The 60,948-nt window shown below is 44.4% G+C and overlaps 2 protein-coding genes and 1 pseudogene across 3 annotated transcripts; 1 reads left to right on the top strand and 2 right to left on the bottom strand.

Annotated features, from left to right (window-relative positions):
• Window positions 1–4,453: 4,453 nt before the first annotated feature.
• On the top strand, window positions 4,454–12,237 carry LOC123927920 (cytochrome c oxidase assembly protein COX20, mitochondrial). The gene is made up of 4 exons (XM_045982872.1): window positions 4,454–4,606; window positions 11,005–11,119; window positions 11,205–11,268; window positions 11,969–12,237. Exons 1-4 carry the CDS (start codon window positions 4,565–4,567, stop codon window positions 12,099–12,101), a joined length of 354 nt encoding a protein of 117 aa, XP_045838828.1. The 5' UTR covers window positions 4,454–4,564; the 3' UTR covers window positions 12,102–12,237.
• An 8,761-nt stretch (window positions 12,238–20,998) lies between these two features.
• HNRNPU (heterogeneous nuclear ribonucleoprotein U) lies at window positions 20,999–31,677 on the bottom strand. 2 transcript variants are annotated; one of them, XM_045982870.1, is made up of 14 exons: window positions 30,744–31,677; window positions 29,727–29,838; window positions 29,569–29,642; window positions 27,416–27,555; window positions 26,741–26,840; window positions 26,206–26,318; window positions 25,410–25,673; window positions 24,992–25,111; window positions 24,231–24,359; window positions 23,973–24,141; window positions 23,473–23,727; window positions 22,980–23,164; window positions 22,544–22,615; window positions 20,999–22,119 (listed from the first exon to the last, which is right to left on the bottom strand). In XM_045982870.1, exons 1-14 carry the CDS (start codon window positions 31,432–31,434, stop codon window positions 22,066–22,068), a joined length of 2,478 nt encoding a protein of 825 aa, XP_045838826.1. In that variant the 5' UTR covers window positions 31,435–31,677; the 3' UTR covers window positions 20,999–22,065. The 2 variants fall into 2 exon arrangements, with proteins under 2 accessions (XP_045838826.1, XP_045838827.1); XM_045982871.1 differs by having other exon boundaries at window positions 30,801–31,676.
• A 27,382-nt stretch (window positions 31,678–59,059) lies between these two features.
• LOC123927476 lies at window positions 59,060–59,493 on the bottom strand (annotated as a pseudogene).
• Window positions 59,494–60,948: the final 1,455 nt, after the last annotated feature.

The following is a 60,948-nucleotide window of genomic DNA, read 5'->3' as shown; positions in this document are numbered from 1 at the left end:
GAAGTGTGGCAGAAAACAGCTGCCCTTCCGAATCCATTCGGCTTAAACACGTTCATGTGCCCATATGCACACATACACACACACACGCATACACACACAAATAGGAAAGACGAGGAGGAAAATTCAGACTTCTGGTTATAGAGGTCTGACAAAACAACTTTTTACCACTCCTTTCTCTGAAACCTATTGAAATGATGAAAGAAATAGGAAGATGAACGGAATACCTTGCTGGAGAGACAGGAGAATGCACAAGCAGCAGACCAGGACTGTAGGAATTTCCTGATGATCCAGAGGAACTGCGATCAGATTGATTATTAAACCCAGCACACCCAAATTAAAAATAACCCCCCACAAGCCTGAGAGAGAACCTCAAAAGGTGAGTTTTGCCCGTACAGCCCTGCCAAACCCCTAAAATGATATTGCCCTTTCCCTCCCCCCATCGTGCTGCCGACCACCGACCGTAGCTCTCTAGGATGGGATTACTGATAGACGATGCTCTCTCTCAGTTGAGAAAATGAAAGCACAGACTCTGGGCAGTGAGCCAGCGGGTTTATAGCCACCAAGATGGAAGGAACAGGGAGAGAAGAGTTTTTCCAGGCTCACTCCACCCACTATGCTGAAGCACCACCTCATTCAGGGTACTATGTCCACAGCCAAAGAAACAGGAAGTCTCACAGCAGCGCGGTTGATGAAGGAAGCCCCATGGCGAGAGGAAGGCTGAACAGGTCCAGCATCTTGGCCCCTTGTATCATGATGATTCCTTGCTGCCACTGTTATCCTAAAGAGTCACTTCACTCTATGTCTTGCTTGCTTCTGGGACCCCCATAGCTGTCCCAGATGCTGTCCTTTCCTAGAGCTGGCTCTTCAACTTTTTATCAGTTCAGTGAATTTCGTGACATCTTCCCAGTACATTTCTTGTTTAAGCTGATTAGAGTCAGAGTCTGTTGCTGGCAATGCAGAAACCCTTACCATACAAAAAGATGGTTGAATGATAATAAGCTTAATTTTATACTATTAATAGTTTCTATATACATATATTTAAAATCAACTATGCTATTATAATTAATAACCTTAACTTAATGCTAATACAGAGAACACACAGTTGTTTTTTTTAAAGATTTTATTTATATATTTGACAGAGATCACAAGTAGGCAGAGAGGCAGGCAGAGAGAGGGGGAAGCAGGCTCTCTGCTGAGCAGAGAGCCCGATGCAGGTGCACTTTTCAAATTTCAAGTTTATGGAACATGTACAAAATGATCTGCTAGGTAACATACACAAATCAATAAATTGCAAAAAGTAGAAATACAAGTGCCACAGTGTAAAACAAAATAAAAAAACTAAAAATTAATTCCAAAACCATATCCACACTTAATTACTCTGGAATAAAAGCTCAAACTATTAAAAATTTAAGAAAAAAAAAGGTAATAGGAACATTGCCTGTCAAAATCTATGACATAACATGGGATAAAATGATTCTCAGAGGAAATTTTATAACATCTTTCTTGGTTATGGAGATGGAGAATAAATGAACTAAGGAGTCAATTCTAAAAGCTAGAAAAAAGATAAAATAAAAACCTTGGTCAATAATGCCAAAAGTTGATCTTTTAAGAAATAAGACGTAAATGATTAAAATTATTAATGAGAAAGGGAGCATATGAGGATCATTTTCAAAATTATGAGAGCATTTTTAAATTATGGGAGTCAGGGCACACCTGTGTGGCTTAGTCACCGGACATTTGCCTTTGGCTGGGGTCAGGATCCCAGTGTCCTGGGATCAAGCCCTGCGTTGGGCTCCCTGCTCAGCAGAAAGCCTGCTTCTCTCTCCCACTCCCCCTGCTTGTATTCACTCTCTCTCTGTCAAATAAATAAAACATTTAAATAATAATAATACTAAAATAAGTAAATAAATTATGGGAGTCAAGGCTTACAAGCAAGGCACAAGATGAAAAGTCATTAAAAATTGATTAGACTCCATTTTTTACTTTTTAAAGATTTTTTCATTTATTTATTTGACAGAGATTACAAGTAGGCCGAGAGGCAGGCAGAGAGAGAGGAGGAAGCAGGCTCCAATTTGGGGCTTGATCCCAGGACCCTGGGATCATGACCTGAGCCAAAGTCAGAGGATTTAACCCACTGAGCCACCCAGGCGCTCCTAGACTCCATTGTTAACATTAAGTCTCCATAAACTAAATTAACAAATAAGTGAACTAGAAATAACATGAGTTAAAAGTCAAAACCATAAAGAGCTGCGATCAACTAATAAGGAAATCATATACACAACCAAAAATTTTAACGCACAAAACTGTTACACAAATTCTTGGAAAAAGAATTACCAATCAACATTTGAAAGCATGCTCACCCATAGTAGTAATCAGGTAAGTTTAAGGCAGTAAGACCCCACTTTTCACCCATCAGATCTGCAGAAATTTTAAAACCTAACATGCGGTGTTAAAAAGTTTGAGGAAACAGGCACTCTCATACGTTGTCACTGGGAATGTAAATTGGTAGTATTTTTGGAGGACCATTTAGCAGTACCCATTCAACTTTCTAATGAGCATCCCTCTTCGGATCAGGCCACTTCCAGAAATCCATCCTACAGAAATATTCGAACAGGCGCACAAAGATATAAGCATAAAAAGGCTCCTTTAGTTTTTCTTTTTTCTATTTTTGGGGGGGGGGAAGATTAGTGTTTTCTGTATGTCAATCAGAAGGAAGATGCGGTTAGATGAAGATCTGATGAACGGCCTTTAAAATGAATGAGAAAATCTATACCTACTTGCGTGAAAAAAATTGCCAACAGTGGCTTTTACAATGATAGAAAGTATTGAAAGCAAAGATACATACACAGGGAGCCGCACGGAGAGGGGCACGTGTGGCATGGAGAGACTTCCACTTTTTATCCTAAATCCCAGCGTTGTTTTAATAAAGAAAAAACAAAAGGAGAAAAAGGAAGAGTTCGGAAACAGACACATCAAAACTGGTGAGTTTACCTTAGGGGAGGGGGGAAGGGTGAGAGCGGAAGACGGGTTTTACCTCCCAAACACTCTCTGTAAACTGAAAAACAAACATGCAAGCAATTTTTGTGAAAACAAAACTTTTAATATAAAAAAACATATAAAAATACTTTTCGAAGAAGGAGTTTACAGTTCTCCCAAACAGAGCTTTACAATCTTCGAAGTCCCCGTAAGAAATACAACAGGATGCTCTGGGTGTTCACCTGGTCCTTTTCCAGTTCTCCTTCCTTTAAGAGGTAATTAGGAACTGCTTCACAAGAACTCCTCTCTCCTCTCCTGGGTGGAACCTTCCAGACCAAGAGCTCAAAGCACCGTGGCCCGGCAGTCCCGGGGAGAACCCCCGGAGCAGGATCGCAGGGGTGGGGGCCTTCCCTCCGCGAGCCGGCAGGCCCGCAGCAGTGCAGGAACTGTCCGAGCTCCCCGGAGCTCCTCCCGCCCTCGGCGGACCGTCAGCCACCCGCACCGCAGAAAGGCGTTAGGCGAAGGCGAGGTCGCGAGCCGGAACGGGGCGACCGGCACTGCCACATGGCCGGCGCGCTTGCCGCGTGGACGCGTGCCCGGACGCGCCCCGGGAAGGGCACAAAGGCGGGCCGCGCGGCACAAGGTGCAGAGGGCGGGAGGCGTGCGCCCACCGCCGGGCCCTCACCAGGGCGCGGACAGAAGGCACCGGCAGGGCCGCCGCCCGGCCTGTTCTGCCCCGGAGCCCCGGTCCGCAAGGGCCTTCTAGCCCCGCGCTGGGGCCCGGACGCCTTGACGCACGTCCGCCCCCGAGCGCGCCCTCCATTTTGTCCCCGGTCTCCTTCGGGCGAGGGGGGCGGCGCTATTTTAAAGCCGTTAAGTCATGGAGCGAAAAGGGGAGACGGCGGTGCGGGCGCGGGACCATGAAGTGCAAGGGGCAGGCGCTCGGGGCTACACAGCTGCCGGCGCTGGAGATCCGCCGGCGGCACCCACGGCTCGGCCTGGGGCCGGAAGGACAAAGGACACGCAGGGGACGCGGGGCGCGAGCGAGCGCGGGGCAACTTCCGGGCCGGTGGGCCAGGGCTGGGGGCGGGCTGGGCCGCCGACCCGGCCGCAGGGCCCGCGCGCAGGACAAAGCGGCGGCGGCGCGCCCGCTCCCCCCGCCGCGGCCCCGGCCCGGCCTCGCCCCGCGCGCGCGCCCGGCGTGCAGGCACGCGGGCGCGAGCCCGCGGCCGACGGGTAGAAATGGCGGTTGGGGCGGAAGGAGGGGGTTGGGACGGGAAGCAGCGCAGGCTCGAGAATCCAGGGCGCTGTTCCGCCCCCGCCCCGCCGAGGATCCTGGTGCAGGGGTGGTTAACGAGCTGTCCTCCTCTCTCGACCCCGGCCTCCCGGGCTGCGGAGGGTCCTCTGGGGAGAAGCCGTCACCCGTAGTTTGAACAAAGGAGATGGCCCCTCTGGCCAAGCGGCGGCCCGGCCACTGCAGAGACGCAGAAACGTTCCCTAAAATGGCGGCCGGCGCGCGGGGGCGGGGCTGGCCGGGCTTCCGCTCGCGGCGCGGGCGGGGCGGGGCCGCCGGCACCCGCCCGAGCCCATGGCCGCCGCGGCAGACCCCGGCGAGCCCGCCAAGGGGAAGGTAACGGGGCGGTGGGGCGCGCGGGGCGGGCGGCGGGCTGCAGACCCCGACCCGGGGCCCCGTCCCTGGTTTCTCCGGCGTCGCGGGCTCCAGACGGTTCCCGTCCCCACCCCGTCACGCTTTAGCTCCCTCGCCGGGCCTGGGGGAGGAGGGCTTTGAAGCCCCGGGCGGGAGAGCTGTGCGCTGGAGGGGGCTGGTGCCGGGGAAGCGTGGTTTCCGAGCTCCCGGAGGACCGGCTGATGAGGTGTACTTAACACGGAGGGACCCCGAAGTGCTGTCGAGCAGTGAAAACCTGGGTTAGATGCAGAGCGGGAGGAGCGGATGTCAAGCGGAGGGGTTTCCTTTTCAGTGCGCTGACTTGTAAACCGCACCATTCCACCTCTCTGCGTAAGATCCAGTCGCCACCGCCCGTGGCTCCCGGGATAAAACCCGAGTTCCTTGGGCTGGACGGTAAAGACTTTGACCAAGCCCTTGTCAGCCTGTGTCCGTCTCGTCTACTTTCCAGAGGCTTTGGAGACGGTGGGCCACGAAGGGAGGGCACTTTCTTCGGGGGGGGGGGGATGACTCCCCAGCGCAGACTGAAATGCGCCTGTTCCACCCCCCACCCCGCTCCCCGGCGCCTTACTCGGCTGCGTCATTCCAGCAAGTCCCCGATTTCTGTCGTCTGCCCCTTGGGCTCCCTAAGGGAACCCAATTTACCACCTCAGTGCTGGACAGATAATAGATGTTCAGGAAATAGGAAAAAAGCCATTTTCCAGTGGTAAGCTTATAAAATGTTAACAGTGGGTCAGTGATGCACAAGTATTGACTCAAGACCCGCTGTGTGCCAGAATGCTCCTAATCTACAATTACAGGATATGCTCTCTCCAGCTTGGAAAATTTTGCTACTTATTCAAAGTTACTGCTTTTCTGGGGACTTCTCCATTTAAATTTCGCCAAGATCAAATGGTTAATATGAACAAATATTGGATACATTATCTCCAGATTCAATATCAAAACATAGTGTGTCAGTTTTGACGCTGTTGGTGTCTTTTCTGTTTTTCATGCCTCATATACTACTTGGAATATGCTTAATGTAACCAAGTGTGCCCTAATTTAAAAGTGGTTTATTTCAAGAGGCACCCTAACTATATAAACGGGGCTTTTATCCCTCTTGTGTCTGGTTATAGCCTTTGATAGGAGATAACTGCCATCATTTAAGGGTCAGAAGTATGGTTTAGCCATTAAAAGCCAAAAAAAAAAAAAAAAAGGAAAGTATAATAATAATGACCTAATTGGTTCATCATTAGTAAAACAAAATACTGTGGTTGGTGAAATGAAGGATAGGGACAAGCCCTAAAACTGAGCACTGAGCAGATTTGTGTGGTGAGGTTAAAGAAAAAAAACGAAAGACTTGTAAATTGCTCATGAAATACTAGTATCAAAGCTCACTAAGGAGATTATAAAATTTATATAACATAAGCTAGGGCTGAATTAGTAGCCCAGGGTAATGTCAGAAAAGGAAGCCTGCAGTTATCAAGCTGACAGAACCCTCAAAAACTCTGCTCCCATCGTTTGCTCTCCAGGAAACTTTAAAATACGAAATTTGGTACATGCCTACCAGGAAGGTGCTGTAGGTAAATTTTAAATTTATTAATAAACCCATTGAAAAAAGTGGTGTATGTATCTACTGAGTATTAGGCACTAAACTAGGAGCTAAAGATACAGCCTCGATCAAAACAGGCAAAATGTTCCTTGTGGAACTCACATTCTACTGCAGGAATCAAACAGGCAATCAATTTCATTTACTGAGCCAACCATGCAGAGATCCTGGAGAAAGGCAGCACACGCTGGGTCTCGTTTTGTCAGAGGAGCGCCAGTGTACGAAGACTAGAAGACAAGACAAGGATACGAGAAAGGAGGGTGGGCGCTAGTTTTGGGCGGGCGTCAGGTCTGGCAGGGCCTTCCCAGCAGTTGTAAGGCATGGAGGGTTTTCAGAGGACAATGATCCAGTCATCTGAGTGGAATCAAGAGCTTTTAAGATACTGTGAGAGACCGTGGTAGGAGCACTGAACGTGGGTTTGATGAAGGAATCAAGAATGACTCCTAGGGTTTTGGTCTGCAAATTGGGTGAGTAGTGATGCCTGAAAAATAATTCTAATTGGAAATCCCAAGTTCAAGGTGCTTCTTTGACATACAAAAGGTGTTGCTAAACCAATGAATCAGAAGGCAAAACACTTGGGAGAGGTTAGATGTGATTTACCAAATTGGCAGGCATCGTCGTGTAAATGGCATTTAACTGAAAGCCTGCATTTCTGAGCGGGCCAGGGCAGCTCTTCAGACTGAGAGGTCAGAGGAGGGAACAGAAGCCAAACTGCTAGGAATGGCCAGTGAGGTGGAAACCCAGGAAGCCTTGTCCTCTTTGAAGCCAAGTAAAGAAAATGTTTCAAAAACAAATGATTATCTGTGCCATGCGTTGATGGGAAGGGTGCCGGCATGTGTGGTGTCTGGACCGAGCTGCTGCGGTGTGGCGTAGGAATAAATGCTCTTTGAAGGGACGTAAACAGAGAAGAGATTTCTAATACATAGGTTAACGAGTTTTGCAGAGAAATGGGACAGTAGCTTAGGAGGCTTGTGGAGGGAAGGAGTGTCAAGAGAGTTTTTTGTTTGTACTGGAGAGGAAAAATAATGGTGCAGATGAGGACGGGGTGACTAGAAGCAACTTCTGAAGTGGAATCAACTGCAGTTAGGACCAGGTTTAAATAGGCGCCTGGGGGGCTCAGTCGTTAAACCTCTGCCTTCCACTCAGGTCATGATCCCAGGGTCCTGGGATGGAACCCTGCCTCCGGCTCTCTGCTCAGAGGGGTGTCTGCTTCTCCCCCCCCCCACCCACACCCCGACTCGTGCTCTATTTCAAGTAAAATCTTTTTAAAAAAGAAGAATGGGAGCCAGTTCACCCTATGCAGCAAGAGAAAAGACTCTGAACACTGATGCAGAGATGTTTGGCAGTGGGAAATGGGCTGGCTCTAATTCAGTATATTTCCTTAAATTATTAAATTGATATTCCAGCATAGAAATCTTTTAAGCACCTTTTCGTTCCATCAAGGTGAGCTGGAAGATCTGCCTTTTTAAATCTAAGCTTTAAAACTTAATGGGATGCCTGGCTGACTCAGTTGGCAGAGGGTTGGACTCTTGATTTTGGGTCGTGAGTTCGAGCCCCATGCTTGGTGTCATTTACCTAAAAAAAAAAAAAAAAAAAGATTTTTAGCCTACGAGTTTAAACTTTCATTAGTTTAAGGCTTAAGTTTGTTAACAGCAAAAGTTAACCCTTAAGACTGCAGACTACGTAGGGAATAAAAATGTGAAACGCTTGTACATCATGAATAGTACTTAGAAGGGATTTATGGTTTGAACCTCTATTACAAATTTGAGTCTTACAATTCGGTGTACTTTCTAAAAGCATTGTATGTGCTTAAGACTGGTTCTTCGTTTTCCTGTATTTGCTTTTAAGTCATCTGTAGTCTAAACTCTAAACTTTACCAGGAGGCCAAGAATTCTCTACTAGTGAAGAGAAGATCATGCTCTTAAATCAGTCTGCGTTCCTACCCAGTTTTGATACAAATTGCAGAGAAACGGTTATGTACGTAGTCCCATCCACCCTCTCCCCCCACAAGACGTGTAACTTTCGGAAAACGTCTCCCTGAGCCTTCGTTTTTTCATTTATGATCAAATGGTCAAGTGACAAACTACAGGTTTTGGAGATCGGGCTACATGAGATGTTGAGAACAAGGAATGTAAGGGTCCCAGCAGGAACAGCACCTCCCCCCCCCACACACCACCTCCAAATCAGGACATTCATCAGACCAGCCCCCCCAGCGTTGGTTTCCCAGCTTCGGCCATGCTGAGCAACCCCAGTTTTGCTGGGCGCGGGGCTGATAAATGCTGAGAAGGTCTGGCGGCAGCACCCTTGGCCTGGAGCCACATGTTGGGCTTTAAAAGTTTCCATTTTTAAAAACAGATGTAATTTCTGTTAAGGCATCTTTTTAAATAAGCAGATTTTTTAAAAAGATGCATTTATTACAGAGCGCGCACAGGGGGAAGGGGGCAGAGGGAGAATCTCAAGCAGTTGGCATTCAGCACAGAGCCAGACACGGGACTCCAGCTGGGGACCCTGAGATCATGACCTGAGCTCAAACGAGTCAGGCGCTTTTAACATTGTGCCACCCAGACACCCCAAAATATGCTGATTATTTTTGAAGACCTTTTAAAAACACTTTAAAGATTTTGAGAGAGCAGGGGTGGGGGGCCAAGCAGACTCCACGCCGAGCGCAGACCCTGACGCAGGGCTCCGTCGCACAACCCTGAGATGACCCCAGCCAAAAAATAGCGAGCCTTAGCCGACTGAGCCACCCAGGCACCCAAAACTATTTTTCTAAGCAGTATCTAAAAGTGGTTTCCTCAGTCTGATAGGTTCACAGGGGAGAAAGAAAAAACAAAAATCCTTCCTTAAGTTTTCCTAACTCAGATCCCCACGGCCCCTCCCAGACCAGAGTCAGCATCTGAGCAGGCAGGGATAATGAAAACCTCGAGACTGAGAAAGATGCTGTCCTGACTTGAGCAGCACCCTCGGTGTTTGGCAAGCATACTTTATACTTTGTGAAGAACTGGGGTTAAGAGCATTTTGTCCAAGTGCCCCACAAATGTTTTGTCTGCAGATTCGGGGGTACCCTGGGGTCACGCTAGAGCTCTGCCATGGGGAATCCACACGAAACAGCTAGCAGCAGCCTGCCCAATAGTTCCTTTTCTTCTCAGAACCACACCGCCCCCCCCCCCGCCCCCAAACCCTGTGGTGGAAGGTGGTGTTGGTCTACTAGCTTCTAAGACCTAAAATGGGCACTAATCACCACCTTGGCCTTCCTCTAGAAAAGCAAGCGCTTTCGAAGGTGTGGGCATTAGCCCTGGCCTGGAATATGGAGCCCGGCTGCTTGCAGAGTGGCTCACGACACCCTCCTGCCTGCCAGGATTATTTTGTCCTGAGTTTTTTTTCCTAAATGAAGCGAAATAACCTAAGCAGCAGAATTAAATCCCCCAGCCTCTCAGATTTATATTCAAGAGCTTTTTACAATTAAAGTCTGCAACACTGAGCACCTGCTGTATCCACCAAACGATGTTAGGGCTGTGTGTCAGAGTGGGGTTCGGGGAGGGACAGAGAGAAAAGTTTTAAAAAAAAATGGAATAATCAAGAAAATATGTAGTTTTTGCTGTATTATGAACCGAATCACACTTGGTCTTTTCTGGCAGCGGTTTGAGCCAAAGAAGCAAACAGGAGAATATACATCAAGAACGTCCTCCATAATTCAGCCTGCAACCTGACTTGCCTTTTCCGGTTCCTTTCCCTTTCCATTCCTTTCTAAGCGTCCCCTTACCCTACACAATCCTCCCATTTTAGCATAAAATCCTGCTTCGTACTAAATTAAGTTTTAGGTAAGTCTCACTAAGTCTTCTAAGTCCTTATCAATGGGAATGCCACAATGAAACAAATGTGACTTTAAAAAAAAATGTGTCCTTCCCTCCCAGAGCCCTGAAATAAGAGTTCCATTTGACATTCACATGAAAACGTGTGACGGTTAAGCTGGCAGGATCTTTTTTTTTTTAAATCAGGAAAATCAAGTCCATAAGTCCCATGAAAACTGCAGAGAATATAAGAATCATTCGTTTTAGCACTTGAAGGAATTTATCACGTAGCCCAATGCCTTTCATTACAGAGGGCGGGCCACGGAGATTAAAAAAATACATGTATCCTACAGACGACCCAGTTAGCGGCAGAGCCGAGACCAAACTCAACTGGATTTCCCGCTCTTCCCATCACACCTCCCCTCCCCTAAGTGTAGTTGCCGTGTCCTACCGACAAAGACACACAGTCAAGTGCAGTTTCTTACCACAGGTAAAACGAGAGGAGAGCTACTGCAGACATTTTTAATACCAATAAATCTGAAGTTCTTGAATTTAAAACTTTTATCAGCAAACCTGGTTAGAATAATTCTTTTCCCATTTTGTGTCCCCCAGATTGGAAGAACTGTGGTGCTCATTTCAGGGATGGCCAGATTCCCAGATCATTTCATAGGTGTTTAAAGACCTCATAAAATAGCATATGCTGTTACCCCCAGACCAGCCAATTAGCAAATTTCATATTAACACCATAATTTAATTGGTTTAGGTTTATGTTGCCCGGCTGTTATGGGGTTTTCTGGTCAGATTCGCAAGATTTCCCACTTAAAATTCAGATCATAGGCCAAAAGCCTGATGACCAATGACAGTAAACCAAGATTCATGGTTATCACCTAACACATACTCTGACCTTTGCCAAACCAATAAAATATTTACTTGTTCAATCCAGGTTCTCTTCTGTTTTATCCTAGCCCTTTAAGCTCCTAGGAATTCTAGATGTTGAGAACATTCCCTGTGCTCGGGACTCGGTATTGTATGGTTCATTAGGATCTGTTGTGGCTGGCCTTGGACATTTTTTGTTAACTAGTGAGTATCTTTTTCTTAATGTATGATGAACATTTTCTAAATGGACTAATGTCGAATTTAATTACGGTGGTTATGGTTTTTACAGGTAGGATTAGAAGATCATGTGATGTTGGCGTAGGAGGATTTATCTTGGTGACTTTAGGATGCTGGTATGTGTACCAAGTAATTCAAGAAGATCCAGGATCATGATTGATCTATTTCAAGCACATGCTCTTTCCAAGCAATCTGTCACTGGAGGACTCCCACCCACTCAGTGAGGAATGTTCTGTTTTTTAATTTAATGGAAACTTGCCTTACAAAAGGGTACTGCTGGGATGCCTCTTTCAAGTATGTATATGCAGACCTATTGTACACTACAAACCATCTGTCAAATGAGCAGATGAATGTGTGACATTCCACCGGTACCAAGTTACAATTTCTAATCTGGGAAGGCCTCAACCTTCCAGGTTACCCCGATGCTCTCATTTCCTGCTCATGACATTGCATCTGAAAAGCCTCCTTTAAGAATGTGCTCACAACTGACCAAACACGTACATGGCTCTCCTGTGTTCTGAGCAAAATAAGCCAGAGCCAAGAGTATGTAGTATATATATGGTTCCACTGGAGGAGATTCTACCAGAAAACTAGGCTAGATGAGGTCACAAAAGCCTCACTTTAGGTAAAACCTACCTCATTTGTTAGTGACACTGAGCCACTCCAGAAGAGCCCTCCAAATTAGAAAGGTTGCAGTAATACAGTCTTGGGGCAACCACCTGTCAACATCTTAGATTTTGTTACTACAAATCTCAAAATGGTTTCTAGAGGAACTTTTCTGTTAAAAATGACTCCGTTGTGTTCTTTTCTTGTAAGGTTCCATTGTAGGTATAATTACGCAAAGCTAAGAATCCAGGAAAGAATTGCCAGAGATGGAATTAAAAATCAGATTCTCTACGAAAGCACCCACCTTGATCCTGAAAGAAAACAAAGCAAGAGCGGCAGCTGAGCAGCATCTCAAGCATCGAAAACCTGGTGGCGGCTGCAGGGCCGGTGCGAGTCACATGGAGGGCGGCCCAGCACCCTCGTCGCGTGCACGTCCCGCCGACTTGCAGTCACATAAAATAAAAGATGTGTGTGTGGTAGTTTTTTTTTTTTTTTTTAAACACTTGTAGAAGGCGCACACACTTGCTCTGGCCCTCGCTCTACTGCCAGGAAAGCATCTTTTGGACTTGCCGAACTTGGTGCAGAGAACAGTGTAAACAAGATTCCCCTGCTGAATTTTCAAACTCCTCTTAAAAACAAATCACTATTACTGCACCTTGTTAAAAATGAGGCAGTACTTCCCAGTTTCTGAAGTCAGTGCCTTTGTAAGAACACTAATGGGTTTTTTTGACTTTGCAAATTGATATTTTTAAAAGTGTACACTCACTGCTTGACCCGATTCTTCCATTTCTCAGAACAGGTAGGTCATCTCCCCAAAAGTAAAGATAAGGATAGTTTTTAAACGCTCTAAATGTTTCTGGATGTATGCAGTGTTTTGCAATTTAAATAGACACATGGCACACACAGAAGTATTTTCAGAACTAGTCTGATGCAAAACCACCAGAGGATCACACACACATCATTAATATGTCATTGAGAATTCAACCCGCTGCTATTAAAAAAAGGCAAAACAAGGCACCCAACCATGTCCACAGCATTTATTCATTCAGGAAAAAACTCTCCCTCTCCAAAGCAATGCAATTTTTTTGTCTTAATGTCAACATTAAGAGAATCTTTTAAATATAACACAAAACAAGCTAGAGGTGTTCCTGGTTAAGAAATGATAATGAAAACGACCAGCAGACAAGGACTCTGGCATTATTAATGATCCTGTTACTTGATTATCACAGTAAGCCAGAGAAGGTGAAGCTATCCTGAGATTTTATCTTGTTCTCTCACCGCTTTTCAAGGGGTAGGTGGGGAGTGCGCGCTCGGTCTGGTTCACAGGAAGGGGCATCTCCCCCCTCCTGCGCCCACTTTTCCTGGGGTCCTTCTGAGGGGCAGCGCACGCAGGCTATGCGGTTTACCAAATGCCACTGTCGAGCACAAGCCCGCAGATACTTGTATTGATCCTAATCCTCTAGCAGCCACCAAAGGTAGGACTTGGACACTAATTAGGGAAGGTTGTTGTTAGAAAGAAAAAGTCAGTTTCCAAGACCGTACCACCTGTCCACTCTACGGGGACAAGTCTGAGCTGAATCCAATCTGCGTTACTCCAGCTGACCAGTCAGGAGGCAGCGCCGTATGTGAGCAGGGGGACCCGAGGAGGACTCCTCAGCCCCGATCTTTTAACGTTTGTGCAGGCCACTCACGATCTCCGCTTCTGCTTACAAACGCATGCAGAGTATAGGACTGGGCGACCGGATGGAGTCTTACCTAAATCCCCGCCTAGCTCTCCCAACTAGGGTTACATCTTACCCTGAGTAAGAGAAACCTCTCGGCCGGCAAAATTTCCAAGGCCTTCACCAATAACCAGGTCAGTTCACTTTCACAGCAGAATGTCCGCGTAAACCGGAGACCTGGATAAAAACAAAGCGGTAACACACTTGGATAACTTCAAATACCGCTTCGGAAGTACACATGGTTATTAATACCTCCTATTTCCTTCCCAACAAATCGAGAGGCTACAAAACACGCTAACAGGTTACTGGGCTACACAACGCGCTCCAGGTCCCTACGCCGTCACTACTGGATCCCTCGGGCAAGGCCTCCAGACAGACCTCACTCCCACTTCTGGTCTCCAGCCCCATCTACCTGCCCTCTGCCGCCCAACTCCAAGCTCAAACTGTGTGAACTCTGTGCCCATCCCCAGGGCTGGGCACTCCCGGCCTCTGCTCCAACTTTCCCACCATTCCACTTAGGCCTTCCTCCGGCAGCTTCTCCCAGTCCCTTCTCCTGCTCACTAACCTCCGGGAAGGAGAATCACCTTCTCATGTAGGTTCTCCTACTACTAGCTGCCACTTTCACTGGTCACTTAGGCTCAAAGTAGAGCTTCAGTGCCTCATGGAGAACCCTCCTGGTTTTGGTCTTTTGTGTCTGGCCTGAAACCGTCCCCGTACGCCTGCTGGATCGTATCACTAAACGTTCACTTGCCCGGAGACAGAGTCCAGGCTCCCCTCATCCAAACGCACCTTCCACGCCCCAGACTGACGAGCAACCTACCTGTCGTGCCCACTCGGGAGCCTCCGGCTGCACCGCTTCTTTCATTGTTCCATTAACTCCAAAACTTCACACTAGGTGATATAGCAGTAGATACCAGCTAAATAGCTGATTAAAATAGAATTATGGTCATTAGTAGTTTTAAAAACTTCTCCCGGCTTTATCTATCAAACTTTGTTAAATCTTTCTAGTGCTCTAAGCATTTCCCCCTTCCCTCAACCCCTCCCTTCTTTTCCTGGACTACTTGGCTTTTCCATCACAGTAAAAGGACCTCAGGGAATGTAAAATTAACTAGAAGCTCTTCTCTGGACTTGAAATTTATAATGACTGAGTTTGGCAACAAAAAATTTTAACTATTCCTAACACCATTATTTGATTCGCAAGCATCTTTTTAGTCTACGTACCTCTACTCCATCGCTGGTTTCCCTTTGCTTCGATTATATAATGCGAGGAGGTCTATATAATAAATTCAGGATTCCTGTTTATGCACTTTTCAGCAAAGAGCTAGGGATCAAATAGGGTTTGAATCCTTCTATTCCTAGATAAAAATCTGTAGTGATGGGGGTCAAGGCACCCCTTTAAAATCCATGTTAATATATGTACTTTACTTGGGTAAACAGAAAATCTGAAGTAGAAAAATTAAAGCGATTGCTTGAATTCTGATTTTTAATGGTCCTATGGAGTATTTTTTGGAAGTATCTTAAAATAGGGTCCAGTGGTCATTCAATCAGGAAAATATACCAATATCCTCCACCACCCAAGTCCTGGCATCTTACACAGCTGATTCTATGCAGTAAGCTCCATCTTTTTCTCTTAAAATAGGAAGCTTGGGGGACAAAAACTTATTACCAAGATCTTAAAAGGTTTACATTTTGAAGCTGTTGTAACGCGAACACTACAGGTGTTGCAAGTAGTTTTCAACAACTACATCTGCCTTACTCTTCATTTTCTAGAATAGGGATGATCCCCCCCCGACCCCGCCCACCAAATCCTTCTATCTTGACAAACTACCGGTGACATTATAAGCAGGTATGAAATTTAGAAAGGCTTCTACTGTTCCCTTTTTAAGTTTAGATCAAGTTAACAAAAATCTGTTCAACCACCTTACATGGTCTACCCCCTCAGGAAATCAAAGTAAATAATCTGCAAACGCTGGTTTCTTAATGGATCGGTTTCTAAAGAAATGATTCTTCCCTTTAGACCATGAGGACAAGTCATATGAAATGAAACCTATGCTTTGACATCTGAATTCAAAGCTTCTGACAAATGTTCTAGTTAAAATGTTTTTTTTTTTTTTTCCCCCTCAAATGAACAAAATGTTAGGGTTTTTACCTTTTGGGTCTGAAACCGAGCTGTCTGCTCTTTCAGCCATTAGATTTTTAGTTGACACAGTAGAACTGAGTTTCAGTGAGCAACTCCTGACAGCTACATTTCAACTCAGTATAGCAGCCAGGTCCTCTCATTTCACCAAGATACATTATTCTGGAGTATGTGGTGGGAAGAACAATAGATTTCCTCTAAGCTTCTTAGCAAGTCTTAAATGACTTCTGGGCAATGAGAAATTATTCGCTCTGGAGACACCGAGCTTTTTTGTTCCTTCTGTCTTTACAATTTAAATTTACTTCCTATAGTTGGTTTTTCCACTTTGATACGGAGTGCTATGTCCTCATTCTCCAAAAGGCTGTCTAGTTTGCCCATGTTTATAAGCTAGTGAAGAGTATTTGTGCATTTTGCATAGATGCAGAAGGTTGGGAAAAACAAAGGACATAGGGATCTTAGACTCCTTTTTCTGCATTAGAATATTTTAAGTATTTAAGCTCTGCAAGTGAGGAGTATTAAAATGAATGTCTTACAAAAAATTAAAACAGAAGGAATTTGAATGGTTAGAACCTTACAAGGATTTGGCTCCATTTGCATAGTCTTAAACCTAGGTGAGAGGACCGCGCCACTGACTACTCACGTCTCGGGTATGCGAAGAGTAAAATGAGAAAACCTTTTTTTTCCCCCGTTTATACAACCTACCCAATCTGGGTTAACAGTTATTTCCCTTCCCCATCCTTTTACATAAGGGAGTTCTAATGAAGGTGATCCTGGAAGCCCAATGTAGCAAATGTTAAATGTACAAGCAGCAATTAATTTGGAATACCTATGAGAATCACTGGAACACATTTAGTTGGGCCCTTTTACTCTTCCACACAGCACATTCACATGGACAGACTAAGGAAAAGGAGATGAAATTTAAATCAGCATTTTTTTTGTTGCTTTATTACCTTAAAAAAATATATGTTAAGTTGGAACCTTTTATTGTACTTGACCATGATGCTCCCGCTCCCGTTCACTACAGACAACTGCACCGTAAGGAGACCTGTTCACAGCTACCTGTGACCTGCCGTTCAAGTAAACCCCAACCGTTCTTCGGAAGGATGGACTTTACCTCACCTTCCCTCGGCATGCCCTAATTCTTCACAGCTTTTACATCACAGGTTAGCGGACTCTACGGCCATCTCATTGTTCTTGGCTTTTGTTTCTTAGTCTTTTCACTGATGCTCATTAGCGAATATGCTTAAGCGCTTGCCAAGTGCAGAAGACTTTACCGTCCCAAGCGGACCTGACTTCCTCTGAGACCACGGACTGGGAGAGCAATGGCAGGAAGCTCCATGTCCGTGAGGCAGACCGAGAGCTCTCTGGCCCCTAATCCCCACAGCACCACGGGCCGCACCACGGGCCGCGCCACGGTCACTAACGGTGCAGCGGAGGAGGAAGTCAACCTTCCCGTGAAGTTCTCTACCTGCCTGGACGGTTATTACCTCAACACTTTCAACTACAGCATCTTGTTTCTCATACCCACAGATCCAGCTTTGTTTAAAAGCAAAACCCTGTTCTTGTCAAGATGCAAGAATGTGTTGGATCCTGGCATGAGAAGGGAGAAAACAACTGTAATCTTCCTAGGCAATGATCAAGTAAATACAAATTTAAGCACATTGTTAAGGTCCTTGTCCCAATAACCTACCTAACCAGTGGTTCCTGATGTGCTGGCTTAACAGTGAAGTTTGTCTGTTCCCTTACAAATACTCATCTGCAACTACAATGAAATTTGGAATTCATTCATTACCGAACACCTGTCCTTACTCCACTTTCCATAGCACATCCCCAACGTAACCTCATAATACACGCAGGTGTCACATTTAAAAAGTCAGTCTAGGTTAACGTTACAAACATAGTATTTTACAATCTACTCAGCCTTACAGACTAGATTTAGGTCCTTAGGCAATCTAATTAAATATATCCAATCACCTAGACTTTTAGTCAACTGGGCAGGTCGGACAGTATAACCTTACTTTAAGTGCAAACTGTTAGCCATTTCCCACCAACCTAAAGCCCTCCTACTTTGGGGGTTCCAGCCACCCCCGCAAATCAAAGTGTGACCACCAAATAAAGTACCATGTTTTTAGCAAAGCACAGTAAAAATGAACTAGGAAGGTAGGTTATTTCAACTACTTGATTTCACATATACGTAAATTTAAGCTTTGGAATGTTAAGATGCTTGCAGATCCTGGGTTTTCTCTTTGTCCTACCCCACACACTCAAAGAGAGATACATACTGTATCCATCAGCACACTTTTAGGTCGCTTCCAAAATAATTCTGAAGGGCTTATTTCAATATCAAGGTTAGTAAAGATTAGTAAGACAAAGGTTAGCTACACAAAGGATGCTTAGTCTAATTTGTCTAACACGGCACCTGTAGGCACTGGCAACTAGGTATTAAAAACGAAACAAAACAAAAATGGGCATCAGAGCAACCAATAAAAACTCAACCACTCAACTGGTGAGACGTACCACCTGTATGTTTTAGCAGAGAAGCTGAACGTTAATAGAACCAAGAAGGACATTCAAATCTAAAAATTATCCAAGTTATCAGAAGGGTACTCTAGTTTTAAGTTACGCCAGTAACGGTATGAAGAGACCGGTTTCCACTGACTAATAAATTCGTACTGCTGTTTTGGGAGCTAATGCGGGTGATTCTTACTCAAAGTACTAACTTAATATCCTCTAACACTTGTGTTAACAACCACGACCTATTGCCAAGGTCGGAACACCACATATCCTTACTAAAAATGTTTAAACTGAAACCAAGTTTCTCTCAGAGCCTCTGAAACGGGAACGACTCAAATCATTTAAAAAACTTTAGGAGAAAATGGTTTTAGGAAAAAGTACCGTCTACAGCACTTCTACAGTATTCTGTAGCAATTCTACAAATATTTCTACAGTGTTTCACGGACTATTCTGGGGTGTGGGAGTGGAGAATCATTCTCTTACAGGTTCCACCCTCTTTTTAAAAGATGTCTTATAGTTACAATTACGGAAATAAACTTTTTAAGATCCACATTTATGTCTAAATATCAGAAACCAAGACTTGGGCTATGAAAGACAGGATTATGCCTTCAACAGAAGCTGCTTCTGGTTTCGGCTTTTTCAAGTATCAGATAAGCTCCCATAGAACTGTATTATCAGGCCTTTGTATGTGACAAGTCTATACCACTGCTTAATCAGCTATGAAAATACTTCATTTTTATTTGTGCAATGGGACGTATAAGATGATCCTAGGATAAAAAGCCAATTTATGTCAACCTTATAGAAAAACAAGTTGTTCAACTCACACAACTGAATGCAAACATTAAATACAGAACATAATCTGTCCGTGAATGTAACCTCTCCAGAAAGTAAAAAATATCTTAGATTTTTCCTAGAAAAATTTTAAGCACTTTTTCGAAGAAAATGGGTCTTTTAAGAAGCTTCAACACCTCGTTAGTGCTCGGGACCCTCTAGTTTCAATGTCCTTATCATCAGACAGGATCTATCCTAGGCGGATGTGAGCTACTTGTTTTGTGGATTTAATATGGCTTCCTTTCGTCATCTCAATGTCAGACTGACTTGACCTGGGCTTCAAAGATTTCATCTTCCTATGATAGATATCCAGTATCTGGGCCAGAGGTTAGTGCTGGCCTCCAAGCCAGAGCCCTCTGTCAAAGGCCAGACAGGAGTGACCAAGACGTAAACTCCCAGCAACCAAAGAAACGTTCTATGGGACGGCATCAGTTACTCCATTTCTGTCTTGCAGTGCTTTCTGCCTTCTTTCCTGACTCACCTATTCTTGCTGTTTTGACACGACCGTAGCTGACCAATCTGATTCAACACCTGACTCAGGATGATCAGTCCAACTCCCTGCAGAACTTTCTAGGGAAAGCACCACTTAAAGCAACAGCCACCTCACAGAAGTAGTTGGGACCCCTGTTCAGAACCATGCCTTTAGTTTACTCGGTGTTTTGCTTGCCACAGAGAGGTAAGCAAGAGGAGGGTCAAAGACTAAACCCAGTTTCTCACTGACAGATCTTAAACTGGCCAAACGGCAGTCCTCACTTTTCTCCCTCTTGCTTGCAACCTGCTACTGTTTTTCTGCAACTTCTGCTACAGATCTTGCCACTCTGATCTTCTGAGTTTCTTAAACACTAAGATTCTTTCTTTCCATACATAATTAATTCTAAACTTGAGGCTGCATGCTTGCTTCGGCAGCACATATACTACAACTTGAGACTGTTTCTGGAAACTTCAATTCTCCTGGACAGTACCTGTTATTTTTACACCTTTCTTCCCAAAATTTTTGGGCTACACAAGGCATGACAATCTACCAAAGTGTTACTTGGCCATTACTCTCCCACTGAGATTATTAGAATATGAATTGCTTACAACAAACTACAAGATAGATCCAAGATTCTTCAAAGGTACCTAAAACACTGATTAGCAACTAATGTTGAACTTTTTCCCCTGGGTAGGTCTATGCAATCCTAGTAATTATAACACATAGTGCAAAATAGTTCATGCCAGCGGTTGCTACCAGTAAGCTAACTGCTAAGAAAACCAACCCCTCGAGACACTCCCTTGTACCTTACGATAATTAGAGGATTAGCCTTTGTTCCAAAATTTATCAACTAAACCTACACCACCATCTAAAACTCAACTCCAGCTCGGCTTGTAGCAAAATTCCTAGGAGTTACAAAGAAGTTTAAGATCTGATTTAAAATGGCTTAAACAAAAATCTTAAGCAAACAAACCTAAACTTACCAGAACCTAAAACACCAACAAAACACTAGACTGTAGTCAAGTTTTAGTTCTACAGTTTGACTCCTGATTGATTCCTCACTTCACATCAGTGAGGGTCCTTTAAGAAGATTAAGTGTTCTGTGCAAACCCAATAGAATTACGATTAGGGGATCTAATGTTGTCACATAGCTACGGTTAAGTTAGCAGTGTTGTGTAGTAGTGAAATCAATGACTGGCTCGCATGACGGCTTCTAAAAGCATCGGTTCCCAGAGTTTCATGTATTAGATACGTGCGTATAAGATACTCGGTTGAGGACAGCCATTAGCATTTGGTAAAGATGATAAACGGAGTGTTAACTTCTCCCAGCCAGTGCACCATTTCCCCTCATTAAAATGTTAAGTCATCTGGGGGGGAGGGGAAGGAAGAATTCAACTTTACTTCATAATTCAAAGTCAATTATCAGTATACATTTAAGTTTTTAAAACCTAAATGTTCCAAGTACAGAGTAAAGAATAAGCTGTCCAGAAAGCACACACTTAAATTTTCTCCTCTTGGGAGTTTTATAAAGGGATTTTGAACCTTGATGGCGAGAATCCCAAAACGAGAGTAAAATGAATTCTTTTTATTGCAAACAAACGTCTAAATTAATTTCTCCACCCACTTTCTTTAGAAAGAAAAAGAAATCAGCAGGCTAAGGAGATACCCATTCAAGAACTGACATGATTAAAAATTAAGATATAAATGGGTGACTCACAGCGTCATTAGCTTACAAAGACGGTGGAGGAACTACTACAAGCACACTAGGTATACAGTGTTTCGTGGGAGAAGGGCATACAGACAGAGCTAACTTCATATAGATCCCATTAGACAACTGGATTTACAACAAGTTTTTTTAATAAGAAATGGGCAAAGCCAGCTTTCTTTTCAGAATCAAAATGCAGAACAAATGGAAAAAGTATGGTATTGAACCTTCACAAGTTTGAGCCTCCACAAAGAATGCAACCAAGTTTTACATTTTTAACAGCCCTTCTACATACACTCCATCTTCTCTATCTTGGTTCCAATTTTTATCTTCATTCCCAATTATGCCAATTCCATTGTTATTTAAAAAAAGAAAAAAAGCCTTCCCAGTTATTGTCGGAAACTACTATTGAAGCTTTCCCCCTCCGCTACTCGGCGAACTAGAGAGAGGATGGAGTGTACTATGAGCAGTACAGAGTCTTAGGCAATTCATGAGGACGCCTTAGTCCTTACATGAATCTGGTTGCTAACATTTCTATTATATTGTGACAATGACTCCCGACTGTTATCTCTGTGAGAAATGGGGGGAGTAAATTCTTAATAAAAGACACCAGGTACAAAGCAACATTTTACTTTTGTTGTGATAAAAAAAAAAGTCACATTTTACAGATAAAATGTAGAACCCTGAAATACTGACACATTCTCTTATCGTGCACAATGCTGAGGTTCTCTTACGATTCACTTTAAAACTGCAATTAAAAATGTACAAAAAAGAAAAGAAAAAAAATCAACCCACAAAGCTTCTAAAAAAGGAACCCGCAGGCACTTCCTCTTGTGGAATGTTTAAAAAGTTAGCCTACTAAAGAAAACAGTCGACTTCTTGTGAAGGTTTTGGAGAAATATGTATCAGTTCGTTTTATTTGGGTATTCAATAATATCCTTGGTGATAATGCTGACTCCATGGCTTCTGACCCCAGAATTGCTGTAAGAGAAAATTTTTTTTTTAAAGAAAAAAACATCAATAAGCCACTCAAACTGCTTTTAGGAAATGACAATCTAATTCAGAGTAACTGCTGGAAACAAATTTATACCTGTCATATACCTCTGACTTCTACCAAACCAGATTTAGTTAGTATTAATATCCCATTATTATCAATAAACACGTTACAAAAGGAAACACATCATGACTTGGTTAGTTTATACCATTAAAGCTACCAGTAAAAAGAACCGTCTGTATTAAAGAATATTTTCTTATAACGTTAAATTACAGCAAACTCCACCTATATTCACACCTTGCCCTGTAACACTTTTATAAACACTCCAATCCCTGGACAAGTTTTTCAAGACTGACTCTTTATGAATTTAAAGTACAATGAATGTCCATAGCACATTAAGAGATTACTTACACCCTGCTGCCACTGGTTGTAGCCCTGAGATTGATTTTTGTAGCCACGATTGTTTCCTCGTCCTCTGAAGTTCTGGGGTGGGGGGTGAGAGAAAAAGACATCTTTAAGAACTCCGAGCACAGCCTGCTAGTTCTGTACCTGGGGAGGCAGCGGCACAGAAAGGCCCGGCCGCTGGCAATGAGGAAGCGCCGGGAACCCTCTGCTGCTGTTCTCGGTGCAGAACTTACTCAGCTAAGGCATCAACCTGACTCAGATCTAGTTCACCTGAACATCAAAATTCGGCGGGCCTCATCTTCCTTCACTAGTCTTTCTAACACCACTGCAGACACACACACAGGCTGCGCTCCTTCTCTTACGGAGGCTTGTGACGCAAGTCTACAGCCTTCCAGACTAGATCCTGTGGCCCATCAGTGCCTGGAGAGCTTGAAATCGTTACCTGGTTGTAGTTCCCTCTGTTGGGCATTCCACCTCTGTTGTAGTTCCCTCTGTTGGAATAACCGCCTCGGCTGGGAAACACAGGGCCACGCGGGTACGGATAGCCAATCCCGCCACTGCCGCCGCCGCCGCCGCCTCTCTGCGGCATGTTGCCCCTCCTGTTGTAGCCACCACGGTTCCCAGGAGCTACAAACGAGAGATGGTTCGTTTAACAGCATGTTCTGCCTCCTTTACACACAGAACTACAGGAACCTCCAGACCAGTCCTTTATCGTAGGAGAAAAGTCACTTTTAAAGCCATTAATTTAACCACTCACGTAACCTATACGTGTTTATCAAGTCACAAGATTTTAAATCAGTTCCTAGGCAGCAGGATCAACCCGAGTTCAATGTCCGAGGTCAAACTCCACTAAATCACAACCCCCCAAACCGCAAGATTCTCATCACTTGTTTCAGCCGCGAAGCGAACAAGGCCCGCACCCCCAGCGAACTTGCCTCCTCCTCGGAAGTTGCCACCGCGCATGTTGAAGCCGCCACGGCCTCTGTGGCCGCCGCCTCTGTTGAACTGGTTCTTGCCACTCTTATTTTTATTGCTCTTCTTCGAGCCAGTGTTTTGTTTCTTTTCTGGCGGAAGAGCCTTTTTGCTTTCTTCCTTATACTGCTCCAGAAGTTTCTGGGCTTCCTCCTTCTGCAGTTCAACATAGGTTATTTCATCAAAGCACTCAGCCACCTCGGGCAGCGTAAAGTTTCCTAGAAGGAATAAGGTCAGATTAGCTTAAAACCTCCACAACCCTGAAGCCCAAACTCAAGTGGCTTTTGTTCTCTGAAAGGACACTATGCATCTACTCCTGGTTTATGAATGTATTTTCCTAGAAACAGTCATTTACATGTAATGAACATGTGACCCTTCAGGCACTATTGCTGGCAGGAGACCGCACTCAAATTTACAAACAAATCACACAAGATTAACACGATGATAGATTCAAATTCCATACCTTTCATTTTGAGGACTGCATGTTCCGGTAGGTCTTTTCCCTCGACTTCTGCTTTCTTCTGTGTTCTCTGCTTATAGTCTTCATCTTTCGGGCAAACTACAACAGCTTTTCGTTGGAAGCCTGCAAACAGGCACATTTTTCTCCTCTGGGCAGCAGCAGACACATTTGTCTTGAAAGCAAAGTTTATAAAGCCAGATATTAGCTCCACACCAAACCCAACAATCCATTCCTTTTTTCAACCTCAAAACTACTGCTTACCTGATCCAGAATGAAATTTCGCTTCTTACGGGCAGCAATCTCAATAAACTTTCCAAGACACTGGGGAGCTCTCTGCAACAGCGTGTTCAGTTTTCCTGTATCTGCCATCTGCTTCTTAAACCCGGCCACCTGTTTTAAAAGTTAAAAACTTCCTTTGAACTTATGAATGAAGCTTATTTTTTCTAGTATCAGCTTAGATCTATGTGGAAACCAGGCATTTGCTAATTTAAATACTGCCCTTCCTCATCATTATGAAAAAGGTCACTTTACCATTTAACAAGATCCTCTGCTGTTCACTTCTTTTTTAGCTACTAAATGTTGACAGTTCAAGAAATTTTATAGGAAAAAAAAAACAGTAAAACCTAGCCACTGGGAGGCACTTTACCTTACACATGAAGGTAGCTTACTTCTACTTCAATCAATCTGAACTCTGACAAATTCCTACTTCTAAAACACTAACAAAATGCATAAAAACATCAAACAATGGGGCGCCTGGGTAGCTCAGTGGGTTAAAGTCTCTGCCTTCGGCTCGGGTCATGGTCCCAGGGGCCTGGGATCAAGCCCCGCATCAGGCTCTCTGCTCAGCAGGGAGAGCCTGCTTCCCTTCCTCTCTCTGCCTACCTGTAATCTGTCAAATAAATGAACAAAATCTTAAAAAAACAAAAACAAAAACAAACAAACAAAAACATCAGACAAAAAAGTTAGAATTCCTTCTGGTCTTTTTAAAATGCTGAGATCACACCCTAAATATTTTTACTTACCATCATTTTATCCATTATGGTGTTTGTTCCAAGAATGTTGTATTTACCAGGGTTTTCTGCTGCATGTTTCGTCACCCAGGTGGTTTTCCCAGCTCCTGGCAGGCCAATCATCATAACAACCTACAGCAGTAAGAAATGGCACTTCACTTATCACTACAGCCATCTAAGAATCCCTTACACATATTTTTTAAATGCACAAGAACCCAGTTTAGATATATAAATTTTCATTGCCCTAAAAACAAAGGCAATTTTTAGAAACGCTCTGCATAAAAAAACACAGCTATACTAAGAGAAAAATCACTGGCTGATGGCAACTGGCATGCCAGAATAAAATAGCAATCATTCAAATCTTCCAAATGTCATTTTTGCCAAACAAAAGTAATCTTCAAATGCTTAAGGAAAAAAAAATCCAACTTACCTCACAGTCTTTCTTCTCTTCAGGTCCCTTTGGTCCTCTAACTCGATCCTCCAAGGGGACATTCTGGATAAAAGTATAATCTTCCGGTATCGGCAAATATGGCTTTTCCTTCTGACCAAAATTAAATTCAACTGCACAGTTGTGGCAGAGAACATGCGGAAAAAGTGGCCTTCCGGCAAGAATTTCCTTACTGATTTTGAAGGCAACGCCAAGATCTTGCCCATTCTTTGCATAGGAGAGTTCTACTTCATCACTTTCAAAGTTCTGTTAAATCGGGAAAAAATTAATGGTTTTAATCTGCTTCTTTAGAAACTTTTTCTAAAAAATTCTTCAAAATTTGAAGAATGAAGCTTATCCTATGGAAAATATATTTAGGCTAAATGTTAGGAGCTTTTTAACAGTTATAAACAATGTGGGGCACCAGGATGCTCATTGAGTTAAACCTCTGCCTTTGGCTCAGGTCATGGTCTCAGGGTCCTGAGATCCCCAAAAGAGCCCCAAGCCCCACATCGGGCTCTCTGCTCAGTGGGGAGCCTGCTTCCCCTTCTCTCTCTGCCTACTTGTGATCTCTGTCAAATAAATAAATAAAATCTTTAAAGAAAAATTATAAAGAATGAAACACATGTATCTAGAAGCAGAAACAATGCTGCCTTAGCAAACGGAGTAGATTTTCAGGTCACCTTCATGTTAAGTAGTTCTGAATCAGAACAGTACTGAAGGCTAATGCTGATATACCTTTGAAAGAATTCCTAGCTAAATAACTTCTCAATTAAAAACAGAAATTTAGCTGACTTACAGCAAAACATGTAATCACATCATTTTCATCAAATTTCTCTCCATAATCTTCAGTCTCACAGTTGCATGTTTTTATTCCTTTAAGAGAATACCCATAAGAAAATTCTTCTTCACCTAAGAAAATAAATTAACTTTCATGAAATTGATTGTTCACAGTCTAGTGACCCACATATTTTAATATTCAAGATGGAGGAAATCAAGAAAAATAGGTATATAATCAACATTCTTCCATTTACACTTTAGATGTAGAGAATTAATAAGCTGGATGGGTTATGTAACTATGTGAAAAACTGCATACCATGCGATAGTGATTTTTAACCCACTGCTCATAAAACAAGTAATCATTTAAAAAAAAAAAAAAAGACCAACCTGAAGTCAGCTGATACCTACACTATAAGCTAGTGGTATTGTTAACGCCTAAAATACTACAAAATAAATTAAAAACAGGCAAAAGGCTTAGAATGCCTTGGAATCTAACTACTGAAATCAGACCCCTAAACACACATGAGCACATACTACTCAAATGGAAACTTTACCAAGCAGCATTCCACTTGTGGTTAGTGACCAGCCAATCCGAACTTCATGTATGTCAATATCTTTTGTATATAAATGCCTTACTGGGATCTTCTCTGTAACCTGAAAATCAAATCATAAATGATTACAAGGAAGATAAACCCTTGAACCCTAGCTTGTTTAATCTGGGCAATAGGCTAATTCTTCCCTGGCTACTAATACAAAGACATCCATTCTACCCTACCATCTCTCCCCTACATTCACAAAAACTTTAAAAATTGATAGAACTTAAAACTTGAAACTATAAAGGTTCAAGTCAAGTTCCTGGTTGACTTCACATTTAAAAAAACAGTTAATGTTTAGAAATTACAGATTCTCAACACCTATTAAAATGTACATTCAACATGTTTGGCTCTGGAACAAAACTTGAAGCCTAACCAAATTATTTTTAAACCCTTTGTGGGCCTCTCAAGTGCCTGATAAAAAAAGGAGCACCCTAAATAAAAACAGGCTGACTCTACAACACAAATTTCTGATGTAACAGATACGATTAACTGTTATAAAACAGGTTTTTTCAAGTCCCTCTTCTAATCCACAGAAACTTCAAAGAAGTTCCACTGACACCTAACTTCTCAGGCAAATAGAAACTCACAAAGGTTCTTTAAAAAAACAAAAAACCCCCCCAAAACTGCATTTACCTTCATCTCAAAACAGACTTTGCCTTTTGACACACCGTAAGATGCCCTTCCTCCAGCCCAAAGAAAAGCAAAACTCTCCATAGTGAGGGAAGAAGCACTGAGGCGGTCTCTTGATATTTTAAAATGTAGATCACAATTATCTGCAATTATATCAAATACCATATTATTTCTTTTGACATCCAACATAAACACATCTGCTATATAGACAAAACCTGGTTATCGCGTTCTTGCATAATTTCCTAAAGCTGCATGGAACAGTTTCTACAAATCATGCTGCTGTTCTCATCTTCATTTTAAGCCCCACTCCCACCAGCTCACTCTCACCAAATTATCAACTACATTGTAAACTGCCTACAAAACCAGAAACACCGAGGTTTAACGTGTAAGTCCATAAAATAAGACAATGGGACATGGGATACATACCTGCTCTGCTCTTTACCTTGATTTAGAGGCAAGCAGTAGAGGATAGCAGGAAATCAAAGTGAAGCATGCCAGAACCAGGTAGAATTTACCAGTGCCACAAAAAAACTGAAGGAGTCCATGACCACATACTTTAAAATACAGGAGTATGAGCTGTTGATTCTGCACTTTGTAATTTTACAGGGGCTCTAGATCCTAAATTCTTTCTCAAACTTGTGAAGGCAGCGGCCTCAACCCTGGTTGTCTAACACTGTTACTACATCCCTTTTCCCCAGGCTTGCTGGTTGGTCAATGACAATGGGGGATTATCCACTCCCCAGATTACCCAAATCCCCAAGAAAGGTCTTTAACCTAGCTAGCTACCTTCGGGTCAGTGGCTTATTAGCATGCACCTTCTTGGGAGTTCTCACCTCAAATTAAAAAACTGGTTTCTTAAGTTTTTGAAACTTAATGAAAGGAAATTAGATCTATAGTTTGGAATTCTCCTTAAATCAGCTTTGCTCTCAAATTCCTGATCACTGGTAGAATTTTCAATTAAACAATTGTGTTTGAACCCAATATAGATAGCAATAAATGAGATGACGTTCCTAGGTAATCAGCTAAAGGCCCATCTACTTGGAGAGTAGTTTTAACTTCTGGAATCACCGCTTCACTACCTTGCCAATTCCAACTTAGTTTGTATTTAAGCAACCCAACTATTTAAAATAAAACTCAAATCAACTATTTTTCCATGTGCAGTTTTCTTCCTTTAAAGACTCCCTTAGCTCAACTACGTGTAAAGCATATTTAATACATTAAAAGTTAACATTTACAGCCTCACAAATCTGATAAAAATAATTTGTATTTGAAAATGTAGGAATCTAAACTTTAACTCCCTAGATCTATGGGGCAGGGCCACACCTTACCTCCTACTCCTCCAGTGATTATTTCTACACTTTGTTCTATTTATCAAAGTGAAGAACTGGGAATTCTGATCAAATACTAAACCAACAAAATGTTTTTATTCAAAATCACACTTCTGACAGCCAAGGCCCATTTAGAGGTTTGCAATACTTCCTCATACTCAATTGCAACCCAACTGGGTAAAGTAGCCGTGTTTACAGCGCTGCCATTGATACCATTCGCTGCTGAAGAAAGCTAGTAGCCCAGTGATAGCCCACTGCTGCTGCCCCAGGTCTTTGGAAGAAATCAACTTATGTTAAAGCAGCAGCTACTGAACTGGAATTGAGAACAAAAGAGCAGTTATTGAAAAAGTAATATTACAATCTTTTATGATAGGGAATATACTTGTGTGCTAATGGGAAAAGTCATTAATACATACTTAACTAGCCCAAATAGCTCACTTAATACTACCAAAAAAATGAAATTACTTTATTGTAGGAGCCTCTAACGACAAGTTACAGGTAGTCTTACAGGTTTCCATTAATGAACTAAACCAAAAACTGGCATTAATTTTACATTCCTACAAACGAGAACTTTCTAGTCATATAAAATATACCACCAAATTGCTGAAGCCTGTAAAATTATCAAAACGACACAACTGATACTGTACTGAGTATTTAAGCTACCAGAATCTGAATACAGCCCATCATCATCTCCCTGCTTTTAGGAGGTTTACGCTCAGTTTTCTGCATTTAAGTTCAGCGCCCTGCCTGAAGCACTCCGACATTTTGGACCCCAAATCGCCACATTTAGTAACTAGGGGAGGAAAGGGAAGAAACAGCTTCACTTACAAGTATCAAGACAAACCACTGTGTCATCGAAGTGCTCATCTTCTTCTTCAACAGGTGGCTGAGGAGATTTGGCTCTGAAAGACAGAATTGTCTCCTGATTCAGCTTTTCCTACCCAAGAAAGAACGGGGGCGGGTAAAACTAGATCGGCATTCTCTACCTGCTATACTTGTTCTCTTCAATGTACTCAAAATATCCACGGCCATGATCTTCTCGAGGTCTTTTCACCCCTCTTTTTTTATCTCCGCCTTTCTGCTCTGTTTTGCCGTCTCCTATAACACACAACACCCCTACCATAAGGGGCCAAGCCGCGACACCACGGGGGGGGGGGGGGATGCCCCTCCTGCCTGCACACGCAAAAAGCCCGACTCGCAAAAAGCCAGACTCTCGTTCTTTTTTGTAAGCGTTTATAATCGACGAATCCAACGCGAATTCAAAGAACAATCAGCTTGGAACTGGCCTGCAGTTAGTGACGCAGTCCAAAGACATTCCTAATTTTGCCAGCCTACTCGAAGGTTCGAGAAAGCTCCTGGAGACTAGCGCGGCCCAGGCCCCGAGCCCACGTGTATCCCGAAGAGAGTTCAGGAAGGGGGGAGGGGCCGGCCCGGCCCGCGCGCCCTCCCCGCCCCTCCCCCACCCCGGCCCGCGTTCCCCGCGGCCGCATTGTACTGATCTTCCGCCCCGCTCTCCCCGCCCGGCCCCTCCCGCCGGAAGTGACGTCACGCCGAGCCCCTGCGCTCCTTGCACAATACCGCGGCCCAGCGCCGCCAAAGCGCGCCCGCCCCGGGCCCTCGGGCCTCTCCCCTCCCCCCCGAGACATGTGCCCGCACCGCGCGCACGCAGCGCGGCGGCGCCACCGCGGGCCGACGGGGCTCCCGCCCGCCGCCCGCGGCTCCTCCCCCTCCAGCGGCAGCTGCAGCTCCCCCCCCCCCCCCCCGCCGCCGGCTCTCCAGCCACATAATGGAGGCGCCGCCGCCGCCGCCGCGCACGCCAGGCCCGAGGCCGCGCAGGCCTCGAGGCCGGGCGGGATTCCCCGCGCCCCCTCCACCCCCACGCCTCCCCCGCGGCGGCCCCCGCCCGGGGCTCCCTCCCCCCGGCGGGGCTCCGGCAGGCCTGGGGCACGGTCCCCACCCCGCGCGGGCCTCCCGCCGCGCGCAACGTACAACGCAGCACTCACCCGCCGCCGGAGCCCCGGGGCGACCGCCGCCTCCGCCGCCTTCCGCCTTCTTCTTACCTCCCGCCTGCTGCTGGCCCTGCCTCGCCCCGGGCGGCGCCACCGTCACCGCGAATAGCGAGGTGGGGCCGCTGCTCTTCCCCGCGGCCTCCTTGGCGGCCCCGCGCTGCTGTGGGGGCTGTTGCTGCGGCGTCGCCGGCGGTTGAGGCTGCTGCTCCCCGTGCCCGTTCTCGTCGCCCGCGCCTTCCTCCTCGTCGCCGAGCTCATCCTCCCCTTCCTGGAAGCCCTGATCGTCGCCGTTCTCGTCCTCCGAGGCGGCCTCCTCCTCCTCCATCGGGCCCGCGTCGGCCGCCCCCGCGGCCCCGTTCTCCTCTCCTAGCTCCATCTGGTCGCCATCCAGGGCGGCGATCCCTTCCTCCTCCTCTTCCTCCTCCTCCTCCTCCTCGTCGCCGCCTGCCGCGGCCTCCTGCTCGAGGCCTGCTCCCGAGCGCCCGGCGGAATCCCCGCCCAGGTCTAGGCTGCCGTTCCCGGGCTCCATGGCGGGGCGGCCCCCGGCCTCCTCGTCGTCCAGCGCGGCCTGGAGTCGCTCCATGAGCTCGGCCTTGAGGCCCTTGTCGGAAAGGCGCCGCTTCTTGAGCTCCTCTTTCAGCTCCGAGACCTTCAGCTTTTTTACATTAACAGGCGAGGAACTCATGGTGAGGGCCCCGATTCACCGCTAGGCGCTGGCTCAAACTCAGCTCCGCTCACTCGGCCACTGGTGGCGGCTGCTGCGGCTGCTCCTCGGCCCGGGCGGCGGCTGCGGCTGCGGCTGGAGGTGGGTTCGTGCTGCAGAGCGGACCCGCCTGGTGTCGAACGGCGCCAATTCCTTTCACCGAGTTCGCGAGGGAGACGCGGAGACTCGCCTGGCGCGAGCGAGCACGCAACGTCCTCTCGCAGGGGCGGCGCCGCGCACGTAATATAGCCGCCCCGCCCCCTGCGCTGACGGGAGCGCTGCGCAGGAGGAAAGCCAGAGCGCGCCCGCGCCCCGCCCCGCCCATTACCGTACTTCCCTCCCCGCCCCCACGCCGAACCCGCCGAGAGCGCGGCGCAGGCCGCGCAGTGCGCTTCCAATTGGGACCGAGCAAATGGAGGAGCAGGAAACCGCCTTTCAGTTAAACCGATGCACTGCAGCCTCTGTTGGCTTCCCTAGTTGTCCGGGCAGCCCTCGGCTTGCTCTTTGCCTCTCCAGCCCGGAGGCCGGGTTCACCCCCGAGGCGTGTAGGCCTCGACTCGGCATGTTCCACGCGAGCCCTCCACCTTTCTTCCATCTTAGATTTGCCTTATCTCTCTCTCCAGCTATTTGCTTAAAACTCCTTGAAATCTTACTTCCGTGTTGATTTGTGCAGCGCAAATTGGCAGTTACTGTACGCGGAGGGGGTTTCTTCCGCTTCATATTTGGTTTAATTTTTCCAAGTCCTGCCTTGCGCCCTGGATTTTTTAAGTTCGGGAAGGGCAAGGGCAGAGCATCTCTTTTGTCTCTTCCCCCACCCCTGATGCAGGGCTGGATTGGGGAGCGTGATCCTCTCTACTCCATGCTGCAAAGGCGTGCTGGACGAGCCTCCTCGGGGCCGCTGCTCTCATGCTGCTGGAGAGCCAAAGAAGTTAAAGCAGCCTCAGAATGGCATTTCTGAGTTTTCCCTACCTACGCAGAGAGACAGACCTCTGCAAGATTAATTCCGTCCAACTTAGGACCTGGCCATCCACTCATGATGTCCCAGTAACCAGCAATGAGACCCAGTGAGATCATACGTTCTGTTTCTGCTCTTAATCCCCTGGAAATACTCCTGAGTAAATAATGCTGAAACCAGTAAAAGCTCATGACAAATTAAGGGCCGGGATTTTGTAAAAAAGAAAAAGCAATGATCACTCCTGGAAAGAAATCTGTTATTTTGGTGTATTTCAGAAGTTTAATTTTTCTCTTTACTAAATAAAAGGCGTGTTCTTGAGGTTTTGCACAGGGGTGACAGAATTTAGATTTGTGATAGAGGGGAACATCTTAAACCCCAGAAAATCTGCAGTGACTAGCCAGTGGTCCAGTATCTCCGACTAAGTTCAGTTCTACCCACCGATTGCTGCTTTATAGCTGGTACAGAAATGCTGCCCCAACATTAATTTGAAATTGGAATAATATGAACACTGTCCCATAGGCCAGTGTGATTTAACAGATTAATAGATTTTGGTTTTGAAGTTTCTTCTCCATAACTTTTAAGAAGAATGTGTTTACCATGCAGTCATTATAAAAATGAAATATTAGGAGCGCTTGGGTAGCTCAGTTGGTTAAGTGACTGCCTCCGGCTCCGGTCATCATCCTGGAGTCCCAGGATGGAGTCTGGCATTGGGCTCCATGCTTGGCAGGGAGTCTGCTTCTCCCTCTGACCCTCCCCCTTCTCATACTTGCTCTCTCTCTCTCTCTCTCAAATAAAATCTTTTTTTAAAAAGATGAAATATTAACATTTGTGAAATGCTTAGAGTTGAAGTTAATGGAGTATGCTTTATGTACAGTACTGGTAATTCTCACTTAAAGTTAGTGGAGGTGGAAGGCACCCAAAATAGGCACTTCCAAGTACTGCCAAAAACTCACTTAGCCTTTGGTTACAATGTCCTTGGAGCTTAGAAACAACTCACAAACTGGAGTTTAAATTCTTTGGGAAGAATGGGAAGGGGGGGCTTACGTGTTCACAAACCGGATCATCAGCTCCTTCCTGAATCAAAGTTACATCTAGTTAACATGATGGCCCTTTAAGGTTATAAGTGTCCTTAGATAGGTTCACAATTTTAAATATTAGTGTTATGAAAAACATTTCCATTTGATCGGAAATAAGCAAACTATGAAAGTTTATATGTCTAAATATCCATTCATGACCATCATTCTTGGCATGCTAAGTCAGAGGTAACAAGCACGAGAAATAAGACTGGATGGTCATGAAAAGTTCCGTGGCTTTATCTCTAAGAGCGTCGTCGACTTTTAGAGCTCGATGGAGCTGAGAGATGGTCTTCAGGCTGCCCATTTTACAGTCTGGGAGGCCGAGGGCCCCCTTCCCACCCCAGCACTCCTTCACGACACTGGGCCTTCTTAAAGGACCTTTGAAAGAAAAACAGCTTTTGCAAATGACCAGAGCCCTCATGTTACTGTTTGTCCTTTTTACGAACAGATGAAGTTTGCCATTCAATATTTTACCACTTGCAAGTCCAAATAGCCACGTGCACTTCCAATGTCACGCTTGTCCTGTTCTGCAGAGGCCAGTAAAAGTACAAATGCCTTCCCCTAAATCACTGAGGGACCTAGAAGAGTCCTGAAATTCCCCCTTTTTGAGATCCTAGAGACTACGGAGAATACAGAGTGGAAGAGGGGACAAAGGAAGTCTCAGTTGCAAAAAGGGACTAGCCGATGATGTGTGGGTCTTCGATGGATGGCACAGTTAGGGCGCTCAGAATATACAGCTGACAGTTTCAGGTTGATGCGAAGGCATACCTACACCCTGTAGTTAGACACACAGTTCACTCGGCAAATATGCTTGAGCACATCCTCTAAAGCAAGCAGGTCTACTAGGAATACGGCGGTGAACTGTGTAACTCTGCCTTCAGTCTCTCAGGGAGAGTTAGGCAGTAAATAAAATCGAGGTGGTAACAGGTCCTACGGGGAAATGTAAGTCAGGAGAACAGCAGGGGATGTTCATGTGGGGGGTGAGAATTTAGCGGTAAATGGGGTAGGGCGTGTCAGGAAAGCCTAAGAAATAAGGTAACAGCAAGCATTTAGCAGAGGTGGAGGGAAAGAACAGCAAATATAGAAAGCAGAGGGAAAGGACAAGAAGTGAGATCAGAGAGCTGAGAGAGTCAACGCCCAACGTATCCATTTATCTACTTAAATATTTACTGAACACCTGCTATGTTCCAGTACGATACATGCCATGTGCAGGGAAAACAGACATGACTGACACAGACCCAGGCCTCCGGGGGCTTGCAGTTTGGAGATAACCACTAACTAGTACAGGTACGTGGGGAACAGCCCTCCCGATCGTCCGCAGAGCTCCCCTGGTGAAGGTCTGTATACACACTTACCCACCCACTGACATTCGCACAGGCGGAAACAACACCAAACCAAAGCTCACAGACACACTTAAGAAGCCAGTTGTATGACCTCTGCCAGGAACGGTAATTAGCTAAGATTATCTTCTATGGTATTCATTATCCTATATACAGAACTGCCTGTCATTTGCAGACTTTTGCTGGCTGATACTTAGTCCACCGCTGAAAGTTGTCAGAGGTTGAGAGGGGAAAAAAATCAAACTCAAAAAAAAAAAAAAAATCAAATCACTCAAAGTGCCTCCAGTCCTGTCCTAATTGCCTGGACGCTGTATATATACACTCTGCTTCCCTCCCCTCCCTTTGCTTTGTTCTACCCAGGCACACTTTAGATGTGTTGTTTAAGTCTGCTGTGTTTCGGGGCACCTGGGTGGCTCAGTCTATTAAGCACCTGCTTTCAGCTCAGGTTATGATCCTGGGGTTCTAGGATCGAGCCCCACAGCAGGCTGCTCTACCCTTCCCCTGCTTGTACTTGTGCTGGCTCTCTTTCTCTCAAAAATACATGAAGTCTTTTTAAAACTAATTTTTTAAAAAAGTCTGCTGTGTTTGTCCAGATTCGTTTATTTGGGATAAGAACTGGCAGCGACTGAGTTCCACTGTGCTAGGCATTTTATACCCAATATTTCTAATCCCTGCGGCCATCTCACAAGGTGAGATTCCCACAAGGTGGGAATTACTGGTTTCAGTTTATGGATGTGGAAACTGAGCATCAGAGATGTTAAGGAACTTGGCCAAAGTTAATAAGCAGCAAGGCTGAGATATCAAACCAGGACTGCCTGACTCCCCTATCCAAGTTCCTTCTCCTGTACCAGCTGGATGCATCGGGGTTTCAAAGTCAAAGCCGGCATGCTGTGTGGCAGCAAGATTTGGCGTATATAGTGCGGGAGAAAGAGGCAAAGCAATGACTACGTTGCAAGGGCGATTTTTGCTATGAGGGAGGGATGTATTCAGTTTGGTATAATGGAGCAAAGGCACCTATTTAAAGGTGTACCTACGAGGTGTCTGGGTCGCTCAGTCGTTAAGCGTCTGCCTTTGGCTCAGGTCATGATCCCCAGGGTCCTGGGATGGAGCATCAGGCTCCCTGCTTGTCAGGAAGCCTGCTTCTCCCTCTCCCACTCCCCCTGCTTGTGTTCCGTCTCTCACTGTCTCTCTCCATCAAGTAAATAAATAAAATCTCTTAAAAATAAAAAATAAGGGGCACCTGGGTGGCTCAGTGGGTTAAAGCCTCTGCCTTTCGCTTAGGTCATGATCCCAGGGTCCTGGGATCGAGCCCCGCATCGGGCTCTCTGCTTGGCAGGGAGCCTGCTTCCTCCTCTCTCTCTCTCTGGCTGCCTCTCTCCCTACTTGTGATCTCTGTCAAATAAATAAATAAAATCTTTTAAAAAAATAAAATAAAAAATAAGAAAAAAAATAAATGTATAACCACCTATGGCCTATGGGAATGGGACCCAGGATTGCCAGGTCTTTCTTAAGGGAAGTGGGAAACCTTCACTTTTATGTGACCTCTCCTGAATTTTAGAGGCGGTCAACACTACTCCAGCCAAAAACCAGACACAAAAACGTGTCTTTGGCCAACTGTTGGTAAGCCCGGGGCTAGAGGGCCGTGAAGAGGTCACGGGCAGGAAGACCAGTTAAGAGGCCATTTGGAGGCATGAAGGTCACCGGACCCAGGTCAGATGCCTCCCTTTTGAGATACCCCTGGGCGTGTTCCTTTGGACTGTGACACCAGCACCTAGGCTTGGCAAATATGACCATTTGGGTTAATTTTCTAAACAGCCCTGCCATTAGAATGGAGAGAAACTGTTTGCGGGAATGGGCACAGTCTTTACTAAGGGAGAACAGCTGTGCAGGACCCAACTTTTTAGGCATTTTGGACACCTGTTCATGAAGGCACTCGACCCTCAGCCAGGTCCTTCCCTCCGCCTCAGCAAAGTAGCTGCATACAGACTACAAGACGCAGGAACCCAATCAGAGAATCACAGCGGCCCTTAGCCACGCAGAAGGCCTGGGGCTTGCTCCCATTTCCCTCCCTGCTTCTGTCCCATTGGGCTGGCGGAAACAATGCCAAGGAGTCTTCGGAGGTGGACAGGGCCATATAGAGGGATCTAGAACCCAAGCGGAGGTGATGTATGGAAGGAAGGGTGGAACTCCGCTGTCAAGAGTGAGCCCTGTTACAGGATCGCATGGGGAGAGGGACAGACAGACAGAATGTACTCACGATGATCTGCAACTTCCCGGTCCTGATCAGGGTGTCATTACGTCATCCTCACAGTGATTCTTTTTTTTTTTTTTTTTAAAGATTTTATTTATTTATTTGACGCAGAGAGATCACAAGTAGGCAGAGAGGCAGGCAGAGAGAGAGAGAGGGAAGCAGGCTCGCCGCCGAGCGGAGAGCCCGATGCGGGACTCGATCCCAGGACCCTGAGATCATGACCTGAGCCGAAGGCAGCGGCCTAACCCACTGAGCCACCCAGGCGCCCCCCTCACAGTGATTCTAAGCCTTGCTTATTCTACTTTGTTTTAAGATTCAGTTCGGGTGTCACCTCCTCCAAGAAGCCTTCCCTGATTGCCCTCGCCCCACTGCACTACATATGCCTCCTCCAAGCTTCCAGAATCTCTTGCCTAATAGTCTTATAATGATTTGTTTGTGTGTCTGTCTCCTACTGACCAACCTTCTCAAGGGGCCACTGCTGTAGGTGTCCTTCATCTAATGTTCTTCTAGCCTGAGAGGTAAGCGTTCAGGACATGTGATGTGTGGAACAAGGGAGCTTTTGTGGATCCACATAGCTCAGCAAATCTCTATCCCTTACCAGCCAGGTAACCTCAGGCAAAGTTCATCCCTCTCTCGACTTGGGTCTCTTAACCTGTAAAATGACTGGGTCCTATTTTCCCTGAGGGGTAAGAATCCCATACGTGAAAATGCCAAACCCTAAAATGCTATACAAACGCATGGTATTTGTATAATGATTACTTAGCAAACAGACTTGGGGGGGAACGTTTTTGTTTGCCTATCTCGATCTGAAATTGAGTAGTAGTAACATAGTGTTTATCGAAAGACTTTACAGTTCAGTTCGATAGCCCTGGGAGTAAGAGACCCAAGACAGTCTGGGTTGGTAAGCTCTGCCTCTTTTAACTGAGCGTCAACACCAGGCATGGTTGGCCCTCCTTCTAGAACAGCAAAGTCACATTTGAACAAGTGGTCTAGAGAGATTCTTGACTCTTGAGTTCTTTTTTTTTTTTTTAAAGATTTTATTTATTTATTTGACAGAGAGAGAGATCACAAGTAGGCAGAGAGGCAGGCAGAGAGAGAGAGGAGGAAGCAGGCTCCCTGCAGAGCAGAGAGCCCGATGCGGGGCTCGATCCCAGGACCCTGAGATCATGACCTGAGCCGAAGGCAGCGGCTTAATCCACTGAGCCACCCAGGCGCCCCGACTCTTGAGTTCTTATCGGCACGCAGGATCCACAACCACCCTTGCTAAAGAAAAAAAAAAGAAGCAGGTGCTTTAGTCACACTACTGCTACAGAAGCATTGTTATTGCTATGAATAATTCACAAAATTAAAACAGATAAGGCCCTTAAAAAAAAATCAGTGCGGTGCTTTAAAATGTAAAGATAAAGGTATTGGCGGCCTATCAAGTGCGACAGGTACCTTTTTGGGAACAGGGATGAATGTGCTCGGCCATCCACACTCCCCTGGGATGGCTCGGTGATCCACGGTTGGACGCCAAAGCAGGAGAGGAGCACAAATGAGGGAAAAGAAGGGAGTTTCGCTTGCAGGTGCTTACGTACCCGTGTTTTCCCCTCCAGAAACAGAGCTTCTGGCCTTTATTACAAAAATACTCAAGCCGCCGGGCGGTCCTCTAACAGACGAGCTTGAAGCACGTTCTGGAGTTATGGCTGATCATATTGCCCAGGCACGCTAATGAAGCATTTTGTCAACAGAATCTTAATTTACATCTGTCCAGAGGGAACTGAGGGAATTTACGTTCCTGGCCCCCAGGGAGGGGGTCGGGGGAGACATGAATCAACAGGTCGAGAGAGGATGGCTAGTCCGGATTTAGGCTCATACTTGTATCTTTCGGAACGGTGCTCTGATTTCTTCCCCCTGTTCGAGAGGTCTGGTGGGCTGCAAGCTGGGACACATTTCCAGTTTCTTCCTTCATCAGACGGCGAGTGGGGTCACACTATTTACTTAAATGTGAATTCCCAGAACGGGAACTTCAAACAAAGTTTTTACATTGTAAATAGTAGCGATTTTTCTGCCTTGGGTGGTTCGAATTCAGCTGTACTTGCCATCAGCATAATAATATAGAGCTTGTAGAAAAGGGAATCACTCATTAACAATTCGCCAGAGTGACTGATCTTTTTAAGGCCCTGCTTCAAGCCTCTTTGCGGCTTCCCACTGCCCTGGGGATAGAGCATGAAGCCCTGCCCCCACCTGCCTGGGGAGGGGGTCAGGGGGTAGCTCTGAGATGCCTCCCCAGCCTTTCCTCTGGCTTCTCAGAGCGTCCTCAGCCCCGGGGGAACCCTTCTGTTCCCAGAACCTGCCTCGGTGTCCTTCTGGTGCTGGAGATACTCTCCGTCTGGCTAACCCCCAGGTCTCAACATAGTTCTGACGCCCTGACCAAGTTCTGTCCTCCCGACTTACAGACCCCCGCAGCCCACACCTCCCTCCCTGAACACTTCCTGTTGCTACTATAAACCTGCCTCAAAGGAGTGTTGTCAAGGCAAAGCACCCGCTGACGTCAGGAGCATCCACCAAATGTTAACTTTCGACCCATTGTCAGTGGCCTTGCTGTCTCCTTCCTGCATCGTATCCTCAGGAGGGCAGAACGGGTCTGTCGTGTTCCTCCCACAATGAGGACCGGGCTCGATTTGAATCATAGGTGCCCAACAAACATTGGTGGAATGAAAGAATAGACCCAAATTTGTTGGATGGAGGAAGTGGGGTGGGGGGTTACTGTTTAATGGGTACAAGGTTTCCGTTTGGGATAATGAAACACGTCTGGAGATGGATGGGGGATGGGTGTACAATGAAATGGATGGTTTTAGCTTGGTCCTATTCAACGCTAATATTTTAATTCAATCAATATTCATAGAGTGCCTATGGGTAACAGAGAAAGGTACACTCTAGGACTGTTAGGATAGTCTGTAAAATACAAGCAAATTTCACATCCAATCACCCTTTCTATGTAAACACCTTTAATCTAGACAGACAGGTCTTATTTTTTTTTTTAAGATTCTATTTATTGATTTGACAGAGAGAGAGAGCAGCAGCAGCAGAGGGAGAGGGAGAGGGAGAAGAAGAAGGGGAAGAAGCAGCAGATTCCTCACTGAGCAGGGAGCCTGATGTGGGACTTGATCCCAGGACCCTGGGATCATGACCTGAGCTGAAGGCAGACGCTTAACCTACTGAGCTGTCCAGGTGTCCCAGAAAAGATCTTATTTATCTTTATACCCCAAGTAAGGGGTATAAATAAGACAAAGATTTTCCTAAATCAAAAATAGGGCATTGACAATAGTCCCGTGTTTAAGGAGGTCTTTCCCCATCACAAAACGCTCCCTACACCAAATCTTATATGGGGTCTCTTTCCTCCTTTCTTCCCTTTCTCTTTCCTTCACGTTAACAGTCATCCCTGCCTGACTTGGCGGTTTCCTCAATTTCCTCATCCTTGTCTGGCCAGCTGTTTTTAGCTGTTCATCTCTTGCTCTCATTCGCACATGTCTAAGCAAATTTTACTATTTTTTTTTTAAAGAAAGGCAAACTGCCACGTGCAGCGCCTCTTTTGGATGTGTCTGGAGTCGTGGAAGCTTGACTGCCCTGCGTTCTCCTACAAACGGACCATGAGAGCTTGTTTGGAGGTTCCAGCGTGGGAGCGCAGCTGCTCACATACCCTTGACCGAAGAACGGTCCTCTATCGGGGAAGGTCATACTCTTCGACCGAGCACGCAGCTTCAGGAGGGACGCACATGGAGCAGTGAGGGAGGAAGGGGACACCCACCTAGCCAGCCGGATCAGCCGAATCAACCCTGGCAATCAGTGGGGTGACAGATGTCGCAGCCAGACCTCCCTCACATCCCAGATTTCACTATTTTATACCTTCTGTGCCTTCTGCAAAGTCCGAGTCCTGGAGAAGAGTTACACTTGTCTCTGAGGAGAAAAATGAGCAGGATTAAGATGGGCTTAGTAGATGGGATGGGCAACACACCCTGGAACCCCCAGACCCCCACCCCAACCCCGCCTGTCCCCAAGCCTTCTGGGCATCTTTGGGGCGAGGGGTGAGTAAGACACACCGCGCCTCAGTGAGCAACCACACACCATTTGCCCACTTGCTGTCAGCAAGTGACTGTTAGTTGCCCGGTGGTTTCTTTCCCTTTCCACTGAATTAACTTCAGTCTTTTCATAAGGGACGGAAGTAGATAAGAAGATATGGTGTAATAAAATATCAGGCAGCACTGTAGAGAAGGGAACATCAAAGCACGAAGCTAATCAGAGTGATAAAAAATATTCTGTTTGCGAGGTCTGTGTCAAACAGCCGGACCCGTGGGAGCGGTCTTTTGTAGGACTTGGCTTTCCAAGGTAGACACCATGGAATGAAGCCAAGAGGTGCAGAGATCACATTGGACTTCCATGCTTCTGATGCATGGGACGTGCAGGTGGACTTCCCATTCTAGAACCATCTTCCTGATAGGCGTGACATAGCAGAGGGCTTCTGAGACCAGCCTCAGGCCAGGCTGCAAGATGTAGAATCCATCCCCCTTACTTCCTACCTTCTGTGAACTGAGGCAAGTTTCCTGATCTTTCTGTGCCTCAGTTTTCTCATCTGTAAAATGGGATTAATGAGATACTTACTCAGGGAGTTTTCGTGAGCATGAGATACACTAATCCTAACTTGCAAAGCACTTAGAACAATGCCAGGTTATTGAGTATTATATCAACGTTTGATAAGTAAATAAAATCATAAATATAGTTAATGCACATCTTAGCACCCTCTGGCTTACAAAAGAATTTCATGTAGTTAGGATTACATCCCTTTTATGGATGGGAAAATAAGGTTTCTTAACCATTTTGAGTCAAAGCTGATTAAAAAGAAAAATGAGCACTTAATATCTTATATTTCTTTTTTGAATTTTTTTTTAAAGAGAGAGTGCATACAAGCAGGGCAGAGGGAGAGGGAGAAACAGACTCTGCTGAGCAGAGAGCCTGACGTGAAACTTGATCCCAGGACCCTGAGATCATGACCTGAGCCGAAGGCAGACACTGAACCAACTGAGCTACCCAGGCATCCCAATATCTTTTATTTCTTATCCTTTCTCTAAGGGAAAGGATCAGCTCTCTTTTTTCCTATTTCCACAGCAAAGAGCATAGCGGTTAATCACTTAATTTTGATTTGATTACTATGATAATAAGTAGAATTGTTATCATTAAAAGGAAATATAGTTTGTATCTGTATATATATGACGTGTGGCATATGGCATGTGTCCATTCTAAGAATACCTACCTGTTGATCTTTATTATTACTATTGGTCTATTTTTCCTTATTGCTCAGGGACCAGTATTAATATGAATTTCATGCATATTAGTCTTAATGGTGTATGTTACTCTTACGCTCCAACACCTGGGTTGAAATTCAGGCTATCTGCCTGTGGCTTACTGTGGACTTTGGATTGAGAGAAGCTTCTCTTTCTTCTCTTTCTTCACCCATACTCAGAGTTACGTGAGAAGTTTGTCCTCTGTTCTACAGTCATTGGCCTTTTTCTATTTTAAATAGGATGGTACGCATGAGCAAAGGTTCTTGAAGTAGCAGGGCGAATGAGAGAAGCAAGGCTGCCTTCCTCCCCAGACCCTGCAGAGCGGTGTTAAGTATACAGTCTTCAAAGCTGGGGGCTCATATTAATGATACCATATATACCATATATAATTCACACTGTATTAGTGTATCGGCACTAAACGCCAGCTCTGCCATTTACTACCTGTGTGACTTTGTCTCCGTCCACTTTCTCATTCACAACATAGAGACAACGGCAGCATCTGCCGTACTGGGAAATGGAAACATTACATGAGTTAATGAATGTTAAGCATTTAGAAGAGGCTCGGCTCATGGCAAACATGGGGTGAATGTTAGCTGTTAGCTCTGTGCTCTGTTTTGCTCAGGACTTTCATGAGCCTCTTGCCTAAGTCAATGGCTTTCAAACACTCTTGCCCATGACCTTCAGTAAGAAATCCATGTTATATCACAACCCAGTACACTCACACATAAAAAACTAAAAGGAAATTTTGCAAAACATGAATACTCTTGTACCTGCATTATTTTCGGTTAATTCTGTTCCCCTTTAAAGAAAAATACTGATAGTTCCCTATGAAATTGATTTCACAATCCACTAATGACTCCATTTGAAAATGCCTGCTCTTTGGTACCTGTGATATGCAGAATAATGTCTCTCTGACACATTCATGCCCTAATTCCTAGACCCTACGTTTTGTTACCTTAAGCAGTTAAAGGAACTTTGCAGATCTGATTAAGGTTACAGACTTGGAGAGGAGAGAATTCAACTTGATTGTCCAGGTGAGCTCAGTCTAATCACATGAGATTTTTAAAAAGATTTGCATTTATTTACTTAAGAGAGAGACAAAGGTAGAGAAAGAGGAGGGGGAGGGGGCTGAGTAGGGAGCCTGACGAGAGTCTCAATCCCGGGACCCTGAGATCATGACCTGAGCCAGAGTCAGACGCTTAACTGACTGAGCCACCCAGGCATCCTTCATGTGAGATCTTAAAAAGCAGAGAAACTTTCCTGGCTGTGGTCAGAGAGAGATGTAGGAATGGAGGGTCAGAGATGCAAAGGAAGAAAGACTCCGTCTGCTGTTCCCAGTGGTGAACCTGGTGAAGGTGCTGGCTGTGAGCCAAACAAGGGCTGGGGCTTCCTCCAGAAGCTGGAGAAGGCAAGGAAACAGATTCTTCCTTAGAGCCCCCAGAATGGAATGCAGTCTGCAATGAGATCCATGTCAGGCTTCTCCCCACCAAAATAATACATTTGTGCTGCTTAAGACACCAGATGTGTGATCATCTGTTATAGCAGCAACAGGAAACTAATACACTACCTAAGCTTGAGAACCTGACTTCACCTTTAACGACTCTCTCTTCCTAGCCCCATGTGTTTCAATGAATCACCAACGCCTTCTGCTTCACCTTTCAGTGTCTCTGGTCCAATCCACATGCCTGCCCAATTTTCATAGCCGCTGCCCTCATTCTGGGCCCCTGGATTTCTCTCTGGGACGATGAACCCTCCTAGCTGCTCTCCCTACTTCTGTGGCCCCCACCTGCCCACACCCTCCTCCTTCTGGCTTTCAGAGTCCACTTTCTCAACGACCAATGTGATGACCTCTCGGTACTTTTGATGCCTCATCATGCCGCAGGATAGAATCTGAGGTCTTTGAGGGATATTTAAGTGCTTCAGACAACCTGGCTTCAAATCCCCGAGGATATGTTTCCCTACTGCAATTCCCCTACTCTCACTCCTTAGAATATCGAATTTATAAAGTTACTTCACCATCTCACTTTATTATACTTAGCGGTTTAATTTTCTTTGTTGTTTTGGCCTTTAAAAATTGCTTCTTGGGAACCAAAGAAGACACAAAGACGAATCCCCACCTGCCAATCAGCCCACAAATTTTGCACCCCAACCAAGACCTCCAAGTGTCTCATTTATAATATGGCCCTCCAACCACAACACATTTTACTTTTTTTTTTAAGATTTTATTTATTTATTTGACAGACAGAGATCACAAGTAGGCAGAGAGGCAGGCAGAGAGAGAAAGGAGAAAGCAGGCTCGCTGCGGAGCAGAGCACCCAATGCAGGGTTTGATCCCAGGACCCTGGGATCATGACCTGAGCCAAAGGCAGAAACCCACTGAGCCAACCAAGCACCCCACGTTTTACTTTTTAATTGGTGGTGTAGAGAACTCTCTTTTCATGCTTGGGAAAAGTAAACAAATTTGCCAGGCAGTATATTCTTTATTTGCATCTTTTGTATTAATGAGTCTCATTCAAAATGTGTACCAATCTGTGTATTTGAAAGGTCCTGCTGGATCTAACATCCAAACGTGGATGCTGGAGGAATGTGTGATGTTGTCGCCCTGCCCTGCCAGCAGGAGTCCGGCGTACTTTCTCACAGTCCATATGTGAGAAGGAAGGCTGTCCCCTAACAACCCAAGGCCCCTTGCCTTGACCCTGACTCCAAGGCTTCTCTGGCATTGCGTTTTGTTCTACGCATCCCTTGTGGTTTAGACAACTCACTCAGATCAAGGGCATAGTTAAGTTTTGCTGCAGCCAGAGGAAATTTTAGATGACAAAGTGCAAGTGGTTATAAAACATTGTATTAGTGTATGGCGTGCCTGAGTGGCTCAGTCGTTGGGCATCCGCCTTCCGTTCGGGTCATGATTCCGGGGTCCTGGGATCAAGTCCCACATTGGGTTCTCTGCTCAATGGGGGGCCTGCTTCTCTGTCTCCCACTCCCCCCACTTGTGTTCCCTCTCTCACTGTGTCTCTCTCTGTCAAATAATAAAATCTTAAAAAAAAACGAAAACAAAAAAACACATTGTATTAGTTTCCTCCAGCTGCTGTGACAAAATTGCACAGACTGAGTGACCTGAACAAAAGGAATTTATTTTTCTCACAGTTCTGGAGCCTAAAAGTTCCAAATTAAGGTGTCTGTAGGATTGGCTTCTTCTGCAGCCTGTCTCCCTGGCGTGCAGACGGCCACCTTCGCACTGTGTCCTCATGTGGTCTTTCTCCACGCACACATCTTCCTGGAGTCTGTCCGTGTGTGCAGACTTCCTCTTCTTATGAGGACACCAGTCAGATGGGATGGGGCCCACGCTAATGGATTTATTTTAACTTAATGGGTTTTAATTTTAACTTAATCACCTCTTTAAAGTCCCTGCAACCAAATATAGTTCCATTCCAAGTTACTGGGGATTTGGATCTCTTTTTTTTTTTCCCTTAAGATTTATTTATTTATTTGATGGGGATGGTTGAAGCACAACCAGGGGGAGGGGGAGAGGGAGAAGCAGGCTCCCTGCTGAGCAAGGAGCCCGACTTAGGCTCGATTACAGGATCCCAACTTGGGGCTTGATCCCAGGATCCCAAGATCATGACCTGATCCGAAGGTAGACACTTGGCCCACTGAGCCAGCTAGGCACCTCTGGGGGTTTGGATTTCAACATGGATTTGGGGAGTGGGCTGGGGCAGACTCAGCCCATAACAAAGAGTAAGGGCATTGCTTCCTAAAACTCTGATTTGCACACACCCTTTCTCCTAACAAACTCCTCTTAGGTGCTACTCAAAACCCCTGTTAGGGTCCTTCTATTCAGGTGTTATGGATCCTCAAGGCTGAGCTCTACCCTGTGGCCCTACTTTTGTCTCTAGAAGAATCATGACTTTTTGCAAGATGGGGGAGGGCCTCATACATCTGCCCCATGTTTTTTGGTTATAATTTTCACACGTCACAGCCAGCTTATCAGCAACTCAGCTAGCCCAGCTGTGCCATAAGAACCCTATTCTCTCTCCCTTTTTCAAGATGCTTTTTGCTGAGACTCTTTTGAAGACTATCCTCGGCCCTTATGTTAGTACTGGAGATGCTGAGGTACCATGCTCCACTCTTCCTGGCTTTTTCCCCCCTTTATGCCCCTTTATGCTTTCTTTAAAAGCAGCTTTCAGTATTACTCTACTCTTTGTTTTATGCAGTTCCTGAAGTCCACTCACCCCCACAGAGCTTGAATCCAGGTTCCCAGATAGATCGTCTTTCCAATCAGAAATTCATAAAGTTCGGAGCACCTGGGTGGCTCAGTCAGTTAAGCGTCTGACTCTTGATTTCGGCTCAGGACATGATTTCAGAGCTGTGAGGTCGAGCCCCACGTCGGGCTCTGTGCTGAGTGTGGAGCGTGCTAGGATCCTCTCTCTCCCTCTGCCCCTGCCTCCGTTCCCTCTCTCTCTTTCTCTCTCTCTCAAATAAATAAATAAATCTAAAAAAAAAAAAAAAGAAATTCTTAAAGATCATTTCCAATGAGACAGCAACACCAGCTTCCTTTAAACTTTTCAGCTGTACAGTTTGGGATCCCTTCCTCTTTGCTTCAGATCACAGCTGCTTTTGTTTTTGTTGTTGTTGTTTTTTTTTTTTAACGTGACATTGTTGCTTCATAGACCAGGGTCAAATATGACCACTATACTTAGCCACGTGGGAGTGACACCCTGGTGCTTGGCTGTGGTCTGGGAGCTGCGGGGTAGCTCCTCAGAAGCGAGTTGGGGGTCCAGCGACGCAATGTGCTGGCAATGGCCATGGATCTGGGGACAGATAGCTCATGCCTTGAGCAATCACAAGTCCAAGGTCAGTGGCCTCTCCTGGGAAATCTGGTGGTTAGTACAGGTAGATATTCAGAGAACGGACGAGGGTAGCATTACTAATACATGGAGACTTATTTACAAGACTTCTGTTTTGCTTTGTGTTTTAGTCAGGTAGTTGTGTGTGTGTGTCAAGTGGGCAACTAAAGGGTCCCAGCCTAAGGCAGCGTCACCCTGAGGGACGCTAAGAGAAACTCTGGTCCCAGGGTTTAACATCGGAAAAAACAAATTTGATTCTCAGGCGCCTGGAGCATCATGTTAGCATCCGTGTCTTTGCTTTGATCTTGCTTAGCCGGGATCTGATTATTTGCATTCAGGATTTGCATTAATATTCAGGCTAACGAACAAGCAAGCCTGAAAATGCTGAGGTTGGCTGGCCAGCCCCCTTGTTAACTACTATAATTGAGGTAGGGTTGTGGGCATTAATATAAATGACAGTGACTCTCCTCAGTCATCTGGTCAGCAGGAAAGAGCATCGAACTAAGAGCGAAGGATCTGGTTCAAATCCCAGCCCCCTCTGGAGCATTCTTTTCTGCTCTCTGAGACATTTCCCTCACTCGCTAAAAAAACGAGAGGACTATCCTTAACATTTAATTTGCATTTTTATAAAAATAACACACACATTGTTAAATAGTTAAATAATACTACAAGGCTTATCACAGAAAATAGCGATTCTTACGAAGAGGGCCACAATGATACCTCCCATCCCACACTGCTCTTCTTCTGAGACCTTGACTCCCCTCTTTGGAAATGGAGGGGTCTGTGTTTTCTCCCCTCCAACCAGGAAAAACCCTTGTAACTGCTTTGACTGGCAGAGTATTATGTATTGGTTGGGGTTCCCCAGAGAAACAGATCAGTAGGATATATATAGAGAGAGACAGACAGAGAGACAGACAGACACATTGATTTATGATCAGGTATTGGCTACCCCCCATTATGAAGGCTGAGCAATCCCACGTCTGTCCTCCACAAGCTGCAGAAGGCGCAAGCAGTGTATAGTTCAAAGACCCAAGAGTCAGGAGCTCCGAGGGCAGACAGACGTTTCAACTCAAGTGGTCTGTCAGAGAGCGACTTCATCCTTCCTCAGTCTTTTTGTCTTATTCAGGCCCTCAAAGAATTAGATGATGCCCCCCCCCCCAACATGGGGAAGGGAGATCCACTTAGTCTACTGAATCAAACGCTAATCTCTTCCAGAAACCCCAAATGGACAGGCGCACAAATACTGTTTAACCAGATAGCTGGATGTTCCGAGCTCCAGTCAAATTGACACAGAAAATGAACTATCATAGATGCTATGTGATGATATCCTGTTCTCTTGGGACACTCGCCTCTGGGACCCTGAGCTGCCAAATGAGAAAAAGCTCAAATTAGCCTACCTGGAGAGACCCCACAGAAAAGCTCTGAGAGAGGGAGATGGGAAGAGAGGTGTGGCTAGGCTCCAGCTGCTCCAGCCCCACTCCATTTCCTGCACCCCAAACCACCCAGCAGAGCCCTTCCTGAAATCCTCAGGCCTAGGGTTCTTGAGAGACAATGTATACAGTGGTTGTTACTGTTTAAAGCCACCAAGTTCTGGCCAATGTGTTACCTGCTTGTAGTAACCATAATGCTTCTGAACCAGCTCACGGTTCAGTGTCCTTCTGTTGAGAGCAGCCTGTTTCCTTTCTTTTCTTTTCTTTTCCTTTTTGAAGAAAGAAAGGGGTGGGGATGGTGGACAGAGGGAGAGGGAGAGAAATCCTCAAACAGCCTCCAGACCCAGCATGGAGCCCAACACAGGGCTCAATCCCACGCCCCTGAGGTCATGACCTGAGCCAAAATCAAGAGTCTGTTGCTTAACCTACTAAGCTACCCAGGCATCAATCTCTTTCCTTTTTTCTAGCATTTTCTTCTTAATATACATAACTCCAGAAGAATTAATATGCTTATACAGGTATCCATCTCAGACATACTACAGTTTGACTTTCTCTTTGGTCCATCTTCTATTATCCCTTCTTCCCATTTCTACTTCCTCAATCACTTAAACATAATTATATCAAAATCTTGGTTTAAGTCGTATTTATCTTTTGCCTTATCATTACTACCATGTAAGCATTGCTCACTGCTGAGCTAACGGACTCTTGACCACTACATTCCCTTTCTTATTTCTCACTTGCCCACTTGCTCTGTTTCTCATATCATTACCACTTCGTTCTCTCACACTCCTCAACTAGGTTGCAAAAAAAAAAAAAGTCAAACTAGAGTGCGAAGATGAAAGATCATCAACATGGTTATTTCCAATGCTCCTGGCGTCCATTGTCTTGGAGCCTCTGGTCCCCTGGGCCTCGGTGGACTGGTACGCTCTCCAAGTGCAGCTTCTGTCCAGAGGTTTCCTGTTGCCTCTCCCCTGCAGCAGGCCCCCTTCTTCCTGACTCCTTCTTGCATTACTGCCTCATTTAAGTGGCGCGCAACCTCTAGGGGCTTCCTCAGGGATGAGGTGCAGGAAGCAGAAGTGCTGAGAGTTTCTATGGCCGAAAATGTCTTCATTCTCTTCTGTCATGTGATTAAGACTTGGGTGAAGTAGAGGATTCTGGTTTGAAGATCTTTTCTTCTTAAAAGTTTGAAGGTGTCACTCTCTGGCCTTTCCAGTATGCAATGCCATTCTTGGAATTCCCCTGCCATTCTGATTCCAGAATCATATTTTGAGACTTAATTTTATTGTTGTTCTAGAGATATTTCTGGCATTTCCTCTTGATCTCTGGTGTTCTGGATCAGTATGAAGATAAGACTGAGTGTAGATTTTGTCCTCCTTCATTTTTCTGGATAGGCCCTTTGAATCTAAAGGCCTGCTTTCCTATTCTCAGAAATGCATGACTTCTTTTCTTCTCTCTGTTTTATTTCTTAAATCTCTATTAGTTGGCTATTGGGTTACCTGAATTAATCCTTTCAGTTTTAAAATCTTTTCTTCCAAAAAATAAAAATTAAATTAAATTAAACAAAAATCTTTTCTTCCTTATTTCCAATCTTCCTATGTTATGGGAAATTTCCTCATTCTTAAAAATTTGCTCTCATTTTGTCTTTTCTCTCTGATAATTCCAATTAATTTCTGAAGGTGTTTTTGGCTCTGTTTCTAGCGTTGGCTTTGCTTTCTCCAATTTGCTTTCGTACTCATTTATTATAGTTCCTGCCTTTCATAGGGGACTCTTCACTCCAACGTCCAGCAGTCACATTACACAGTGATGTGGCAAGAAGCTGAAAGGAAACATGGCGGATGCTTGGTAAAGCTGCTTCATGGCAGGGCGACAGGCCCACCTCTCTTGGCTGGCAATTCAGTGTTTTAGCTGAACACTGAGAGTCATTCTTCTGCTTGATGATTGGCTGTACACCTAGGTGACAGGGTGCCCTGCTCAGTTGGGAATCTACCTCTCACTCTCCTTCTGCCCCTCCCCCCATTCATGCTCTTTTTCTCTCTCAAATAAATAAAATCCTTTTTTTTTTTTAAGATTTTTAATTTTTTATTTGACAGACAGAGATCACAAGCAGGCGGAGAGGCAGGCAGAGAGAGGAAGGGAAGCAGGCTCCCTGCTGAGCAGAGAACCTAATGCAGGGCTCGATCCCAGGACCCTGAGATCATAACCTGAACCGAAGGCAGAGGCTTTAACCCACTGAGCCACCCAGGTGCCCCTCAAATAAATAAAATCTTTTTAAAAATCATTCTATTTATTTATTATGAATTTATTTTAATTTATATAATTTTAAAAATTTTCATCATCATGATAAATGTATTATTCTTTTTTTCCTCTTTTTTTCTTTATATATTCACATTTTCTTCCATTTTTTAAAATTAACATATAATGTGTTATTTGCTTCAGGGGTACAGGTCTGTGAATCATCAGGCTTACACATTTCACAGCACTCACCATAGCACATAACCTCCCCAGTGTCCATAACTCAGGCACCCTCTCCCTCTTCCCCCACCCTTCCAGCAACACTCAGTTTGTTTCCTGAGATCAAGAGTCTCTTATGGTTTATCTCTCTTCCTGGTCCCATCTCGTTTCATTTTTCCCTCCCTTTCCTCCACAAGCCCGCACCCTGCCTCTCAAACTCCTCATGTCAGGGAGATCATATGATAATTGTCTTTCTCTGATAGACACATTTCGCTTAGCATAATACCCTCTAGTTCCATCCATATCTTTGCAAATGGCAAGATTTCAGGTTTTTTGACGGCTACATGGTATTCCGTTGTATATATATATATATATATACCACATCTTCTTTATCCATTCATATGTTGATGGACATCTAGGCTCTTTCCATAGTTTGGCTATTGTGGACATTGCTGCTGAAACATTCGGGTGCATGTGCTCTGTCAGCTCACTACATTTGTATCTTTAGCCTAAATACCCAGTAGTGCAGTTGCTGGGTCATAGGGTAGCTCTATTATCAATTTTTTGAGGAATCTCCATACAGTTTTTCAGAGTGGCTGCACCAGCTTGCATTCCCACCAACAGTGGAGGAGGGTTCCCCTTTCTCTGCATCCTCGCCAACACTTGTCATTTCCTGACTTGTTAATTTTAGCCATTCTGACTGGTGTGAGGTGGTATCTCACTGTAGTTTTTATTAGTATTTCCCTGATGCTGAGTGATGTTGAGCAATTTTTCTTGTGTCTGTTGGCCATTTGGATGTCTTCTTTGCAGAAATGTCTGTTCATATTTTCTGATCATTTCTTGATTGGATTATTTGTTCTTTGGGTGTTGAGTTTGGTAAGTCCTTTATAGATTTTGGATACTAGCCCTTTATCTGATATGTCGTTTGCAAATATCTTCTCCCATTCTGTCAGTCGCGTTTTGGTTTTGTTGACTGTTTCCTTTGCTGTGCAAAAGATTTTGATCTTGATGAAGTCCCAATAGTTCATTTTTGCCCTTGCTTTCCTTGCCTTTGGCGATGTTTCTAAGAAGAAGTTGCTGTGGCTGAGGTCAAAGAAGTTGCTGCCTGTGTTCTGCTCAAGTATTTTGATGGATTCCTACCTCACATTGAGGTTGTTCATTCATTTTGAGTCTATCTTTGAGTGTGATGTGAGGAAATGGTCCAGGTTCATTCTTCTGCATGTGGCTGCCCATTTCTCCCAACATCATTTGTTGAAGAGACTGTCTTTTTTCCATTGAACAATCTTTCCTGCTTTGTTGAGGATTAGTTGACTATAGAGTTGTGGGTCCCTTTCTGGGCTCTCTATTCTGTTCCACTGATCTATGTGTCTGTTTTTGTGCCAGTACCATAGTGTCTTGATGATTACAGCTTTTTTTTTTTTAAAGACTTTATTTATTTATTTGACAGAGGGAGAGGGAACATAAGCAGGGGGAGTGGGAGAGGGAGAAGCAGGCTTCCAGCTGAGCAGGGAGCCCAATGTGGGACTCCATCCCAGGACCCTGGGATCATGACCTGAGCTGAAGGGAGACGCTTAATAACTGAGCCACCCGGGCGCCCTGATGATTACAATTTTGTAATAGAGCTTGAAGTCTGGAATTGTGATGCTGCCAACTTTGGTTTTCTTTTTCAACATTCCTCTGGCTATTCGGGGTCTTTTCTGGTTCCATATAAATTTTAGGATTAGTTGTTCCATCTCTTTGGAAAAAAATGATGGTATTTTGATAGGGTTTGCATTAAATGTGTAGATTGCTTTAAGGAGCCTAGGCATTTTCACAATATTTATTCTCCTAATCCATGAGCATGGAATGCTTTTCCATTTCTTTGTGTCTTCCTCAATTTCTTTCATGAGCACTTTATAGTTTTCTGAGTACAGATTCTTTGCCTCTTTGGTTAGGTTTATTCCTAGGTATCTTACGGTTTTGGGTACAACTGTAAGTGGGATTGACTCCTTAATTTCTCTTTCTTCTGTCTTGTTGGTCTATAGAAATGCAACTGATTTCTATGCATTGATTTTATATCCTGACACTTTGCTGAATTCCTGTACAAGTTCTAGCAGTTTTGAAGTGGAGTCTTTTGGGTTTTCCACATAAAGTACCATATCATCTGCAAAGAGTGAGAGTTTGACTTCTTTGATGATTTCAATGCCTTTAATTTCTTTTTGTTGTCTGATTGCTGAGGCTAGGACTTCTAGTACTATGTTGAATAGCAGTGGTGATAGTAGACATCCCTGCCATGTTCCTGACCTTAGGGGAAAAGCTCTCAGTTTTTTCCTATTGAGAATGATATTCGCTGTGGGTTTTTCATAGATGATGTTGATGATATTGAGGTGTGTACCCTCTATCCCTACACAGTGAAGAGTTTTGATCAAGAAAGGATGCTGTACTTTGTCAAATGCTTTTTCATCATCTATTGACAGTAACATAAGGCTCTTGTTCTTTCTGTTATTAATGTATTATATCACATTGACTGATTTGCAGATGTTGAACAAACCTTGCAGCCTGGGAATAAATCCCACTTGGTGGTAGTGAATAATCCTTTTAATGTACTGTTGGATCCTATTGGCTAGTATTTTGGTGAGAATTTTTGCATCCATGTTCATCAGGGATATTGGTCTGTAATTCTCCTTTTTGACGGGGTCTTTTCTGGGTTTGGGATCAAGGTAATCCTGGCCTTATAAAATGAGTTTGGAAGTTTCCCTTCCATTTCTATTTTTTGAAAGAGTTTCAGGAGAATAGGTATTCATTCTTCTTTAAATGTTTGGTAGAATTCCCCTGGGAAGCTCTCTTTCTGGACTCTTGTTTGTTGGGAGATTTTTGATGACTGCTTCAATATCCTTACTGGTTATGGGTCTGTTCAGGTTTTCTATTTTTTCCTGGTTCAGTTTGGTAGTTTATACATCTCTAGGATTGCATCCATTTCTTCCAGATTGTCAGATTTGCTGGTGTATAGCTGCTCATATGTTCTTATAATTGTTTGTATTTCTTTGGTGCTGGCTGTGATCTCTCCTCTTTCATTCATGATTTTATTAATTTGGGTCTTTGCTCTTTTCTTTTTGATAAACCTGTCCAGAGATTTATCAATCTTATTAATTCTTTCTTTTTTTTAAATTTTTTTAAAGATTTTATTTATTTATTTGACAGAGAGAGATCACAAGTAGGCAGAGAGGCAGGCAGAGAGAGTGAGAGGGAAGCAGGTTCCCTGCCGAGCAGAGATCCCGATGTGGGACTCAATTCCAGGACCCTGAGATCATGACCCAAGCCGAAAGCAGCAGCTTAAACCACTGAGCCACCCAGGCACCCCTTATTAATTCTTTCAAAGAACCAGCTCCTAATATTGTTGATCTGTTCTACTGTTCCTTTAGTTTCTATTTCATTGATTTCTGCTCTGATCTTTATTATTTCCCTTCTCCTTCTGGATTTAAGGTTTATTTACTGCTCTTTCTCCACCTGCTTTAGGTGAAGGGTTAGGTTGTGTTTTGGAGACCTTTCTTGTTTCTTGAGAAAGGCTTGTATTACTACATACTTTCCTCTCAGGACCGCCTTTGCTGTGTCCCACAGATATTGAACAGTTGTGTTTTCATTTTCATTTGTTTCCATGACTTTTTAAAATTCTTCTTTAATTTCCTGGATGACCCATTCATTCTTTAGTAGGATGCTCTTTAGCCTCCATGTGTTTGAGTTCTTTCCAACTTTCCTCTAGTGGTTGAGTTTTAATTTCGAAGCATTGTGGTCTGAAAATATTCAGGGAATGATCTCAGTCTTTTGGTACTGGTTGAGACCTGATTTGTGACCCAGGATGTGATCTATTCTGGAGAATGTTCCACGTGCACTAGAGAAAAATATATATTCTGTTGTTTTGGGATAGAATGTTCTGAATATATCTGTGATGTCCATCTGGTCCAGTGTGTCATTTAAAGCCTTTATTTCCTTGTGGATCTTTGGTTAGGTGATCTCTCCTTTTCAGTGAGGGGGGTATTAAAGTCTCCTACTATTATTGTATTATTGTTGATGTGTTTCTTTGATTTTGTTATTAATTTGTTTATATAATTGGCTGCTCCCATGTTAGGGGCATAGATATTCAGAATTGTTAGATCTTATTGTTGGAAAGACCCTTAAAGTATTACATAGTGTCTTTCCTTATCTCTTCTTATAGTCTTTGGCTTAAAATCTAATTGGTGTGATATAAGGATTGCCACCCCAGCTTTCTTTGGATGTCCATTAGCATGGTAAATGGTGTTCCACCACTCACTTTAAATCTGGAGGCATCTTTGGGTCTAAAATGAGTTTCTTGCAGACAGCATATCAATGGGTCTTGTTTTTTATCCATCCTGATACCCTGTGTCTTTTGATTGGGGCATTTATCCCATTTACATTTAGGGTAACTATTGAAAGATATGAATTTAGTGCCACTGTATTGCCTGTAAGGTGACAGTTACTGTATATTATCTCTGTTCCTTTCTGGTCTCTTACTTTTAGGCTTTCTCTTTGCTTAGAGGACCCCTTTCAGTATTCCCTATAGGCCTGGTTTGGTGTTTGCAAATTCTTTTAGTTTTTATTTGTCCTGGAAGCTTTTCATCTCTCCTTCTATTTTCAATGACAGCCTAGCTGGATATAGTATTCTTGGCTGCATATTTTTCTCGTTTAGTGCCCTGAATATATCCTGCCAGTCCTTTCTGGCCTGCCAGGTCTCTGTTGGATAAGTCTGCTGCCAATCTAATATTTCTACCATTGTGTATTACAGACCTCTTGTCCCGAGCTGCTTTCAGGATTTTTCTCTTTGTCACTGAGACTTGTAAGTTTTACTATCAGCTGGTGGGGTGTTGATCTATTTTTGTTGATTTTGAGGGGGTTTCTCTGTGCCTCCTGGATTTTGATGCTTGTTCCTTTTCCCAAATTAGGGAAGTTCTCTGCTATAATTTGCTCCAATATACCTTCTGCCCCCCCCCTCTTTCATCTTCTTTGGGATCCCAATTATTCTAATATTGTTTTGTCTTATGGTATCACTTATCTCTCGAATTCTCCCCTAATGATCCAGTGGTTGTTTGTCTCTCTTTTTCTCAGCTTCTTTATTCTCCTTCATATGGTCTTCTATATCACTCATTCTCTCTTCTGCCTCATTTATCCTGGCAGTAAGAGCCTCTATTTTTCATTGCACCTCATTAATAGCTTGTTTGATTTCAACTTGATTAGATTTTAGTTCTTTTATTTCTCCAGAAAGGGTTTTTATTTCTGCAGAAAGGGATTCTCTAGTGTCTTCTATGCTTTTTTCAAGCCCTGCTAGCATCTTGATAATCGTTGTTCTGAACTCTGGTTCTGACATCTTACTAATGTCTGTATTGTTTAGGTCCCTAGCTGTCAGTACTGTCTCTTGTTCTTTTTTTGAGGTGAATTTTTCCACCTTGTCATTTTATCCAGATAAAAATAGATGAATGAGAGAACAAAATACTAAAAAGGTAGCAATGACCTCAGAAAAATATACATTAAGCAAATCAAATGAGTCCTGAAACTGGGAGAAGGAAGGAGGAAAAAAATTTTCTATATATATATATATATATAGAGAGAGAGAGAGAGAGAGAGAAAATATATATGTTAAATATATATATTTTGTATATATAAATTTTCTATATATATATAGAAATTTTTTCCCTCCGTCCATATATATATATATATATATATTTTTTTTTTCTAGACTGGTGAATATGGTGAATAGAACAGAACTACACACTTGATTTTGGGTGTATTTTGGTCTGTTAGAAGAAAGTGCCTCCCAAACTTTTAAAGAAAGAAAAATTTATATATATACAAAAATGAGAGTAATTATGATAAAAGGATGAAATATGACTGTAACGATGAAAATTAGAAAAGATTCTAAAAAAGGAATTGATGAGATAAGAAGTTGGTTGAAAAAAGAGTGGGGGAAAGGAGAGAATGTGATCATGCTGGAGACTAGAACAAAGCCATATGCTAGATTTAGGGTATATTTTGATCTGTTAGAAGACATTGCATCCCAAAATTTTAAGGAAAGAAAAACTTATACAAAAAATAAGGTTAAAACAATGAAGAGCTAGAATGACTATAACAACGAAAATTTAAGGTATTGATAAGATAAGATGGTTTTAAAAGGTTAAAGTAGGGAAGAGGAAAACATTTTTTAAATAGAATAAGAAAAAAGTAAAATTAAAAACAATTTAGCTTTGAATGGAAGACTAAAGACTCATGGGGGGAAAGCCACGAATTCTATATGCTGCATTCCGCTAGCTCTGGAGTTCCGTTCTTCTCATTGACCAGTGGACTTGGTCTGGCTGGATGTTCTTGATGATCTTCTGCAGGAGGGGCCTATTGCAGTGATTGTCAAATGTCTTTGCCTGAGGTGGAATTGCACTGCCCTTGCCAGGGTCCAGCTAAGCAATCTGCTTGGGTTCACCTTCGGGAGCTTTTGTTCCCTGAGCACTTTCGGTAGGGTTCCAGAGGACGGGAATGAAGATGGCAGCCGCCCAGTTTCCAGCCTGGAGGAGCCGAGAGCTCAGGGACACGCCCCTCGGTGCACCTCGGAGAAAAGCCGTCCTCCCTGCCGTCTCCCTCGTCTCCGGCCTCTCTCCGACCTCACCTGGCCTGTGACGGAGTATTTCTATCTCTGGCGCACGGCCCCATTTGGAGTCTCCAAACCTGGCAGATTCCTGCTGCACTCCCGCACTGCTCCTCCTGAAGGAGGAAGGTGAGTCTCCCCGGATCTGCCACTTACGGAGTCCCCGATTGAAAAGCAGTGCCCCAGCTGTGCCTCAGATCACAGTTTAAGGTAACCCCAAGCTGAGAGCCCCTCCTCGACTCCGTCTCTGTAGCCAGCTTCCCTGTTCCGATACCTGGGATCTCTCCACACTCACACACCCCCGGTCTTTCTGTGACCCCGGGGGTCCTGAGACCTTACTGTCCCCGTGAGGGCTCCACCTCCCACTTAGCCTCTGGAGCGATGTCCCTCAGTGGAGCAGACTTCTGAAAGTTCTTATTTTGTGCTCCGATGCTCTGCCGCTTGCCAGGAGCGGGCCCTTCCCCCCGTGGTCTATCCTCTCATATATCACTTTGGATTCACTTCTCTGCACGTCCTACCTTCCAGAAAGTGGTTGTTTTTCTATTCCTAGAATTGCTGCTCTTCTTCTCTTCGATCTCCTGTGGAGTTTGTAGGTGTCAGTATGGTTTGATGACAATCTAGCTGAACTCCTGCGATCCCATTTAGGTCTTCTACTCCTCTACCATCTTGTTCCTCCGGTGATAAGTATATTCTTTAATCCCCATCCTTTATTCTCTTATTTCCCCACCCATCTGTCCCTCTCCCCTGCCCCACTGACGAGCAGTGTGTTCTTTATAGTTAAGAGTTTGGTTTTGGGGCGCCTCGGTGGCTCAGTGGGTTAAGCCGCTGCCTTCGGCTCAGGTCATGATCTCAGGGTCCTGGGATCGAGTCCCGCATCGGGCTCTCTGCTCAGCAGGGAGCCTGCTTCCCTCTCTCTCTCTGCCTGCCTCTCCATCTACATGTGATCTCTCTGTGTCAAATAAATAAATAAATAAAATCTTAAAAAAAAAAGAGTTTGGTTTGGGTTTGTGTCTTTTTTTCCTTTGTTTGCTTGTTTTGTTTCTTAAGTTTCACATGTGAGTTAGATTGTTGGTATTTGTCTCTCTCTGACTTATTTCACTTAGCATAGTACTCTCTAGCTCTAGCTACATCATTGCAAATGACAAGATTTCATTCTTTTTTATGGCTGAGTAATATTTCACCACATATATTATACCACTTTTTTTTTACATGAACACATTTTATTATTATTTTGCTATATAACATAGAAGTGAATATACTCAATGCATTTTCTCAAATGGCAAATGAGACACAAGATAACATCTTTTTGATTCCTGAAAACCTCAGTATCATCTGTCTTTTGGAGGATCCAGTTTCCTACGATGTCTATGATATTGTCCACGAGGTTACCAACGGTGCTTAGTAGTAAAGAACATTTTGCTAAGTTGTTCTATCATGGGTCCTTGCTCAGAGTGCTCATTTTTTTTCTTCTGATCTGGTTTTCAGCACTTGATCCTGTGTCTCTTCATTATTATGCAGAGGATCTGGCCGAGGAATAGGCTGTGTATGTTCATATGGAATGTCCACAGAAGCGTGGTAGCACAGTATCGTTCTGCCATCAGATGTCAAAGCAAGCTCTACTTTGCAATTATAGTCATCTGGTGTGTAGATGTATGACAAACACAATATAAAGCTCCATTTTGAATTGGAAATAAATGTTTCCAGATAGTTCTGTTTGATATCACCCATTTTACTGCTGCTAACGCCATGGTGAATGAAGATGCTTATTGGGTGGTATGAAAGAAGATGATTTGAAGAGAAACTGATTTTAAAATCTTCTTCAGGGTATCTCTATTTTCATTCCTGACAGCCGCTCACCACAAGCCCGCCGTTTTACCTCAATATACCACATTTTCTTTTTCCTTTTTTTTTTTAAAAAAACATTTTCTTTATCCATTCATCAGCCAATGGACACTTGGGCTATTTCCATAGCTTGGCTATTGTAGATGATGCTGTTATACACAAAGGGATGCATGTTTAATTAATGTTTTTGTATTTTGGTGGTAAATACCTATTAGTGCAACTGCTGGGTCATAGGGTAGCTCTATTTTTAATTTTTGAGGAACCTCCATGCTGTTTTCCACAGTGGCTGCAGCAGCTTGCCTTCCCACCAACAGTACAGGAGGGTTCCCTTTTCTCTGTATCCTCACCAACACTTTTTTCTTATGTTGTTGATTTTAGCCCTTCTGACTGATGTGAGGTGGTGTCTCATTGTAGTTTTTTTTTTTTAAAGGAAGTAATAGGTAAAGGCTATTTCTTTCTTTTTTTTAATATTTTATTTATTTGACAGAGAGAAATCACAACTAGGCAGAGAGGCAGGCAGAGAGAGAGGAGGAAGCAGGCTCCCTGCGGAGCAGAGAGCCCGATGTGGGGCTCGATCCTAGGACCCTGGGATCATGACCTGAGCCGAAGGCAGAGGCTTTAACCCACTGAGCCACCCAGGCACCCCTCATTGTAGTTTTGATTTGCATTTCCCTGATGATGAATGATGCTGAGCATCTCTTCATGTATCTGTTGATCCTCTGAATGCCTTCTTTGGAAAAATGTTTGTCCGTGTCCAGTTTTTGTAAAGATTTTATTTTTAAGCAGTCTCTATACCCATCATGGGGCTTGAACCCTCAACCCTTAGATCTGAGCCAGCCAGGTGCCCCTCTGATGCCTATTTTTTAATTGAATAGTTTTTGGGGTATTGTATCAGTTCTTTTTTTCTTTCTTTCTTTTATTATTATTTTTTTAATAGAGAGAGAGAGCATTGCTGGAGAGGGGCAGAGGGAGACAGAGAATCTCAAGCAGGCTCCACACTCAGCACAGAGCCCAACATAGGGCTCAATCTCATGACCCCAAGATCATGACCTGAGCTGAAATCAAAAGTCAGACGCTTAACCAGCTGAACCACTCAGGCACCCTTGTATCAGTTCTTTATATATTTTGGATACTAACCCTTTTTCTGATATATCATTTACAAATGTCTTCTCCCATTCAATAGATTACCTTTAATTTTGTCGATTATTTCCTTCACTGTGCAGAAACTTTTTGGGGGGGGGTAGTCTGAATAGTTTATTTTTGCCTTATTTCCCTTGCCTCAAGAGGCAAATCTAGAAAAATGTTGCTACAGCCCATGCCAGAGACATCTCTGCCTGTGCTCTCTTTCAGGATTTTTATGG

This window comes from Meles meles, chromosome 17 (genome assembly GCF_922984935.1).
Source record: "Meles meles chromosome 17, mMelMel3.1 paternal haplotype, whole genome shotgun sequence".
Classification (NCBI taxonomy): Eukaryota; Metazoa; Chordata; class Mammalia; order Carnivora; family Mustelidae; genus Meles; species Meles meles.
The sequence above is the reverse complement of the archived record's forward strand: the minus strand, read 5'-3'. Positions and strand labels throughout refer to the sequence as shown.

Coding starts and splice junctions, on each gene's coding strand:
- LOC123927920 (XM_045982872.1), top strand. CDS start 4,565: ATGGCCGCCGCGGCAGACCCCGGCGAGCCCGCCAAGGGGAAG. Junction 4,607..11,004: donor GCGAGCCCGCCAAGGGGAAG/GTAACGGGGCGG, acceptor GTTTTATCCTAG/CCCTTTAAGCTCCTAGGAAT. Junction 11,269..11,968: donor TTGGTGACTTTAGGATGCTG/GTATGTGTACCA, acceptor TTTTCTTGTAAG/GTTCCATTGTAGGTATAATT.
- HNRNPU (XM_045982870.1), bottom strand. CDS start 31,434: ATGAGTTCCTCGCCTGTTAATGTAAAAAAGCTGAAGGTCTCGGAGCTG. Junction 29,839..30,743: donor CCCCGGGGCTCCGGCGGCGG/GTGAGTGCTGCG, acceptor TGTGTGTTATAG/GAGACGGCAAAACAGAGCAG. Junction 29,643..29,726: donor GAAGAGAACAAGTATAGCAG/GTAGAGAATGCC, acceptor TCTGTCTTTCAG/AGCCAAATCTCCTCAGCCAC.